Here is a 72,089-nt window from a genome sequence, read left to right on the forward strand (position 1 = left end):
CTCGACGGTTGTTGTTGCGTTGAAAGTCGCCTTGTTGATGAATCAGTTGAGGATATTGTCACGTTTCCCCCCTGACTTTTTGCCGGCCTAGTTGTATCCAATGAGCACCTTCAATTTCCGTTCTTATCTATTCGTAGGCTATGATTTTAGTGCCCTCACATATTTAGATGATGGTTATGCAGGTATTTCATGGACTGGGCCTGAGATGTTGTGATCATATGAGACGGGATTGGTGGATCATCTGAGTTTTCTTTTCCAGTGTCCTACTCGACTGCTGTCCCAGTCTTGCTCGGTCCATGGACTTGGACTCGGTCGGCTGGAGCGAACTTTTATGTGCAATATAGTCAACTTCTGGCACTCCTTCTTTGTCGCTCTGTGGAGGCAATGCGATTTCTCCTTTCGATGACGATTTGTTTGATGTTTCTGGGGAGCATCCCCCATTTGTTTCTGTTAATGGCCTGCTGGAGTCGTCTGTTTCCTCTCTGGTATCAGATTTCTCCTGTAAGATTTTGTTTTCAGATTGATTGATAGGTTGAGCGTACCCCCTTGGGGTCAATTTGTCAGTTTTCTCCCACTCTTTGCTCTTATTTAGGTCGATCTGTGGGTTCAAATTAGAGTTTGGTACCGCCGGTTCTTGTACCGTCGTTGGGAGGGATGCCGACTTGAGTTTCTCCTGGGCTTCCCTCTCTCCCTCTTTTGGTTGGTTTGCTGACCCCTTTTTTTCATCTAGGGGTGAAATTTCCCTGGAAGCCTGCTTTTCACTGTTGTTGTGATCCACTCTTCATAGTTTAGAGAGTGGTAAACATTCATTTAGAGCTTCAAGGATCTCCATGTCCGATAGCTCCATGTGATGTTGTCTATTCACCGTTCTTGTGCTTACGCGGGCCGTGAAATAGTGAGTCACAGAGTTTTTGGCTGCCCATCCCTCCCTTCATCTGACCTGTTTTTCTTTTACCTTGTCCTGAGGCATTGTGGGAGTAATAGGAGTTGTTGTTGAAGGAGTTGCTAATTGCACTAATTTCTTCTGGGCAGTCCTATTTGCATTTGTTATTCGCCTTTTTTTGCTATAATGTTTGCCCTCCTTGTTACATTTTGTGGTGATTTTGACCAATGGTCTTTGTCTTTTCTTAGAGTTCGGCTGGCCCGACCGACTGCCTCTATGTCAGCTCACCATCCCTCCCCTCCGCCTCCGCATGAATCAGCGCCTCCACCCGGACCTGGGTTGGCGCGACATGCGGAGGTGGAGGCAGGGGCGTGTCCACGTCCTGCGAGGCTCCCACAGCCCGGATCTTGCTTGCTTGCTGTTGTGCTTCTGCGTTCGTCGCGGCCACTCTCTCCCCGTTTATCTGACTCCCGACCCCCAGCAACCCACACTGACGGGGGCCCTCCTCCGAGAGCCGCCGGCGTGTGGCGCAGCACACCCAGCTGGGCCGCGCTGGGAGAGACTTGGACGGGTTCACGGGCTGGAACATGCTGCAGGGATCTCACGATCTCCTCACTTGCTGGACTCCTCCCCGCCTCACACATGGATGGCGGCCCTCTTCTTTGAGCCTCCAGCATGTGGCTCGAATCATCCAAGTGCGCCAAGCTGGGAGAGACCGGGGCGGACTCCGAGGCAGGATCAGGTATTGATTGTAATAGCTGACATTGTTGTTTCCTCGCCCTTGGTGTAGACGCCAACGGCGGGGGATTTTGAGGTTTTTTATGTTTTGTGGATTCCATTAACGGAGCCGGATTCTGATGTAATGTCTGTTGGCCCCCCACTTCTGTTGTAACCAATTCGTTAAGTCTGACAGTGTGTAACTCTGCACTTTCGTGCTCAATTGAGCTGCATGTAGGTGTCACCTCCTGGTCCTTGGGGGGTATTTCCCTGTTGTTTCTGGGTTGATTTTGCACTTCTCAGTCGCCGTCCTTCCTCTTCTTCTCTGGAGGAATCGTTTAAGTCCATTTTTCTATTCGCTCTGGCAGCCCTGACAGTCACGACTGCAGGACTGCCACTCGTCGTCCACTCCACGTCCGCTCCGCGGGTGAATGGGGGTTTTATGCAGGTCCTCCCACAATAGTCAGCAATGGAAAGGAGAGACAGACTCTCTAGCAGGACTGCAGGACTGCCACTCGTCGTCCACTCCGAGAACCTTAATACCAAGCTAATCTGAGTTGAAACCGGTATTCACAGGAACTTGCAGGGGCAGAAGACGGTGGTTACAGGAGCACAAGCACGAACTCCCAGTGGAGCAGTTGACTGCAAAATCAATTTGTAAAAAAGGAACAATTTGCTCTTTGCTGCTTTAAATCCAATTGCATATAACCTCCAATTACATTTTTGGCAAAGCACAATTATACCATTTATGAAATGATTCGTTATGCGCATAAAGAATAGAAGAAAATGTGAATTCATCCCAAAACGAGAAGACAGTCAAAATAGACCCACATAGAGTCAGTGATTGATAATGGAAAGATCAAATAAAACCAAAAAAGTGATGGGTGGAGGGTTTTTAATTAATCTGAACAACTGGCATTGCTCTGGGCAACCTTCCACGCCACAGTTTTTTAGCCCGTCTGCGCCATTGCAAAAGGAGTCCAACGATATGCAAATCAGTCAGCTACTGCCACCAATGGGTGCAACACTGCCTGAACTGCTAGGCCAGGTCCCCTCTGCATGGACACACAAGCAACCCCAGGCATGTTTCAGCCTTGTTGGGCCGCCTCAGTGAGGTGCAGCTTGGTTCCCTATGGCACAGCAAGCAATGGAGCCACATCTGGGTATACCCTCTCACACATGGGCAGATAGACTAAAACCCAAAAAGTGATGGGTGGAAGGTTTTGAATTAATCTGAACCACTGGCATTGCTCTGGGAAACCTTTCACGCCACCATTTTATTTAGCCCATCTGCGCCATTGCCAAAGGCTCCAGCCATATGCAAATCAGTCAGGTACTGCCACCAATGGGAGCAGCCTTGCCCGAACTGCTAGGCCAGGTCCCCACTGCACAGAAACACAAGCAACCCCAGACATGTTTCAGCCTTGTTGGGCCTCCTCATTGAGGTGCAGCTTGGTACCCTATGGCTCAGCGAACAATGGACCCACGTCTGGACATACCCTCTCACACATGGGGAGGCAGACTAAAACCAAAAAAGTGATGGGTGGAAGGTTTTGAATGAATCTGAACCGCTGGCATTGCTCTGGGCAACCTTCCACACCACTGTTTTTTAGTCTTTCTGCACCATTGCAAAAGGGGTCCAGCAGTATGCAAATCAGTCAGGTACAGCCCGAACTGCTAGGCCAGGTCCCCTCAGCATGGAAACACAAGCAACCACAGGCATGTTTCGCCCTTGTTGGGCCTCCTCAGTGAGGTGCATCTTGGATCCCTATGGCTATGGAAAGATGACTGTGTATAGCAGGGCAAGTGATTAGCACAGTGTGGCTGCAGGCCTCATACCTGGAATATCAAAGGGGACCACGCGATCCAGGTACTTCAAGTTACAGAAATGATGTCTGAATTTCTCCCTCTTACAAGTTACTCACTTAGCAAGACTGAGTTATTTTCCATACACCAGAGCCATGACCTCAGTTGATAACCGTTGAGTGGTGTACAGTGCTGGCAACGGCCCACCAACGTAAACCTAAGTTAGGCCTGTTTCAGCCGTGAATTGCCCAAATGTGGGGGTGATCGTTACTCTCATCCTGGGCCTCACTCCGGGGTGCAAATAGCTTTAAAGTTTGTACTTTTTAAAATGGGAAAAGGGCATCGCGCGTATTGTGTTTCCCAAATTTCCGGTAGAAAAATTGAAGAAAATATGGCGGCCGCCATGAAAAACACAAAAGGGATTAGTCGCTTTTCTATTTCGACGGCAGTGATGATGGAGAGGCAAATGGAGCCAGGAGCAGGACCCTGCAAAGGGGAGTTGGGAGGGGGGAGGGCAGGTTGTGGGTTCCAAGCTTAAGGGGAAAGAAAGGCAATGACCTGGAGGAACAGTGAACATAAAATAAGGGGTGCCTGAGGGAGATGCACCAGAGAGCAGGAGAGAACACAGGTGCAGGCCATGGACTGATGCTGCGGTTCCCAGACTCGTGCTTTGTGAACGCCTCTCCCACAGGTGCGAATAAGCTATTACTAAAGCCGATAATAACATTCAGTTTCAGAAATTCAGTTTCAGAGACTGTGGTCCAAGATCCCAGACAACCCACAACACTTGCCACTACAAAGCCGTAAGAAAAACAGAAAGCTGCTTCACAAATAGCCCAGAACATGAATAAAGTAATCCTTATTTTATATTAGTTGGGTGATGCGCCTAGAGTTGACTATTTTTCAGTCTGTTGAAGGAGGACATAAGATGTGCATGTCTGGATTCCGGCTGTTTGCTGCCAGAGATGAGAAGGCACCTGGGCTCTTTTTATGGAGTGGCCATTCCTTCCCTGTCTGGAAAACAAACATCAAAGTTCTATAAAATAAGGTTGTATCGCTTTTATCCTCTGAAATGTTGCCAACATGAGTGTCTTTAACCTGCTCCAGGTGCATTTACTCATGGTTTATGATTAATTTCTCATTTCATGTCACGCATAGTTTGCACATTGCATTCCTAAGCATTTGTTGTTTGCCTGAGGTGGGCGAGGGCTTCATATGTTACTGTCTGCCATTAAGGATGCCCTGCAGATGAGGGGGGATAGGAGAGGTGTCCGCCCTTCCTGAGGTCCCTCCTGGTGCCCAGGGTGCCCTCCAGCCGCCTGCTGACGCCCCTACTATCCGCCCCTACTATCCGCCCCCGCCCCCCAGAATCAAAGGCTCCCTCCACTACTGGGACCCAGGGGCGTTGCTAGGGGGGGGCTAAGGGGGCTATAGCCCCTGATCTTTTGGTTGTAGCCCCGGATAGAATCTCAGGAGCTACAGCCAAAAGACTAGCTAGCCCCCAGTCCCAACTGTTCTGACATCAGCTTAGCCCCGGGTCTTTTCCAGACCTAGCAACTCCCCTGCTGGGACCTGCCCTCTCGTGGCCCAGGAAACCTAGTCCTAGATTTTCTAGTCTGGGCCTTGAGATACCCACACTCTGAAGAAAAACCCATCTGTGCAGTGGGGTCATTTGGGGTCAAAGAGATCAGTTGCTCTCTTCTCTGTTATTGACTACTTTGAAAGTCGTTTCTGCTGATAATGACCGGGTTCTTAAATAAATATAAATGCTTTCCGTACAGGGTTATAGATATTTTGTTTAAAACCACAAAAGTAAAAAAAATAAAACATCTTGCAGCTTTGAGTTTAAAAAAGCTGCATTTTGGGGCGTGTTCGAGAGCCCGAGCAAGATGGCCGTGGGCTGAAGGATCTCTAACTAATGATGGCATAAACAGTCGAAATATATCCCTTCAGAACGCTTAGTTCAATCACATATGGAGGAAATATTAATCGGTTACCTGGAGAAGGCGTGAGCGAAATCCTTAAGAAAATCGCACATGAGAAGCGGAATTAGGAACCATAATACGATCCGGAGGCCTGTGCCCTCGTGAAGGCGGACACAAAGAGGCGGGAAAACGACAATCAGACTCGGCGCCGGCATTTGAAGCTGAGCGCCAACAACGCTGGAGAAGCCCGATCCAGCAGAATTGGAAGCACGGCTGGAAGCCACCGCCCGGAACAGGCAACCATGTGGGGTGAGCAAATAAAGCAGCTGGCAAGGGGGTGAAGGCGAGAGGGGCACTCACCCAGACACTGAGGTATGGAGAAAGAAACGGAACAAGGTGCTTCACGGCTAACACCCAGCACCCGGTCTTCATACTACAGAGCTGCAAAGCGCATTGCCTCCCGACCGTGAAGCCGGAGCACAGACAGCAGGAGGTACCCGCTCACCAGCGGCCGAGCACAAGACTAAGTGGACCCAAGACCTATGGTGCACAGCGAACGGTAGCGCGAAGACCGGACAATCCCCCAGGGACAGCAAACATGGTGATGGGGGGAAACAAAGTGGATGGCTAAATGCTCCCGAGAAGATAGCTCCTACGCAAGCCACAATAACAGGCACAAGAATACAATCCAGTCGGAGGGGGTCTCATCCCCATCACCCCCAAATAAGTGCACTGCACAGCAGGAGCCATAAGAGGCCCAATAGCCGGACGGCCGCACTGCCTGCAGGAATGAGGCACAGCTGAGCGCTGCAACATCTATATACAAGGGTGGGGCCACAGTAAGCAGCCACAAGAGCAACTGGCAGGACAGAGGGAAGAATAGGAGGACCACGCAGGGTACACCAAAGCGTGCAGCAGCGCCTGATCACCAGAATGGGTATAATACCCCCAGATCTGCCCGGAGGTCCCCCCACTGTCATTCCAGCGATGAACCCCAGCCCAAATGTGGATGGTCGGGGAGGACAAAGATACTGCCTGTCAGTAAAACTGCATACAAACAGCCCACCTTTCGGTGTGGGGAAGACTGTGGCCTCGGCACAAACTCCAAATTGAACACACGCACCGTACAACCTCTGGGAACAATAGCACGAAGCAGATGAGAAGCGCAGAAACCTGCATCCTCCAAACCAAATAGACTCTAGAGCGTATTGTTCCCTAAATCATTTAGACAGTCAAGGCTGGACAGCAACTACCTGAGCACCCACAGGATAACACCCCCCCCTCCAGCATATGTGAACAAAGGCACATACAGTGGAAAAATCAGGGGGCATGCAACAGGTCGGCCAAACCCCAGGTCTAAAGGATACCCCTGACGCCACACAGCCAGGCAGCTTACCTAGACGATCAGCCAAAAATAAAACCGAGATGGATGTCCAGTCGCAGCTCCAGGCCATATTGGTCAAAAATGAAACTAATAGGTCAGAGGACACAGGAAACGAACACAAAAGTGGAAGACATAAAGCACGACCTCCAGGATTTAGAGTCGTCTCGCTTCCCAAGCAAAGAGAACGACAGACAATGAACAACACATCGGCACAATTGAAGACAGTCAAGCAACTACGGAGACGGACCTGGATGTGGTCACCCAGGAAACACAAAGGCTAGGGGACAAGATTGAAGACCAAGAAAACAGATCTGGAAGAAATAACCTCAGGATGGTCGGCCTCCCAGAAAACGCTGAAGAATCAGACCTGAAAACAAATGTATATGACTTCTTCTGAGATTCCCTACTTCTGGCCAACGCAAGAGAGGTCATCATTGAGAGGGTACACCGAGCGCCGATCCCCAGACCAGCACCAAATGAGCACCCTAGGGTCATAACCATGAGGCTCCTAAACTTGCAGCACAAGATGGCCATACTAAAACCCTAAACTAAAAAGCGGTGACCCCAGTCTGTATCGGCAGAACAGAAATTAGAATATACAATGACTACTGGCTGGAAGTATCTAGACGGCGGAAAGGCTTCAACCCAATCTTTGAGGCCCTCAAATCCTCGGACCACAAACATTATCTTAAATTCCCAGCGATATGGTGCATCCAAAGAGACAGGTCGTGGCACTCATTTGATGACCTGGAATCGGCAACGGGTTTCCTGCAACAACATAACGTGGTAACAACGGACCTTTGAAAAACAATGGCGTAAGCAACAAGAACATATTACATCCCCTGTCTCACCTGGGGCGGCAACAGGCGAAAGGAAGGACAAAAAAAGGGCAGAGGTCCAGACCGTATTGGTGGTCCGGCATGGAGATCCCAAAACGGAAGCCCTCCAGAATCCCCAAAAGCACCACACAAGGGGAAGTACCCCACAAACCGCAAACTCATGCCCAAATCCTAAGAGACAGTACTCCATACAACCATCGTAAAGGCGAAAGAAGGGATACACATCAGGGTGATTCATGAAACAAACTCTGATTGAACTACAATATGTGGGAAAGGGTAGCGACCCACCGGTTCGTACCCACAAATCCCATATAAGGGCTTTATGGCCAAGTATTGGGCTAGGGCCGACTGGTTGGCCCACCCAAAGTTGCTGTTCATAGTTTTATGTAAGCTTACGTTTAAACTTGTGTTATGTTCTGTTGTGGGATTTGACCCACAGGTTGAATATTTCGGGGATACGACAAAGGGCGTGCTCGACATATGCAGACCCACAGACAGACCTCCCCAGGGAAGACCCCATAGGGCCCCATGCTAGAAGAACTCACACATTTACAAAATGGCCAAAATCACCTTGGTGACTCTAAACATCCAGGGGCCCTATAAAATGAAGGTGAATTCTAAACGACATGAGAGAATATAAAATGCTGATATGAAATGATATGAAGACACGGGGTATGTGGGATTTATATTAAGTTTAATTACAAGTAAATAATATGCATATATGGGACAGGGAGGGAGACCGTGTCATCCGGCCGACGCGTCTCTCAGCTGTTGTACCTTGACTCGCGTTCTCATTCCCTCTCATGCCTCTGTGTTCCATGGCTCGCTCCTGCACACGACATGTTCGTAAGAGGCAAGAATGTTACACAGACCTACAGGGAGACATCATCTTTATGCAAAAGACCCATCTTAAAACAGAATCAGAAAAACTAACGTGTTGCTGGGTGGGTACAGCGGTGCACTCACCATGCCAAGGGAAAAGGGGTGTATACATCCTGATTCATAAATGGGTCCCTTTCCAGGTACAATACACGTGCAGAGACAAAGAGTGCCGATATGTACCGGTTCAGAGCCAGATCGACCAGCGCCCGATCACACTACTGAATCTATATGCCCCCACAACAGACAATCCATCCTTATTTACATGTACATTCTCAACATGTGCTCAATTTATGGGGAACCTCACTATAACAGGCGGGGACCTTAACATAACCCTGGACCCCAACCTGGATCGCCACGATACTATGCCTAACATCCCAACCAATCTAAGGAAGCGGGCAACACTCCAAGCACTAATGACGGACCTGCACTTTAAGGACATATGGCGAAGCACCCACGTGAATCACCAGGACTTCATGTTCTACTCTCACAGACACAACAGCTATTCCCGATTAAACTATTGGATGATCCCAGCTAACACACTGCATATGGTAACCGACAGCACAATCTTACCGATTACTCTCTCAGACCATGTCCGGTCACACTGAAACTTCCACTCCCAGACACCGCCCGCAAACCTCTGCCGTGGCACCTAAACCTATGCATTCTGCAATATCCCAACATTATAGCGCGCCTACAAGATGACATTGATGGATTTTGGAAAACTAACTTAGGGCGGGGTACTCTGCCTATGCATGCTGGGACACCTTTAAGGTCTTCCGGAGAGGGCAATGTATCTCACGATAGTCGTGCAAACGTGGGACATGGGGAGAAACCAAAGCCCACCTGACGGGAGAACTTGGGATACTAGGAAAGCAGCAAAAAGCGACCCGAGAAGGGCAACTACAACCCCAACTCAAAAAGCTGAGCACAGAGATTAGGCAAATCACGGAAGATAGGGAACAGTAATCCTACACAAACTGGTCACAAACGTACTATCTGGAGACCGATAGACCGCTGCATATGAAGGCACGGTGTCCAGTCAACTGGTCGAAAAAAAACTGGTCGACTGCAATTTGGTCGACGCAATTTGGTCGAAAACCAAATGGTGGAATTTTTTTTTTAATTTATATATTTATTTTTCGGGTTTTCGTTTAGTATAAAAAGGGGTTTTTAGAGAAAAAAAGGGGGTTGGGGGGGACCCCCCCAAAAAAAAAAAAAAAAAGGGTTAAAATAAAATTAAAAAAAAATTCGACCATTTGGTTTTCGATCAAATTGGTTCGACCATTTGTCTGGTCGACCAATTTTTTTCGACCAAATGTCTGGCAACCGAAGGCACTCACATTAAAACAAAGACAGGCTGCACAAATGATCGCATCCATCAGGGATGCCACCGACAATCTGGTGGTAGGAGATGAGCGCATCAATGCACGATTCGCGGAATACTACCGCGACCTGTATACAGCAACCGACACATGCACACCTGAGGATGTGGAAGCCTTTTGTGACTCCATCATCATCCCATAGGTACTTGCAGAACAACTAGATGATCTAGGCGCTCACATCACAGCCTCAGAAATCTCCAGCGCAATCTCCTCGCTCTCCTCTGGGAAGGCATCTGGTCCCGACAGGATTCCTATAGATCTATACAAAAATATGATAGAAGGGATAGCACCTAAACTGGAGATGATTTTTAGGGAGGCGGTGACCCAAAGACAATTACCACAGTCAATGTTAGCAGCCACATTATAGTCTTTCATAAGGGTGGGAGGGACCCGGAGGCATGTGGCTCCTATAGGCCGATCTCATTGATAAACTCAGATGCCAAAATATTATTAGAACAGCCTGGCACAGCAAATAGAAAACAGTGTCCCGCACCTAGTGCACAAGGGCCAAACAGGCTTCATAAAAAAACAGGCATTCCAGTGACATAAATAGCCCGTAGGCTACTACATGTAATAGCAGGCAACAGGGACCCCGAAGACGTAATGCTGGTGGTGGATGAAGAGAAGTCTTTCGAAAAGGGCCAGTGGGAATTTATGTTTCAAGTCTTATCCATATATGGTTTCCCCGCACGCCTTATTTAAATGATCAAGCTACTATACACAGGCCCTACAGCCCCTGTGGTCACTAATGGTGTTGCCTCCACAGAATTCGCCCTACAATCAGGAACTCGCCAAGGATGCCCACTTTCGCTCCTTCTTTACACTCTATCCATAGAACCATAGCGATCAAATTGCGTATGGACCCGGACTGGTCGGGCATACGTCAAGGCACAGAAGAACACAGTGGTTCATTATATGCTGACGACCTACCTCTGTATGTGAGCAGGGGCCACACGTCCCTCCCACATATCAGGACACTACTACAGAAATTTGGCCCGGTGGCAGGGTACAAAATAAACTGGAATAAATCTGAGGTTATGCCCCTAAAACAAGACATCCTGTGGGACCCCGGCGGGGTAGCCCAGTTCACCCTTCAACTAAATAGTTAGGGACCAACATCAGTGCCTCGCTAGACGAACTCTGAGACCTAAACTACCCACAGGTCCTTAGAAATAATAACTCAGACCTAGAGAGATGGGTCACTGTGGCCCTATCCTTGACAGGGAGGATAAACGCCCTGAAGATTAACTAATTCCCCAAACTGACATATATCGACATGATGCTGCCCTCTGGCCCGACACCTAAAATGCTCAGGGATCTAGACAAAGCTATCGCCAAATTCATATGGAGGGGAAACAACGCGCGAGCCCGCCTCCCTTTATAACATGCAGATAAGGCAAAAGGCGGTCTTGCAGCTCTCTCACTGAAAGCCTTCTAGCAGGCTGCCCAGATTTGCTGGATGAAATGCTGGCTAGATACGAATGACACCAGCTGAAGGACCATATAACTGGCCCTGATGGCTCCGCTATCTCCAATAGAGATTATGGCCATACCACTACATAAACTCCCACGGAAAATCAAAACACACGCAATAATAAGACCAACCATGAACCAATGACACAGACTCTGGGCCGCACAGGAGGTGCAAACAAGGAAAGCACCAGCATGGGCTAGCATACGGGCAGTACTATCATATGGGCAAACACGGAAAGTACAACACAAGCAGACAGGAGACTGGGCAAAATCACAGATAATGGACATTACGGAGGAAGGGGCACTAACGCATTTCCAAGAAGCACTCCACATATTGGGGCTAGGCTCGGGGGACTGGCTTTGCTACCGCACCATAGAGGCCACGATCCTCAGGCACACATCCGAAGAATCCCGTCTTATACCCCCTGCACAGTGCGAGAGAGAAATGGAACAGCATTTAAATATCTTTCCACAACTCCGCACATTTTACTCCATGTCAATTCCCGATAACATGGGCCGAATCCACTCAGTAGCGACAACTTGACCGGAGGACCTTCGAGTACTAAACGGTACTGATAAGTATACAGAAATCGATAACTGCTTTTCAGCTACCCCTGTAACCTCCCTAAGCCTTAAATACAGAGAGATACAATACAAAATTCTCCAAAGACTATACTACACACCAGTTAAGCTCCACAAAATGGGGCTCACGCCCACAGCTATATGCTGGAGAAGCTGCAATAACATCAGTACTATGGGACACGTACTGTGGTCCTGCCCTGCTCTCAGCCGATACTGGAGCAGAGTGCACCGACGAATAGCAGACATAAATGGGGTGGACATCGCCTACACCCCCAACTCAATGCTACTAGGGGCAGACGAGGCGGACTGACACACGGACGCACTACAACGCAAACTCATGAGCCTCCTACTCTTCACCGCACATAAACTCCTGGTCATACACTGGAAGGCAAAAGTTCCACCCTCCAATACCAAATGGGTCACACTTCTTTCGAAAACATGTCGACTAGAAGGGGCGGCCTTCAAAAGACAGTCAATGCTTAACCCGGCAAGAGGGGATCGATACTGGGAACTCCTGGACCACTGGGAAGACTAGAAAATACAAAATTCAACAGTCACAGATGGGGTCTGTGATTACACACACTTCCACATCAGCACCAGAAGAGCATGACCTGTCAAGGGGGTGTGCGGGGGGGGCGGGGGGGAGGGATTGGGCGCCCAGAAAGGCCAACAAGTTGGGAGGGGGGCGGGAATTTTGTTTGAAATGCAATTTGCCATGTATGTGTAAAACGGCTCACGTTTCCGCTGGATAAAATTAAGATGCAATTTGCACATAAGGACCTTGTATGTCTGTAATTGTTTTGTTTATGAAAATAATTAACAGAGTTGGAAAAAAAGCGGAATTTTATATGCTACAGTGATCTATCGGTGCGTTTAAAAATGTTAACGTGGTTGTTGTATTTTCAACCTTTGCAGTGTGAGTTGGCATAGATCAGCCCTCTGGCGGGTGTGGTTTATTTTCTCCACAGGAGACCCCCAGTGGTGGCCTGCATGATACCTGACAGCGGGGTCACTTTTAATATATGTTGGTTTCCACTGCCATTGCTGTGTGGGCAGCTTGCCCTGTGATGGATGCTGTTTGCATTGCTTCCTCTAGTGACCCAGCTGCAGACACCATCATGATGTTTTCCATCACGCCCTGGCTTTTGGGGGTGGGTGGCCACAGGAAAGGGTGGGTGGGATACCAGTTACACCTATCAAGCTTCCACAGACCTCATGGGGTCTCCGCATTGTTCCTGTGAATATTCCAAAGCACTAGACGTACTAGGTTATGTGTTGCTTAAAGACACAACATAGTTCACTTCAGATCTTTAATCTAGTTTCTTCCTCCTTGTGTGTGGCCGAGTACTCATACTACCCGCGCATGCACTCACAATTTAGCACAACTACATCCTCATCCCTGTACCAGACGTTCCTGAACAAATGTGTACAGGGTACCCAGACGGATGTGTGTGTAGATTCTGCTCCACACCCATTCTCTCCACTGCTAAACACTGGGTGCACTCTGGGTGCAGTGGTGCACTGGTGTTCAGGTTTGTCGGCTTGTGACCTGAAAGTGAGTAGGGGTGTCACGGTGTTGGTTTTATTGCGGTATGATAACCTTCTTGCCAAATGACGGTAGATCATGGTTATCGCGGTATAGCAGGTGGAGTTAACTAATTTTAAATATTTTCTCAAAGGCCATAAATTGTCAGCATTTTGAAACTTGTCTCTGCACATTTTTAGCTGATCCTCCAGGAATCTAAGGTGCCTGCAGATTTGGTTTTTCATGGCGCTCACTCCTTGAATGAAAGAGTGACTAGTGGAAGTGTTAAAATGCACATTTTGAGCAACGAGCTTGCTGCTCAGTCAAGTGTTATCGCTTTGAAAATCGGCCTCGACCTGCATTATTTTGGAACCACATGGCATGGGCATCATGACCCCTCGCTGCGATCAGTCATAATAGCTTGTTTTTTTTTTTAAATATAGATTTTATTAACATTTTTTAAGGTTATTACAACCAACATGTCATTTCAATTCGGTACCATTCCCAGAAAAAACATTCAAACAATAACCCTTCCCCCCACCATCCACCCTCCCCTAGCCAGTGAACAGGTGCCGATTTCAAACTTGTCTTGCAGGGACGCATTGTGCATTTTTTAAGTTCGGCCTGTCAAATAGATTAGTGCACACATAGTCTAGGGCTCAACCTAGCAGCACCCCGTGAGGGGGCGCGTGCCTCGTACAACGGATACCTATGAGGTCCCCAAATTCCTCCTGGCTCAGAACCCAAACAGACCAACAGATCAAGGGCTCACCCCTCAGGTCGGCCGCTCGTACTTTTTCAAAAAAGGGGAGCCAGAGTTCCTCAATGTTAGATCTGGATTCATCCAGGACGTGGGTCAAAAATTCCATATCGTATATCGTCCGAACCTTCGCAACCCATTCCCTCTCATCAGGCATGTGCGAATTCCTCCACTTCTGGGCCAAGCAGCTCCTGGCCGCCACATGTGGCCCTGGGTGTCCTCCTGGTCATCACCCACCTCGATGCCGAATAGAAGCAACCAGGGACAGAGGGGCCTAGAAACACCATCCACCCCCCTGATCCAGGATAGGACTTCTCCCCAATATGACTGTACCCTCGGGCAAGACCACCACATGTGCATGTAATCCCCTTTTGCCTTTCGGCATTTCCAGCAGTGCTGGTCGTAACCCGGGCTCATTCTGGCTATCAACTGTGGAGGGTAGTGCCATCTGTGTAAAACCTTTAGAGCTTGGTGTCTGTACTGGGGGGAGGTCGTTGAGCGGTGGGACCGGATGCACATTTTAGTCCACCTTTTATCATCTATTGCCGTGCCCAAATCCTTTTCCCATTGTGTCCGTGCTGGCGGGGGATCCCTGGGTATCGAGAGCAGGAGGAGCTTGTACAAACGGGATATGACCCCTCTGGAGCCCCATGTGGAGATGATTGTTTTCTCGAAGTCCGTGAGTTCCCTCCTGAGTGTGTGCCCCCATGAAGGTTCGGAGAGGACTCCCTTCAGTTGAAGGTAGTGGAAAGGTGAAAGCGTGCCCAGCCCCAGGGCTCCCTCCAGGTCCAGAAGGGGCATGAAGGAGCCGCCCACCCACAAGTGGCATGCCCTAACAAGGCCCACCTCGTACCACCTCTGATACACGGCCGGCTCCGCCACCTTGGCTAGGAATGGTGGTGCCCAAATACAACTTAATGGGGAAGGCCAGGTTGTGAGCCATCTGTAGTAACCCCCCTCCTTCCAGACAGACCACAGAACGCCCAATACCGCGTGGTCCAGAACCCGCCTGGGGATGTGTGTTCTAGGGACCCACAACCACTCGTCGAGCATGACCGGGGCGAGTAGCCTATTATCCAGTGCTACCCATTGCTTTTCTGACCCAGGGTTGAAATGGTCGACCAAAATCCTCAGCTGGGAGGCCCTGTAGTATGTGCCAAAATCTGGGAATCCCACCCCTTCGTCTTCCTTGGGCCTCGTTAGGACGTCGTAGGAGATCCTATGCTTTTTCCCCGCCCAGAGGAACCTGAGCAGGGTGCATTTCATTGACTGTAGGAACGCGGCGGGGACATGAGTGGGGAGCACCTGGAAGAGGAATAGGAATTTGGGAACTACCACCATTTTGATCAAGTTAAGTCGTGCCATCCATGAGAACCCCGAGACCGCCCACCTCTCTACATCTCTCTTGACCTCAGTCCACAAAGGGGTGAAATTGCTCAGGAAGAGGTCCTTTGGGTCAGGTGTGATTTGAATTCCCAAGTGCCGGAACCTCTCTCTCTGCAATTGGAAGGGAAGACCCTCCACATACTCCCTCTCGGTGTCCGGCAATCGACCCCCCATAAAAGCCACAGATTTGCCCAGATTGACCTTGTACCCCGAGAGGTTCCCATAACGCTCCAGTGCCCGCAGCACATGAGGGATCGTCCGTGACGGTTTAGTGACATAGAGGAGAGCATCATCGGCGAACAGGCTGATTTTACAGTGGGAGCCGCCCATCTATACTCCGGTGATAGCCTTGTTGTTACGCACTGAGATCGCCCAGGGTTTATGACAAGGGCGTATATCAGGGGGCATAGTGGACAACCTTGTCTTGTTCCTCGCTCTAGGGGAAAGGCTTCTGATTCCCTCCCATTGGCGGCCACCCTGGCCGTGGGTGTGGAATATAGTGCCGCCAACAATCCCAACCACCTCTGACCCATCCCTATTGCCGAGAGGACCTCCCCCATGAAAAAACAACTAACCCGGTCGAAGGCCTTTTCTGCGTCCAGGGACAGCAGGAGGACCCCCTCGTCCCGTGTTTCCCTTGAGTGCAGCACATGGAGGGTTTTGCGCATGTTGTCCGAGGCTTGTCTATTTAATATGAAGCCTGTCTGATCTAGGTGAACCAGGCGGGGCAAGCATTTCTCCAGGCAGGTGGCCACGATGCTGGCACATATTTTAGCATTGAGGTTTAAGAGGGAGATAGGTCTATAGGAGCCGCATTCTGTGGGGTCTTTTCCTGGCTTGGGGATTACCGAGATGAGGGCCTGTAGGAACGTGGGGGGGATTGTCTCTTTGTTGCGGATTTGGTTGAACAATTTGGCCGAGGGTTCCGTTAGCATGGGCTGGAATTGTTTATAGAAATCAGCCGTATACCCATCTCCCCCGGGGGCCTTCCCTGCTTTAAGTCTCTTGATAGCTGCCTCCACCTCCTCCACCGCTATGACCCCCTCAAAGCCCTACAACTCGGCCTCCGTTAAGCGGGGTAGCCGGTGTTCCTCCAGATAGGCCCGGATCTCCTCCGGCGATTCCCCCTCTTGTTTTGTTTACAGGTCCCTATAAAAGGTTGCAAAGGAGCCCACTATCTCTGCCTTTTTATTGAGGGACCTACCCTCCCCGTCTTTAATAGGTCCAACCCTCCTCTCCAGTCTACAACCCCTGGCTCTACGTGCCAATAGGGTCCCCACCCTATCCCCCTTTTTGTAGTACCTTTGTCGCGTGTATCTCAGTTTCTTGACCACCTCCCCTATGAGGACCGTGTGTAGAGGTTGGCATTTCTCGCGCATTTCTGATAGGAGGGACTCCTTGTCAGCCCCCTCTTGGGTAAGCCTACCCCGCAGGCTCTTGAGTTCCGTCCGTATCTTGGCCTCAATGAGCCCTCTTTCCCGCTTACGCCTAGAACCCTCGGCTTTAAGGAGACCACGAAAGGTGGCCTTTGCCGCCTCCCACACTGTCACCATATCCGTCTCCCCATTGGCGTTTGTCTCGAAATACGCCTCCATTTCGCCTCTCAGGAATTCCCTGAAGACCGGGTCCCTCAGGAGCGTGTCATTACACCTCCACCGGGCTGACCTGGGGGACAGGGGGAGCGACACAGTCCGCCACAAGAAGCTCATGGTCGGACCACGTTATTGCCTCAACCTTGGGGCTGTAGCTACCCCACTCCCCTCTTTAGAAGTCAAAATGAAATCAATTCTGGTGTAGGTGTGGTGTGGGGGGGAGAAGAATGTGTATCCCCTGGGCTCCGGGTGTGCCACTCGCCAGACGTCCTCCCAGTAGTGTTCCCTCAGCAGGGTCTGGAACGTTAGGTTATCGTTGGTTATCCCTTTCAGTTCGGTTGCCCTTGCTGTCCACCAGTCCAGCCCGGGATCTATTATGAGATTGAAGTCACCCCCCAGTATCATGGCCCCTTCAGCCCATTCATCCATTACCCCTAGGATCTGGGTTAGGAAGCCTATCTGGCCTGAGTTGGGAGCGTAGAGGGTGGCCAGGGTTATGCGTTCCCCTTCGTAAGTACCCTTAATCCCCAGGAACCTCCCCCAAAGCCTCTCTTGGTTTCTGTATTAGTAAGGTGGAGGGTTTTGCTCTTCCTTCTTCGAGCTTCTGTGGGAGGCCTAGAAGTTGGCACCGATTTCCTTCCCCCTGATGGGTGATTCCTTCCCCTGTCTGTAATGGGTTTCTTGGAGGAACAGCACCATTATCTGCTGTTTGCGGAACATATTACTGGTCAGAGACCTCTTGTTTTGTGAATTGAGGCCCTTGACATTGAGTGTGCCTATCTTGCCTTCAACCATTGTCGTCTAGGTAGTCCATCCCTAACTTCACCGTAGTATAATGCTTGCATGCGACCTGCTGTGAAATGGAAGATTCCTGTTCGGACTGGCTAGTCCTCCCACCCCCCCTTGAATCTCTCTAAGTGTTACCGTTTCGACTTTGATGATGGTCGTTCTCCCCCCTCCCCTCCTGCCCTTTCCCCCCCCCCCTGCCCTTTTCCCCCTCCCTCGTCCCCCCCATCTTGAGGCGTTCGTCCATGTCACCCGATCTCCTTCGGGGACGGTGAATGAACCACCAAGGACTCTACCCCACCCCCGGGTAGTATGAACATATGGATAACCCATTCTCTTTAAATCAGAATGAACGTGTGTGAACCTTTAAACCAAACTTGTGAGACGTAACCTTGCTCCCGAGGTCCCCCGCCTCCCCCCGTGTCCTCAGGCGCGGACCCGACACGCAGGTCCATCGAACCAGATAACAAACATAATGGAAAGAAAAACAGTGGACAGACCCAAAACTCCCCACGGGCCTAGCTCGGCACCGACGTGGCGCTCCTCCATGTGGCCCGCAGGCCCGGCCCTAGAGAGCCAGCGACATAGCCCCCAGTGGCCATGATCACTGGGAAATCCCATGCTCAGATGGTGAAGTGGTGTTACAGTCACTTCAGGTGGTCCTCAGAGGCCGATGATGGGTGCCTGGTTTTTTGGAACTTGCGCGCCCCCTTGACCTTGGTCTTGCCACTGGGTTGTCCCAGTCTGTCGGGGCCCCGCGGTGGGTTCCTGGCCTCACCCCCAGATCCGCCGGACAGACCGGCACGGTCTCCCACCAGGTCACCAGTGGCACGCAGAATGTCCTCCTCCGTCACCAGGTGGTGTCTTTCCCCCGACCACTCGAATGCCAGGTAGAAGGGGTGGCCCCAGCGATATCTGACCCCCTTACCCTGTAACCATCTGTTAAGGGCTCCGCATTTCTTTCTCATTGCGAGGGTGAGGGCCGAGAGGTCCTGGTAGATTGCCACCTTAGAGTCTACGTATTGGATATCACTGAAGTTCCTTGCCTTCTCCAGGATCCTGGCTCTGTCCTTATAGTAATGCAGTCGGGCCAGCACCGACCTCGGGCCTCTACCACCTCCGCCGGCTCGATGCACCCTGTCAAGTTTAATTTCGATGTCGGCCTCCGCCCCCATGACGACTCTTATGATATCGTGAACCTTGCCTTCCAGTGCCTGCGGGCTCTCCCCTTCGGACTCCACAAGGCCAAAAATACGCTAGTTGTTCCTCCTTTCCCTGTTCTCCATGTCGTCCACCTTGAACCGTAATTCCTCCTCCCTTCGATGTACCTCCTGGAACCTGGCCTCCATTTGCGTCTCCAGGATCGCCGTGGAGAGCTGGTTGTTCTCGACTCCCTCCACGCGGTCTTCCAGGGTGGTGACTTTAGTGGTAAGGTCGGCCAACTTAGCACCCATGTCGGTTCGAATCCCACGTATCTCCTCCAAGATCATCTGGATGTTATTTTGGATGGCTCCCAGGTTGGGAGGCGGCACTGATGGAGACCCGGCGGCCATTTTGTCCCCTCCGGCCGAAACTGGTACTTGGAAAGGGCCTCCTTCCAACTCATGGGATGCTGGTTACGGCAGAGTGTGGCAACTGACCGCTGCAGGGCCCACGGCCGCGGTAGGACTCGTGTATGGGGAGAGACCGGGAGAGTCCGGGGCCAACCACGGTGGAGGAGGCGCCCTCGGAGTGACTGTCTATGGTTGTGCCAGCCGAATAACTCAAGGGTTTCAGCGCCAGTGGGAAAGCGGGTCTATCCTCCCCCCATGGTTAGGGAAACCACTAGATGGATGGTCGTGTTCGTTGGGGTATGGGGGGGCCCCTTCAGTTGAGCGGCGTTCGTGGGGGCCAATTCATGAAGTCCTGGCCCGAGGGCCTCTCACCTGGAATGTGCCTTCTCCAGTGTCCCCCAGCCGGATGTAGTGTGGGCGTGCTCCCGCGACGGCCCGAGCTGGGGAATTCTGGTGTGCGGTTAGGTGGGCCCGTTCAACCCCGTGGGTGGGTAGAGTGTCGGGGTGATGTGGTACGTGTTCAGCTCCTCAGGCGTCTTTGTTCAATGTCGAGTGCGACCTTGCGCCGGCCCTGCACCGCCTCGCCACGCCCCGGCGTGGATCGCCAGAGGCCCCGGGGTGCGGCGGAACCCTGCCTCCAACTTCTCCTCGCTCCAAGTGGATACACCCCCCGCAGGCAGCCGCGGTGTTTCTCCACTCCTGTGCTCTGCTGCGGCCTTGGCGTGCCTTGATGCGCACCGTCTGTGTGTTGCACAGGACCGCGGGGGAGGGGCCGCCGAGACCTCGGGCGGGCGAACTCGGCCCGTAGGTGTCGTAGAAACTCCTTGTTTGGACCACCTGGGTGGGCAGGGGTTCACACAGCCTTTTTTGAGAAGCTTGTGAGAGATGGGCTCCTTCTTCCTGCTCAACTCTGAAAGTTTCCCGGGGCTGGGTGCGGAGCTGTCGGCTCAGGCGGCCATCTTGCCTGCGCCCCCTGGTTGCCTCCCATAATAGCTTGTTTTGATAACGTTTTTTGTGGATATGCATCAGAAGGGCATCCAGTTCATTCCCCCCTTTGAATTCTAGGAGGTGTAGTTCCCCCATCTTTCAAATTAGTGGGAAAACTACAAATCGGCTGATCTTTAACCCGACTCTACTGCCATTACGCTGGACACTGATGTCACTGATATTGGGCTTGAAGCTAATCCCCGAGAGCGCCAGTGGTCTGTACCCATTGACAAATCGAGCAAGCCATCATCGGGTTTATCTGATTGCAATTTCATGGCAAATTCTGAACAAAGGAGGAGTAGTCGGGAAACGTTATTCGCCAAAGGCTTCCATGACAAAGATGCTCCAGCCAAATGCCAAATACCCTGATCACAATTTGTAAGGGACATCTGGAAACCGAGAGGGTTAAAAGCAAAAGATGATTAGAACAACTTTCTTTTTTCGTATCAGGAGTTGAAAAAGTGGTGCAGAGGTTCTTTGTTACATACTGCTCTGCCCCAAAATGACATTACTCATCTGGGAGAGTGAAATCTCAGATCAGCTATTATTGGAGACATCTCTGGAGGTAGAAATAGCGTGTGACTACTCTTTGAGACAGCCCTTGGTAGCACTGAGGGGCCTGTGCTGCAGATAGGGGGAAGGATTGTCCACCCATCGCAGCAGACCCATTTACGGGCAATGAACGGTGACTACAAGAGGAGGAAGAATGCACGCGAACTGGAACAACTAAACCAAACCAGTCATGTGTGATAGCATCGTAGCTTAACGAACAACACAATCTACAAAAAAGTAGGACAGTGGAGTTTACAGACGAAGCAGAGGAGGCTAGTGAGAGTTTAACAGAGACTACCTCAACAGCATCACAGATGGTAGAAGATGACCCTACAAATGCGCATAGGGTTGGCTATCAAAGAACGCCGAAAGGACTTGACTTCCTAGTGATTTCAACTTTAACAGCCGTAATGACCCAATTTATGAAACTTCTATGAGCAGATGGGAGATTAGTTAAAAGATCAAATCACCATGTTCGCCATGCTACACTCAAAGATGGTACATGTCGATGGGTTTGTTACAGGCATCCAGAACAACATGGACAACAGCAGAGCAAAAATCAAGAACCTACTCCGTCCATTCTAGACCCAATTATAAGAGAGAAACAAGCCAGAAGAGTGTCAAGAGGATTCGATTTGAAGGAAATGCAAACATCAAAAGGCTTGATTAACAAACAGTCTATATCCACAGCAAGGCAAACAGAACCAAATAGGTTTCCTGTAGATACTTCTGATAAATTGGGAGATGTACCATCAAAAGAGCCTCAAACGCAGAACTCTCAAACGACAACAAAGCGAGTTCCGCACCCACAAACCACACTATTGCACATTGTTAATCAAGATTCAAGGGAGGTAATATCTATTAGTGTGGACAAAGATCCATCTGAACCTCAACAGCCAATTGCAGGCAAGTTGAACAAAAGCTGATAAGGTAAAAAACGTAACGGAACCAACTGGAAAACATCATCAAAAAATGTGTGAATTGATTGTGAAGCCGAAAGCTTCTGAAAAGGAAAACTCTATAAAAACTCTGTTTGAGGTCTCAGCAATGAAAGTGAAAAAAAAACATTCCATAGAAGGAAGGGGACTCGAGCCAGAACGTGAAGAAGTCCAAAAACCAAAGCGTTCAAGAGAAACGTAAAACCAGTGGAAGCAAAGCTTTTATTAAAAATATCACTAAACCCATTAAATCTACTTGTCCACAAACTGAGTCCATCGTTAATTTGACCTCACTAGGCAACACCAACTCTTCACATAAATAACATAAGGGAAAAGATTTAACATAATCCCAGTCGGAAGAGAAGCAGGACAAGGCCTTAGTTGATCTGATGGACTTATCGACGTATACTATCTCAGAATACGAGCAGGATGTGGGTGATTGCTCTGGACAGGAAGAGCCAACATACGATCCTGGAACCTCAGAGAGTGATTCGGATCGACCTCCGGTCCGTAATCCAAGATGGTCAAAGTTACCTATTGGACCGACTGCTTTAAAAAATTCAGGCTTTCAAGCTGCAGAACGTATGGGAAATATTCAAAAGATACCAGATAGCTGACAGAGATATGGTGCCCCTAGGGATAAGATCTGCTCCCATGAACATGAAGGGTGAACAGAAGTTTGAGGACACGGCCCTGACCAGACAATTCCTCCAAAAGGATAGCCTGATAAATTCAGGTGGTTGTGGCAGAGATAGGGCCAGGCTGACTACCCAAAGGCTAGACGATGACGACAACAGTTATAGGCAACCCAGGAATATAACAGACGAAACTCAATTAAAATACATGGGAAGGACCAACCAGGAAGACCAAAGGGTCCTTACAAAAGTCTTGTACCAAGAAGAAGAACCTTGTATTTCACATAAGAAGAACACATATGTGATTTCACCTTTAAGAATCGTTAAGCATATAGACGTTTCCTGGGGGACTTCTTGGCGACAAAAACTCGATCCATGGCTCAGTGGGAGGCGGACCTAGGCCATCCGATCGATGACCAAGCTTGGGTAGACATATGGTCCCGCACCCACTCTTCCTCCACCTGTGTCACTAACAAGGAATGTGCATATAAACTCACCCTACGCTGGTACTACCCCCCTCTCAGACTCCACCACATGAATCCACAAGTGGACCCCGCCTGCTGGAGAGGCTGCAGTCAACCAGGCTCCTACTTTCACATGTGGTGGACATGCCCCAAGATCCAGCAATTTTGGGCCAGGTGTCTCTCCACCATCGAACAAATCACCGGCTCCGCCCTCCCACTGGACCCTGAGACAATTCTGCTAGGGATCCCGGTCCCCGGAATCTACCCCCGCTCCGGCAACAGGGCTAAGCTCCTCACACAGTGCCTCCTGGCGGGCAAGACGGTTCTGGCCCGCTTCTGGAAGTCGCGGGACGGCCCCTGCCTGGCCCACTGGTGGGGAAAATTGTGGGACATCTTAATAGCGGAAAAGGTTACCGCTGCGAGAGCGGGGTCTCTGCACCGCTTCCAGAATGTGTGGGCCCCAGTGCTGGACTATGATCAGCGATATCCCGCAATGACGTTCAAGCCAATCAACGCCCGCTGGGCCCTGAGAGACAAGGAGAATACGCATCAAGCGGGGGAGATAAACTGAATCTCTGGCCCGGGAAAACCGGAATGAGGGGGGGGAAAGGGACTCAAAACTAGAATCTTTTCTTTGCAATGTCATACTGCCACTCGATACTGTTTGTAACCTTTACTGCCTTGCTATAAATAAACATATTTTAAAAAAAAAAGAATCGTTAAGCCCAGGGCAAGACCAGTGGAACAAAGAGAACCGAGTGAGCTCTCTACAAAAAACTGTAGGAGAGAAGAGATGAAACAAAGAGCGTAAGACAAGCCAAATGTATTATATGTTTATCACTGGAAAGAATAAATTCCCAGAATGAGGAACTCATTCTTAAGAGAGCTAACATGATCCGGCTATTCCATCATGTCCCCTGTCTGAGATCTCTAACATCGCATGACGTGATTACAGTCGAGTTTCCAGAGGAAGAGAGGACGGACAGGGTCATTCTCTGTCCAGCAACCCCATTGATTAAGCACTTAGTCATGGAAGAGGCACACCGACTCAGGCCCGTGGGTTTCGACCTAATAGAGCATGAAGTGGAGGCTCCAGGGAGCCCAATGACAATCATTAGGAAACTAAGTTTACCAAGAGGTGTGAGGTTTGAACAATAGGCTAAGAAATCATAGTACGTTACTAGAGACAACGAAAAAAGATCTAATACCTGTTGGATAGCTGATAGACGCGGACGCAACGAGAAGGAGAAGCCAGTTATGGAGAAAAAGGGACTGGAGTAGAACTGGAAATGGTTGGCTGGGTTACTAGCTGAAAACATAAGTAAACCATAATGCCAAGAAACAGAAGAGCTGAGGCGGTTCAAGCTTGCAAGCTGGAACACAAGGGGGTTCTCACACCTGTTTATTGAGGAGTATCTGTCATCAGGAAATTTCGATCTAATTTATTTACAGGAAACATGGCTCTGAGATCCTCCAATGCTAGATGGTTATATGATTTACCTAAATCAAGCTATTAAAGGTATAAGAGGAAGACCCATGTCTGGTCTACTGATAACCATTAACAACCAGCTGCAATGCCACCTTTTAGAGGAGATAAACCCTAGTCAATATATCCAACTCTTGGTGATCCGAGTACCAGCGTGCCCTACAACCCCAGAGAAGACTCTCTGTTTAATAAAATAAATTGGAATCCCAAAATTCAGGCTCTAAACAATTTTCCAGATCAGGTAGTTGACCTGATTGATAACCAGAGGGGAAAATGGAGAGATCCCCACTTTCTTTTGTGTAGAGACCTTAATTCCCAGTGCTGTGATAACAACGGGCATGAAAGTGAAGATGACCCTGTAATAACAACAGACTGCAGGAAAAGGGGCCAGTTCTGGAGAAATGCCATTACCTCAAGAGATATCGTAATTGTAAATGGCAACATTAAACGGGATATCCCAGGAAAAACGACCTGGAAAGGAAATGGGGCTGAGCAAATTATTGATTACATCTGTGTCTCTAGAAACATGAGTATGGCAGTGCAGTCATTGTTTATAGAAGAGAAATCCTAGAGTGATCATAGCCTTTTAACCTTTTAACCTTGAATCGCTACAAACCCGATTCTGGGCCTCAAACACACAGCGGTCCTAAATGTGACTCTAGGCCGAAACAGATTGAGGATATGACCTAGTAATATAACAGGCCTTATAAGGAAACTTTAACGGTCCGTGTCCCATATTAATACACAAACAGGAATCCAAACAATGAACTACACGAGGTTGCTAAAAGCCTTTGAAGCCACAAAAGGGACCAAGACCAAGCCTTCATTTTGTCATCGCCATTCCTTTGATTTAGCAACCTTTAAAAAAAATAAGGTTTGCAATCAGCATATACGCATCTTAGAGAAGCACGGAACATCGCAGGCAAAAATCAAGATTTATAGACTAAAACAACAATATCGGAAATGGCAAAAACTCCATTAAAAAGGCTATTACAACATGACTCAGAACTCATGCTCCAGACCATAAGAACAAAACAATACAGCTGATATATGGACTATGATCAATGGGCTAGATGTACCACAAGCTGCGCTGGTACTGAATCCGATTCCAGCTAGAACATGGATGACACACTTCTCCAAATTCTTTAATCCGGACCAACTGGAATTAACCGCTAGGTTAAGAATGAGGAGCAGGTGGGACTAATTGGACATCAACTTGTCATCCGTAGAAGAAATAATAGGCAAATTGAATAACTCTAGAGCCCCTGGACTGGACGGGATGGCCAACTTTCAATTAAAGCAAGATCCTACGCAATGGTCCCTATTCCTGATGACGCTATTTGACAATATTATAAAATCCAAGTCAATACCAGGCACATGTTAAAAAGCAGTGGTCGTCCTGATATATTAAAAAGGCCTAAGATCTGACCCAAATAATTACGGTCCAATTGCGCTGCTAGACGGGGCAGGAAAGGTATTTGCCGCACTGACATTGAAGATCCTGTCAAAATGGAGTATTAAATCGAACCACAGGGACGAGTGGCAAGCTGGATTTGTTAAGGTTGTGGGAACATCACTGAACATCTTTATTACTAACATCTTTAAGGCAAGAAGATCTTTATGCCCTTTATAGACCTTTTCCTAGGCATTCGATTCTGTAAATCAATCCAAATAGTGGAATAAACTAAGGAAGTGGGGATGCCCAACGAATGCACTATAAGTAACTCAAGATCTTTACTCGGGAACCAAAAGGCAAGTTAGAATGGACAAATCTGGCCTTTTGACAAACGAAATCCCAACTAACACAGGCCTAAAACAAGGTTGCCCAATGGCACCAGAGTTATTCAACTTATTCATATCTGACATACAAGATGCCTTTTCAAGTACAAGATGTTTTCCACCTAAGTTAGGAAGGTTTACAGTAGGATGTTTACTGTATGCCAACGATGTGGTTTTACTGGATCAGACACCAGTATGCTTGCAGTGGCAATTAGATGCACTTCAGAAATACGTGGACTCGAACAGCCTCATGATCAATTCATTGAAATCAGGGATCATGGCTTTTGAACCAGCCATGGAGGGTAAGCATAGGAAGTCTAACGTGTGGAATTTAATGTTAACCAAAATCCCTGAGGTAAAGTCTTTCATATACTTGAGTGTATGCCTGAATACCAACAGAATGGACATTCCAAAATTAGACCTACTAAGATCGAAGGCTAAAAACCTGGCTAGTCAAGGGAGAAAATTGATGAAAAGATATTGTTGCTTCTCAATGATTCCATTGATCTCATTCTATCGTCAGAAAGCTCTGCCGATTCTAAGGTATGGAGCTGAAACCTCATCTTCGTTTCAGGCTGAAAACTGGTCCAGGATTGAAGGTATCTTTTGGAAGCGAGTACTTCGTTTACCAAGGAGTACCCCAATCCAAGCCATTAGAATGGAACTGTGCTTGACTGCAATGAAGATGACAGTGACTTGGAAATCACTTTCTCTTTACAGGAAATGCATTGAAGAATCCAATACAGGTGGTTTTGTGGTCCTAAGAGAAGTGCTCGCAAACAGCAACGACAGGACCTTGTCTGAATGGAAACAGATCTGCCAAGAAATTATATCTGATTTGGGTGAATCTGATCGAACGTTGTGCGAAAATCCTGATAAAGTAAAAAAAGAATTGTACATGGAAGATTGGATCGCAACACAGGATGAACGTCAGTCACTGAAACTCTATGGGAAGCAGTTCCATGAAGCAAGAAAGCTGAAGCGGGTACCTCAATACCTCGGGCTATTCCCCAATTGGTATTATAGAGACCAATTTATGTGATTCAAAGTCAATCTTTTTCCAAGCAGAGAAATACTGAGTAACAGAAAAAACAATACAGGTGGTGTGGTTTGTAGATTATGTAAAGAAGAAGAATCCCTGGAATCATTACAATATCTGGTACTGTTCTGCCGCGTCATGAAGGACACGAGAGCGAAATAACGAAGCTCTACGGCTCCAGATCCACGGAAAACTGGTGGCGAGAACTCCTATGGGGCAATCCAATTCCAATTACCTTGGCGTTAGTGAAATTACTCTTGACTACTTTTGTTAAAATCAGAGCATTAGACGCTGAAGTAAAGTACCCTGGGTAAATATGTAGTGAAATTGGTCTGGAATGAAAATTAATTTGTGTTTTAATGGATTAAATGGCAAAAGGTTTTCTATATTGTAGAACCATATAAAGCCAATAAAAAAGAAAATAATAACAAAAAATAATAGCTTCAGATCCCTTGCTGCAAAATGCCTCCCTTCCCATCCCCATGGCATGGTGGGAGTAATAAATGCAGATTCCTTGATACAAAATGCCTCCCTTCCCATCCCCATGGCATGGTGGGAGTAATAAATCCAGATTCCTTGATACAAAATGCCTCCCTTCCCATCCCCATGGCATGGTGGGAGTAATAAATGCAGATTCCTTGATGCAAAATGCCTCCCTTCCCATCCCCATGGCATGGTGGGAGTAATAAATGCAGATTCCTTGATGCAAAATGCCTCCCTTCCCATCCCCATGGCATGGTGGGAGTAATAAATGCAGATCCCTTGATGCAAAATGCCTCCCTTCCCATCCCCATGGCATGGTGGGAGTAATAAATGCAGATCCCTTGATGCAAAATGCCTCCCTTCCCATCCCCATGGCATGGTGGGAGTAATAAATGCAGATTCCTTGATACAAAATGCCTCCCTTGCCACCTCCATGGCATGGTGGGAGTAATAAATGCAGATTCCTTGATACAAAATGCCTCCCTTCCCATCCCCATGGCATGGTGGGAGTAATAAATGCAGATTCCTTGATACAAAATGCCTCCCTTCCCATCCCCATGGCATGGTGGGAGTAATAAATGCAGATTCCTTGATACAAAATGCCTCCCTTCCCACCTCCATGGAATAGTGAGAGTAATAGATTCAGATTCCTTGCTTCTGTATAAGAGGATCACGTGCTTCAGGATTGGAGGGCCACTTTGTAGATTGGCCCAAGGCAACTGCCTAGACCAAGACACCAGCCTCAACAAGAGAATGTACAGCAGCGGACCTTTAATTAATTGATACATTATATGGCCATGGCGGTCTTCTGCCCCAGGTATCACTAGGGCATCACAGACACATCTAGAACCGTTGGTCCTCAGCGCTGTCATCTGCAGAAGCACTCAAGGCTGCCACAGAGGTAGATGCAGGCTGGAGACAGGACCGCAGCCATTCCAGCATCTTGAGGCCCTCTGTGTTTGCCACACTTTAGTCCAGTAAGACATCAAGTGCTCAAGCCTTGCAAGGCAAAGGGAATGAGGCTGAAGATAGGCCGGCAAGGTCAAGTGAGGAATATTGCTGTTTCCAGAACACATGGGAAAGACCCATGGGTTGGGCAAGTGAATAAGTGATGCACCTCTACACACAACCTCCCAAAGATCAGCAGAAAGAAGAGACATTAAAACAGTTAGAGGGAGGTCTTGCCCATCTCCCTAAAGCAAGGCATAGAGCGAAGACTTTCATCCTAAAATGGCAACATGGAAGTGAGCAGTTTTGGACTCATATAATTTACCCAAAAACAAAGCTGAGAATTAACCCCCTTTTAAAGGAAGGTTTCACCCTCACCAACTATCGGTTTCCAAAACAAATGTGAATCATTTTTTTAAAACGATTTAAAAAATTATCATTTTTCATAAAAACAAACATATTTTTAAAAAAATCAAGTTTAAAAAAAATGAGTCAATCAATTTGTAAAAAAAGAACAATTTGCTATTTGCTGCTTTAAAATCCATTTGCATATAACCTCTAATAACATTTTTGCCAAATCCGCACATTTATGCCATTCATGAAATTATTTGTTATTCGCGTAAAGAACAGAAAAAAAAAATGTATTCATCCCAAAACGAGAGGACAGTCAATATAGACCAAAATAGAGTCAGTGACTGATACTGGAAAGGTAAAATAAAACCAAAAAAGTGATGGGTGGAAGATTTTGAATGAATCTGAACCACTGCCAATGCTCTGGGCAACCTTCCACACCACTGTTTTTAAGCCTGTCTGCCCCATTGCAAAAGGGGTCCAGTGATATGCAAATCAGTCAAGTACTGCCACCAATGGGAGCAGCCCAGCCCGAACTGCTAGGCCAGGTCCCCTCTGCACGGAAACACAAGCAACCCCAGACATGTTTCGGCCTTGTTGGGCCTCCTCAGTGAGGTGCAGCCTGGTTCCCTATGGCACAACGAGTAATGGACCCACATCTGGGTATACCCTCTCTCACATGGGAAGACCGACTAAAACCCAAAAAGTGATAGGTAGGAGGTTTTGAATTAATCTGAACCATTGGCATTGCTCTGGGCAACCTTTCACACCACCATTTTTTAGCCAATCTTCGTCATTGCCAAAGTGTCCAGCCATATGCAAATCAGACAGGTACTAGCACCAATGGGAGCAGCCCTGCCAAAACTGCTAGGCCAGGTCCCCTCTGCATGGAAACACAAGCAACCACAGTCATGTTTCGGCCTTGTGGGGCCTCCTCAGTGAGGTGCAGCTTGGTTCCCTATGGCTATGGAAACATGACTATGTATAACAGGGCAAGTGATTAGCACAGTGCGACTGCAGGACTCATACCTGGAATGTTAAAGGGGACCGCTCGATCCAGGTTCTTCAAGTTACAGAAATGATGTCTGAATTTCTCCCACTTACCAGTTACCTACTTACCAAGACCGAGACATTTTCCATACACCAGAGACATGACCTCTGTTGATAACCTCACGTTCGATGGTGTAAAATGCTGGCAACGGCCCACCAACGTAAACCTAAGTTAGGCCTATTTCATCCGTGAATGTCCTAAATGTGGGGGTGATCGTTACTCACATCCTGGGTCTCACTCTGGGGTGCAAATAGCTTTAAAGTTTGTACTTTTTAAAATGGGAAATGGGCTTCAACTGTGTGTCCCCAATTTCCGGTAGAGAAATTGAAGAAAATTTGGCGGCCGCCATGAAAACACAAAAGGAATTAGTCGCTGTTAAAGGAGACCGCGCGATCCAGGTACTTCAAGTTACAGAAATGATGTCTAAATTTCTCCCACTTACCAGTTACCCACTTACCAAGACCGAGACATTTTCCATAGACCAGAGCCATGACCTCAGTTGATAACTTTCAGCAGTTAAAACAAAAATAAATAATAAGAGAGCTGTCTCCCAACCCTCCCTACCCCCCCCCCCCTCACGTTGGGTGGTGTACAGTGCTGGTAACGGACCAGCCCACCAAAATAAACCCAAGTTAGGCCTGTTTCATCCCTGAATGCCCTAAATGTGGGGGTGATCGTTACTCACATCCTGGGCCTCACTCAGGATGTGCAAATAGCTTTTGTACTTTTTAAAATGGGAAATGGGCTTCGCGCGTATTGTGTGTCCCCAATTTCTGGTAGAAAATTGAAGAAAATATGGCGGCCGCCATGGCAAATACAGAAGGGATTAGTCGCTTTTCTATTTCGACGGCAGTGATGATGAAGAGGCAAAAGGAGCCAGGAGCAGGCGCCTGCAAAGCGGGGTTGGGAGGGGGAAGGGCAGGCTGTGGGTTCCAAGCTTAAGGGGAAAGAAAGGCAGTGACGTGGAGGCAGTGGTAGAAATGGAACAAAATTGGTGGGGGATCCCACAAAGGCTGGGGTGGGGGCGCAGTTTGGGGTGGGGGGCGGTGCCCGAGGAGGCAGGTTTAAGGGGGGCGGAGCTGGCAGTTGACCTCCGATCAAAGGAAATGTCCAAAATAGTTTTTAAAAGCGCTATTTCTTTCATGCTGCTTCTTTTCCAAACTATATATCAATTCCACTTTAAGCCACTTCCATGGCACTGGTGATGAGTTACTTCACTGTGCGGATAATAGTTTTGGCCAGTGTTGCTGAGTAAATATTCTTTAAAAAGCACAATTTGCATCCCATTTTATTTTTAAAAAAGCCTTCCCCTTGGGTACGATTCAACAGGGTGATTTCTGTTTGCCATAAGCAACGTTTACTTGAACCACGCACAGCTCTGCTGGTCCCCTCTGAAAGCAGTTGGGTGGCTGCATCGTGTGTGATGTTAATAGGGGTATTTATATGTGCAATGTTTGTCGGATACCTGTATATTTATTTATTTATGCGATGTTTGTCGGATACATGTATCCGGCAACATTGCATAAATAAATAAATAGTCCAGGTCCATGTATCCGACAAACATTGTATTAATAAATAAACCAGGTCGTGGCTGAGGACCGGGTCGTGGCTGAGGACTGTCACTTCCTCTTGTGACCTTTTGCATGGGGTCACCAGAGGAAGTTACAGTTTTCTCGTGGGCGCTTTTTTTTTTCTTTTTCTTCTCCCCAGCGCAGAACAGAGGTTTGGGGCGGCTGACTCTGGCCGGATCCTGAGATCCGGCTCCACATCTGGTGCCGGATCTCCGATCCGGCGATAGCCGGCCCAATGAACACCCTGCCTGGAGGAACAGTGAACATGAAATAAGGGCGTACCTGAGGGAGAGGCACCAGAGAGCAGGAGAGAACACAGGTGCAGGCCATGGACCGATGCTGCGGTTCCCAGACTCGTGCTCGGTCAGCGCCTCTCCTACAGGTGCGAATAAACTATTAAAGAAGCCGATAATCAAATTCAATTTCAGAAATTCAGTTTCAGAGACTGTGGTCTACCAAGATCCCAGACAACCCACAACACTTGACACTACAAAGCCGCAAGAATAACAGAAAGCTCCTTCACAAATAGCCCCGAACAGGATTAAAGTAATTATTATTTTGTATTAGTTGGGTAATAAGCGTAGAGTTGACTATTTTTCAGTCTGTTGAAGGAGGACAGAAGGAGTGAATGTCTGGATTCCGGCTGTTTGCTGCCAGAGATGAGAAGGTATCTGGACCATGTTTAAGGAGAAAAATGCTAAATCCTTTCCCTGTCTGGAATACAAACCTCAGAGTTCCATAAATTAAGGTTTTATCGCTTTTATCCTCGGAAATGCTGCCAACATGAGTGTCTTTAAGCTGGTCCAGGTGCATTTACTGATGGTTCATGATTAATTTCTCATTTCATGTCACGCATAGTTTGCACATTGCATTCCTAAGCATGTGTTGTTTGCCTGAGGTGGGCGGGGACTTCACATGTTACTGTGTGCCATTAAGCATGCCCTGCAGATGATTTCGGGGTAAGGCACCAGAACCAGGGGGGATAGAAGGGGGATCCGCCCCTGCTGAGGTCCCTTCTGCTGCCCAGTGTGCCCCTCAGCCGCCCGCTGGAGCCCTACTATTCGCCCCCCCCCCCCCTCCACACCCAGGAATCAAAACCCTCCCTCCGCTACTGGGACCTGCCCTCTCGCGTCCCAGGAAACCCAGTTCTAGATCTTCTAGTCTGGGCCTTGGGGTACCCACACACTGCAGAAAAACCCATCTTTGCAGTAGGGTAATTTGGGCTGAAAGGGATCAGTTGCTCTCTTCCCTGTTATTGACTACTTTGTAAGTCGTTTCTGCTGATAATGACCGGGTTCTTAAATAAATACAAATGCTTTCAGTACAGGGTTATAGATCTTTTGTTTAAAACCACAAAAGCTTTTTTTTTAAAACATCTTGAGTTTAAAAAAGCTGCATTTTATATGCTACAATGGTACATTTCAAACGTAAACGTGTTTATTGTATTTTCAACCTTTGCAGTGTGAGTTGGCATAGATCAGCCCTCTGGCGGGTGTGGTTTATTTTCTCCACAGGAGACCCCCAGTGGTGGCCTGCATGATATCTGACAGCGGGGTCACTTTGAATATATGTTGGTTTCCACTGCCATTGCTGTGTGGGCAGCTTGCCCTGTGATGGATGCTGTTTGCATTGCTTCCTCTAGTGACCCAGCTGCAGACACCATCATGATGTTTTCCATCACGCCCTGGCTTTTGGGGGTGGGTGGCCACAGGAAAGGCTGGCCCCTCTCAATCAGCGGAAAGAAGGCAGCGGCAGTGCAGAGTGGTGAAGCAGTGTGGTCAGCAGACAAGCATTAGAGACAGGTTAATTCTCGCATCACAATAAGAGGGTGCCGAGTAGAAACAGAACGTGGGCATTCTGCAATGCTCACAGACATATCATAAAATCACCAGGCCTGTCAGTGAGGCTCGTGCGCAATTTATCTTGGCTGGGGCTCTGTATTGAACGAAATGAACATGTGAAAAGAAAAATGAACATATTACCTGCTGCTGCACTTAAGAATGTGCTGTGTTGACAAGATTCTCGGGCGGATAGCTCAGGGGCAACTTGCTCTTGGAGCAGCACAGGTTCGATCCCCGGGTCCGCGCTTAGAAACCTCTGGGTATTAAGCGCGTTATAAATAACCAATTAGTTAAGTAGACCGTTTTCTCACGAGACTCTCTCAGGTGTGCATTTAGCCACGATGCCCCTTTCCTTTGCTGATTTGCACGGCCTGCCACAGAGCACAATGCTATGTGACATTGACTGCACACCCCTCTGCAGCTGCGAGCTTATCTGCCTACTGACGAAGCCGCGCCCTCTAGCGTCTGGGTAGAACTAAGTACAAAGGGCTCGTCGAGTTGTAGCATTGTCACGTGGTGTCCTTTGGAAAATGATCGCGAGCCTCAGAATACAGAGATTGCATTGGCAGTCTGGGGTTTCATCAATTGTCTAAAACTTACACAAACTTTAATTGATGAACACCTTGATCTAGGTTTTAAAGTTGAACATAATATGACTAAAAACTGTATAGGAAATCATTTGGATATTAAAAATGCGTGAATGAATTCAATTAAATGTAATCAAAGTACTATATTAGAGGCTTTTTGCATTGGAACGTTCTATTGAATTGAGTGATGGATACATTGTTTTGATTTTAAAATGATTGACGTTAAGGACTGCTGTAGGATATTTCTTTGAAATTGATTGGATCTATTTTTAGTGAAAACGTAATTCTATATCTTATGTTTGTACTATCTCGGGAGGATAGCTCTGTGGCAACGCGCTCGTCTTGGAAGCAAGACGACGCGGAGCAACACAGGTTTGCTCCCCAGGTCCGCACTTAGAAACCTCTGGGTATTATGTGCATTATAAATAACCAATTATATATATAGGTATATCTATATATGTATATATATATATATATCCTTTGTTAGTATGCTTATAAGCCTTTTTCTTTATTTGTTATATTGTAAAGTTTGATTTTGTTAATTCAAGATTTTAACCGAATACAATAAGATGTTGTATTTTCCAGTATTCGTGCTTTTACCACTGGATAATCTGCATCCTAGGAAGAGCATTGCTACCTGGGCAGGAAGAGACTCTCCCGGGGTTCCTGGGGAAACTCTGTCCATTTGGGACCAGTCTCCCACAGCATTTTTGTTCCGTAAATACATTATTTCTATTATGACCTAACCAAATTGAAGGTCCCTTTTTCTTTACATGACAGAAGACAGCAGTACTAGTAAGAAAGCCAAGAGTAGTCATTTCAATTTTAAGCAACAATCTGCGAGCACCGGGCAGGCGTGTAAACGACCCACCCCAGTGTACCAACTGCAATGGGAGGGGTCCGCAATCGGTACAAGAATTACTATCCATAGGGAGGAAAGAATGGGCTGCCAGCTATGTGAGGGAGAGAGCACTTAAGGGAAACCCTTGACGTGCAGTGGACAACAGAAGGAATAAGCGTGAGGAGTGAATGAGAAGGGAAGAGGGGCACCGAGTTGGCTAAACAATCAGCAAAAGAACGCAGGCCACCATACAGTGCAGGGGGCAGCCTGGATGTGAGTACAGTGGGAGGGGAAGTGGAGGGAAAGAAAGGACAAGGTCATAGATTAGGGGGTGAAGAGCAGGTTGGGGAAGAGGGAGACTGATATACAGGATCGAGGTAGGAGCCATCAGAGCACGCAACTGTGAGTGCAGAAGAAGGGGACTGACACAAAGGTGACATGTTTGGAGCTAAACACTGTTATTAAAGATGAAAGCAAGAGAAACATGTCAATTCCTAAGAGGGGATGGGGGGTTTCCCTGCTTCAACTAAAGATAAGGCGTCTGTCAGGATGTCTTGTCAATTACAAAAGCATCCACCATCATGTGTCAAGAAAACCCTACTTCTATCCCTTACACTAGAAACTGAAGAAAAAGGAAGGTCTGCTGTGTCCCCAGGAGAATGACTCCCTTCTCCTAGTTGGTGGTTCCTGGTTAGTGGAAACAGTTCCCAAATCTTGGAACAGTCTCGTGTCTCACATCTTGTCAGGGGGGATTGGCTCCCTTCCCCTGATAGCAATGTTCCATACAATCATTTCTTGGTGGGTCAGGAGGATGTCTCCCTTCTCCTGACCAATAGCCTGCGGGAATTGCTCCCTTTCCCAGGCCTTGAGGACCAGTCAGGGTTAGCAGGAGAATGACTCCCTTCAGCTGGTTTCTTGTTATAAGTTCCAGTTTCAGCACACATTGTCTGGGGGAATGGGTCCCTTCCCCTGGTCTTGTGGACCTTCCTCCTCGTCCTGGTTAACAAGAGAATGACTCCCTTCTCCTGGTATCCAATTATCACTTCCTTACAACCAGTGGGAATTACTCACTTTCCCTGGTCTTCGTTCTCCTTAGGCTTCACACCTACAACACCTACTCTGAGTATTAGGAGGGTCTGCGACCATGGCTTCTCTTCTTCTTTGACCTGGCCCACTTGGTTCACTTCCCGGCCAAGTACTGCCACGAGGAAGATGACTCATATCACTCTCTTTCTTTGGGTCCCAGACCCTGGTTTCTCTTCTTCTTTCAACTGGTCCACTTGGTTTACTTCCCTGCCAAGTACTGCCACGAGGAAGATGACTCATATCACTCTCTTTCTTTGGGTCCCAGACCCTGGTTTCTCTTCTTCTTTCAACTGGTCCACTTGGTTTACTTCCCTGCCAAGTACTGCCACGAGGAAGATGACTCATATCACTCTCTTTCTTTGGGTCCCAGACCCTGGGTCTCTTCTTCTTTCAACTGGTCCACTTGGTTTGCTTCCCTGCCAAGTACTGCCACGAGGAAGATGACTCATATCACTCTCTTTCTCTGGGTCCCAGACCCTGGTTTCTCTTATTCTTTGAACTGGTCCACTTGGTTTACTTCCCTGCCAAGTACTGCCACGAGGAAGATGACTCATATCACTCTCTTTTTTTGGGTCCCAGACCCTGGTTTCTCTTATTCTTTGAACTGGTCCACTTGGTTTACTTCCCTGCCAAGTACTGCCACGAGGAACATGACTCTAATCTTGTTTAGTGGGTTTATCCCGGCCACTGTTCTGAGGGACTCTCCCTCTCAAGTTCTCTTTATGGTACTTAGGTTCCGGCTTTGGTCCACCACTGCAATGAGGAGGAGAATGTTTGTAGGCTTTCTGCCCCTGCTGTGCTATGCAAGCATTATGGTTGCAAAGGGGCCTAGGAATAACTTCATGCACCTTCTTGGTAAGCCGCCCGTGTCCCCCCCAGTTTTCACGTGCCACCCTTTACCTTGTTGAGAGTTCTGGCATCTTCCTGGGGCTTCCTGGGATGGAGGAAGTTCTGTTCAGCTTCTCCGGTGTCTTGCTTTCCCTGCATCTCTGCGATGGTGTAACCGGCTGCCTTATGCTTTCCTTCCTTCTCTCGACATTGCTGTGCACCCTCCCAATCATCAGATGTGTCAGACTGCCAGTATCCTTGGTGTCCTTGGTGTTCTCTCCCTCCTTTGTCTCTTTCACATGTTGTAACTTTATTGCTCTGTGTGGCCAATTCGTCCCAGTGCTACGATTACTTAGGTTCCTGTTGTTCATCTTCGTTCCAGTACTTTCCAGAACCTTAAAGTGCTCTACCATAAAACAGCACATAGGTCTACTGTCTACAAAGAGATTAGCAGAGAAAGATAAGAAGCAGAGGAAGAGATGCAAGAGTATGTGGGGGTGTGATGTTCTCATAAGGGCTTTACCCCAGATGGTGTCCTTATCCCTACAGGGTGAGTTCCTTCCCATGGCCAGGTCGCACTGTTCCTCTCTGAGTGGGCTGACCTCTCCTCCCCACTTCTTTCCTCTACCCCCCAACTTCTCCTCCTCAGAGACTTGAACATCCACCTGGATGCTACCAGCCCTTCTTCAGGACTCTTTTGCAACCTCTGCGATTCTCTCCCTCTCTCTATTCTTCCATCTGGCTTGACTCACTCTGCAGGGCACACCCTGGATGTTCTGATCTCCTCAAACCTCCCCTTCTCTAACCCTCTCACCACTCCTTTCTCTTGGAGTGATCACTTTCTCCCCACCTCCCTCTCTCTTCCCCGCAGGTCAAGCCGACTCCAGCACTGCCACTTACCTTCTCGGTCATCCGACCCATGAAGCGCGTGTCAGATGAGGCTTTTGCTGCTACTTTCCTCCTCCTCCTGCTCCTTTGACTGACTCACACCCTGACACAACAATCTCTAACCTTCATCTCTCTATCTCTAACACTCTGGATGTCCTTGCCCCTGTCATGAAGATCTGCTTGAAGCTCCAATCCAAGTGCAACTCTTGGTATGATTCCGACCTCACCGCCCTTAAACACAAGTGTAGGGTGGAGGAGAAGAAGTGGAGGGCTTCGTGCGCATTACCTGAAAAACTGGCCTGCTACCTGCTTAAAAGACAGAACAGACTCTTTATCTTCTCTAAGAAGAGAGTCTACATCCATGCACGCATCTCTGTGGCATCTAAAAACTCGGCCAAACTTTTCAAAATCTGCAAAGAACTAGCCAATCCTGCTGCAGTCTCTACCTCTTCTGTTCCCTCCCAGGCGCTCTGCATGACCTTGGCCTCTCACTTCACTTCTAAAATGCAGGATATCATGTCCAACCTCTCTTCCTCCTCCTCCTTTACTAATTCTGGCCTGTCTGAGGCGTCTCTCCTCCCCCTTTCTCCTCCTTTCCCCGTTCACCCCTGGTGATGTTTCTAGACAAGTCTGATCTATGAAAGTCTCATCAAAGCAGGTTCTCCCCTGCTCATCCAGAACTTTAAAGGACTACATCGACACCCTTGCACCAGCCTTGGCTGATTTCTGCGATCACTCCCTTGCCACTGGAACTTTCCCCTGCTCCTTAATCATTCTCTTGTGCACCCCCTTCTAAAGAAGCCCTCGGCAGATCCTTCCTCTTTGGCTAACTATCGCCCGATCTCCATCACTCCTTTACTGGGCAAACTCTTGGAAAAGCTGGCCATCTCCCAGCTTAATTTACATACTGAATCTGTTGGTTGCCTCTGTGACCACCAGTCTGGCTTCAAAGCTGGCAGAAGCATCGAAACTGCTCTTCTGTACACCTGTGAAGTCTTGCTCTCCAATCTTGACTCTAATCTCTCTTCTGTCCTCATTCTGCTAGATCTATCCTCTGCTTTTGACACAGTCAACCATGCCATCCTTCTCAATCGCCTCCTCGGCAACCTTGTTATTACGGATCAGGCCCTGGCCTGGTTGACCTCCTTTCTCAAAGACCGACCCTCTCAGGTCCAACTGGGGTCTTTCCTTTCGTCTGTCTCTCTCTCTCTCTCTTTGTGGTGTTCCCCAGGGGTCTAACCTCTCTAGCTGGCTCTTAAACCACTATCTGGAACCTCTTGCCCACTGCGTCACTACTTTCTTGTCCAATTTTCAATGTTATATGGATGTCACTCAGCTCTCTTTCAGGCTTCCCTCACCCACCCCTGCTTCTTCTCTCATACCAGACTGTCTGGCCACTATTCCGGAATGGTGTGCCGCCAATGATCTCTGCCTTAATGCTAGTAGGACTGAGATCCTCCTCATTGGGACACCCGCTCCCTCCTTTCCTCTCTCTTTCTGTCTGCTCACTCTGGACCATCTTCCTGCTCCTTCCTGTGAGGCTAAGAACCTTGGTGTCATCTTCGACTCCACCCTCTCCTTCTCTCCTCACATCCCTGACGTCTCTAAGAAGTCAAACTATCAGCTGCACCCCCTAAGAGGTATTCTGCCGTTTCTCTCTTTCCCCCAGAAGCTCACTGTCTGCATAGCTCTTGTCCTGAATCTAAGTGATTTGGCCGCAGCTGAAACTACCGCGGCCAAAATGTTTGCATGAGAAAGGTGCGAACTACCAAAAGTTTGCACCTTTCTCATGCGAACACACATACATACTCACACCCACACACACACAAAACACACCTATAACACCCTCCACCCACACCCTCAGCACACCCCTACCCACACCCCCAACATAAACAAACCCCACATACCTTCACCTTCACGCTGGTTCCCTGCAGCACCAGTTCCCTTTAACTTCTGTGATCGGGAACCGGCGCCACAAGGTCCTTTTCTTTTCTTTTTAATTTTTTTTAACGGAAGGCTGCAGGGGTGTCCCCCGCAGCCCACCATCACTATACCATAAAGTATAGTGAGTGGGGCGATGCGGGGGACGCCCTCGTTTTTTTTTTTTTTTTTTAAACTTTTATTTTTATTCAGCTTGGTAGCACAGATACAGGTGAGCAACAACAGAGCATGTAAAATCAAACAACTTAATACAACATAGTCTCATAGAACAGGTCGAGGGGCTCGCCTCGCCGACAAGGGGGAATAGCAAGACAGTGCAAGACCCGGTAGAGGGCCATTCGGGGGAGAGCTGGGGGTCAACAAGAGGAAGGCGCTGGGGATGTAGGACCTGAGTCGGTGTCGGGGGAGGACATAAATGATCGGAACTTCAACCAGATGTCTCTGGGCCTAGAGCAGGCGGGCTGTTGTACCGCCCAAGATTCCTCCGTGTCGGAAGCCCAAGTGACCGCTCTAAGCCACTTTGCATGCGTCGGAGTGGTAGGTCGAAGCCAACAGAGTAGTATCGCCCGAACAGCCAGAAGCATACAGAGGCCAGCCAGTCTCCTAGAATCTTGGTGGAGGTCGGGAAAGTCATGGAATAGGCATTTCATTGGGGTAGGGGGGATAGGATGGTCAAGCATAGACGAGATGGTGGAGCAAACGGCGTCCCGAAATTGGGTAAGGCGGGGGCATGACCATATCATGTGGAAGTAGCCGGCTCCATCAAAGCCACATCTAGGGCATCTAGGGGAGGAATTATTCGAAACACGGTGTAGTCTGGTTGGGGTATAATGGTATCTGTGGAGTAGCTTAAATTGGATTAGTTTAAATCGGGAGTTGAAGGAGACCCTCTGGATACGTGAGCACATATGGGACCACCGGTCTTCGGTCATTTCCACACCAAGGTCAGACTCCCAAGCAAGCTTTAGTTTAGAGAATGAAGGGGGCGATCTGGATTGTACCAAAGTGTATAGTCTGAAAGTTTTTCCCCTCATTGGGCAAGGTGAGGTCAATTCAGTGATTGCCAGCTCATCCGGCGGCAATGCTGGGAAGCATGGGTACTTATGTTTGAGGACTCTACGGAGGGATGAATATTGAAGCCATACCGAGGGACGCTGTCTGAGGGGCGGAGGGAGGTCAGGCCATTCTATGAAATTACCATCTACAAATATGTCTCGGAGCAATTCAAATCCTGCCTCAGCCCATGTGCGAACAACCGAAGGGGGAACCTGTGGGATTCCCGGGAGAAAGTTCCAGATCGGGAAGTTACCATGAAATGGATGGGTGGTGCCCAATAATTGCCACGTTTTGGATAGAGCCAGAGATGTGCACCTCACCGGGTCTAATGGGCCCGATTCTATTGGGATAGGTGCGATCACCAGGGATCTAATATCGCGGTCACCAACCGACAATCTTTCTAGCCTGACATGGGGAGGGGGGTCAGATATGTTGAACCAATGTGCAATGTGTTGAAGCTGGGCTGCCAGCCAGTACTTGAGAAAGTCGGGTGCACCGAAGCCCCCCAACTCCATCGGTGAAGCAAGAGTCTTGAACTTAAGGCGGACTGCACCGGAGTGCCAGAGGAAGGTGTTGAGGGTTCGTGTCAATGTCTGAAAGAACTCACCTCCCGGCCATTGTGGGATATTGGCGAATCTATACAATAGCTGGGGGAGTACCACCATCTTCAGTATTCCTACCCTCCCTGCCAGTGAAATAGGGAGGTTGTTCCAACCCTGAATTTTTTGCGTAAGATTTGTGAGGTATACTAGATAATTCTTCTCGAAAACCCGATCAATGTGTCGCGACACCACTACACCCAAGTATGTGACCTCAGATTGGGCCCACGTGAATCCAAGAGTATCGGGAGGCGGGAGTGTGCTGGGGGTGAGCGGGAAAAGAGTTGATTTAGCGCAGTTAACCGTCAGGCCAGAAATACGGCCGAAGAGGACAACATCTTCCAAAATTGGGGCAAGTTTGATCTCAGGAGAACGAATAAAGAGTAAAGCATCGTCAGCATATAGGGAAACTATATCCGAGACCCCGGCGGTGCGTAGGCCTCTATGGGAATGAAATTGGCGAAGCATGTCCGCGAACGGTTCCATCGCCACAGCAAATATTAATGGAGAGAAGGGGCAACCTTGTCTAGTACCTCTAGCTATTTGGAAAAGAGAAGAGCAGCGGTCCTCGGTGCGGACTCTGGCCACGGGGTTTGAATATAGTAGCTTGACCCAGGAAAGAAACGTGGGGCCGAATTTACATTTATAAAGTACTCGCCAGAGATAACTCCATGAAACGGAATCAAAGGCTTTTTGCATATCGAGGGTGGCGGCCACTGCGTGAACGTCCGGACTCACCCTGCTTATAATATTGAAAAGGCGCCTCAGATTCAGGGAGGTAGAGCGACCCGGAATAAACCCCGCCTGGTCAGGATGAATGATATGTGGCATGAAGGGGGCCAAGCGTAAAGCCAGTAGCTTAGCATAAATCTTGACGTCGCAATTGATTAGCGAAAGTGGACGGTAAGAACCGCATTGAGTGGGGGATTTACCCGGTTTTAACAGGACGGTAATGGTGGCTTCGCGGAGCGTGGGGGGGAGCTGACCCGCCACCAACGACTCCTCCCAGAGCGCGACCAAACGAGGGAGTAGCAAAGTCTTAAACCGTTTATAGAACTCAACCGGTATACCGTCAGATCCCGGGGATTTGCCTGATGAGAGGGAATCTATGGCCTCCGAGAGTTCCAAGGAAGTAAATGGGCTCTCAAGGGCTTCGATGGTACCGGGGGAAAGAGCCGACAGGGGAAGCTTGTCCAGAAAGACGTCTATTTCAGCTATGGTGGCTTTATCTGCGTTAGCATACAGGGATTGATAAAAGGAGAGGAATTCGGAATTAATATCGCCAGGGGAAGTGGCCAGGGATCCATCAGGTCTCTCAACGCCAGGAATGGGGGGGGCACCAAACTCACGGCGGAGAAGCCTAGCAAGGAGACGAGACGGGCGTTCACCCTCACCATATCTCCTTGCCAGCCCAGGGTTATCGAGAAATCTCTGCTCGCGATCCGCAAGAGCGCGGAAGGTGTCTAGCTCCGTGCCGATCAAAGCAAGGGTCTCAGGAGTTTGATTTAATGAATATTGGGTCTCCAGCTCAGACAGTGTGGCTTCGCTCTCGGCGATCTCCCTACGGATGGTTCTAAGGATGCCATTTTCTTTAGAGAGGGCGATGCCTCTGATGTAGGCTTTAAAAGTTTCCCAGAGGGTGGCTTGTGATGAGACGGAACCGGAATTGATCTCAAAGAACTCCTCAATCGCCGACTCCAATTCCGAACTGAAGACCGGGTCGAGGAGGGAGAGTGGTTTCAACCTCCAGTGTCTAGTACGGTCGTGATCCGAGCCCCAGGATAGGGTAATAGTCACTGGTGAGTGGTCGGAAAGAGTCCTGGGGAGAATCGACAAGTTTGAGATGCTTCTTATGAATATATCAGAGACCAGCCATCTATCAATGCGGGAAAAGGAATCATGCACCGAGGAATAGAAGGAGAAGGTGCGGGAGTCGGGGTAAAGAAGCCTCCATGCATCAAACAGGGCCAGGCGAGGAAGTGAAGAAAGTGTAGCATATGCGGCCTTGGTGAGGTGACGGGGACGAGAGCCAGATCTATCGAGGTCCACATCAAATATTGTGTTAAAGTCGCCCCCCCAGAGAATAGGCACCAACGGGAATCCATCCAGAAGGGACGCAAGATGTGTGAAAAATTCGGGATCATCGATGTTGGGACCGTAAATATTAAGTAGGATCACTTCCCTATTCTGCAGTATGCCATGAAGCAAAACGAATCTGCCCAGAGGGTCTATTGTCGTGGCTATGGGGTTATATCTGATACTCTTATGAATTAGGGTCATAACCCCCCGACTTTGTGTGGAGTAGGAGGTATAGTACCTCTGTGGTCCCCATACTTTAGCGAACTTCTCACAGTGCTCAGTTGCCGCATGTGTCTCCTGAAGAAACAGGATCTTAGTCCCATGTCGTTCAGCCTGAAGCTGTAGTAGTCTCATTTTCTTGAAGTTCCCCAGCCCCCGCACGTTCCAACTCAGGAATGTAAGGGTTTCCTCACTCGACACCCTCGAAGTAGACATAGAAAAACACAGGTGGATGGAACAGTGCCCCCCATAGATGGACCCCTTTGTTGTCAGGACCGCGATGATATAGATCCCCTGGTGCTCTGAACTCTACCTTCTCCGTAATTACCAAGCCTTTTTTAACATAAACTCCCCTACCCCCCACCCCCTCCCACATCCCTCCCCCAATCAGAGAGATGAACACCCCATAGACAACAAACCAAATCCAAAACAATGGCATCAACGCCTAGGGGGCCTGTGAGTCGGCCTGACGGCGGAGCTCCGTACCTTGAGGCAATTTGAGGATAAACGTAATGCCTGGCAGTAAAGGCGGGACACATATGGGGATGGCCCCGCAGGGGGGGGAGGCAGGCATGACCATCAATAATGAACTAATTTAACGAGATTATATGTAGAAGCCATCCGAACAGCTTGTATGGGATGGTGTATGTGTTCAGACCTGATATTAGGAACTAGGGGTTACTACGGAGATTCACAACCCACACCAACAGATGCATCGCATAGAGAAAAAACAAAGACATGCACATTTTCAGAAACAGTGTCCACAGGACGAGGTAAGCGGTATCCCCCCGGCCCAGGAGCCCCTGCAATGTCGCAACCAGGGTTGACGGCAGGTTGTGAGACCAACCGAGTTCTGGGTTAGGGCTCCGTGGTGCCGATTCCACAATAAGAGCATGTCGCGTTTGACCAATAGTACAGTGTGTGGGCCAATGAACCAAGACCCAAGCAATGGCAGGGATTAATGCAAGTATAGTTTAGCCGGGAAAATGTTCATCCATAAACTTAGAGGCTTCCTCCGGTAGCGTGAAGAAATATACTCGGTTCGCATGCTCAATTCGGAGTTTGGCGGGATATAGCATAGCGTATTTGACCTGGAGGTCGCGCAAACGTCTCTTCACCGCCAGGAAGGATTTGCGCTCACGCTGGACCGCCATCGAGAAGTCCGGGTATAGGTGGATTCTGGCTGCGCCCAACAAAAGGTCTCCCTTGATTCTCGCCGCCCTGAGAAGGGTATCCCGTTCACGAAAATTTAAGACCCTGGCTATTATCGGGCGAGGAGGAGCGCCAGGCCTGGGCTTCGCTGTAAGTGCACGGTGGGCCCTCTCGATTGCAAATTGTGAGGAGAGTTTTGGGGAATCGAGGAGTCGGAGAAGCATGCTCTCCACGTAGTCTTCCATGGGTTCTTGTATGCCATCCTCCGGAACCCCAATTATACAGAGGTTGTTGCGCCTCGAGCGAGACTCGAGGTCCTCATTCTTCTTCTCCACCTCTGTCAAGCGTGTGGATAATGTGGAAACCTCCGCCCGGAGTGAGCCCAGACCATCTTCAGCGGTACTCATACGTGATTCGATCTCAGTCACACGACCATCTGTCCTCTCCATGTGTGCCTTGATGGAGGATATCGTACCATTCATATCGTCTAGTTTACTATGTATTGTAGTGAACCCTTCTCGGATGAATTCCATCATTTTCTGAGATTCGGATGGTTCCGGTTCATGTGCAGTGGATGGTTCCTGTGAAGGCGTCTCAGCACCAGCTCCCCCCGGAGGCTTAGCGAACATATTGATAGAGGATTGCTTCTTTCCCGTCCTCGTTGACATGATGCCGGCAAAAGTTGAAATCAGGTCCGGGGGGCCGGAGGGGCAGGGGGGGGTGAGGGTCGCCGGGGGAGAGCACCAGGGATGTGTGAGGCCGCAGCCGGCTAGCAACAAGAGATGCAGTGTTTCCAAGCCAGCATGCGATGCTGGGCTGCCGGGTCAGGGGCAGGAGGGACGTCCAGGCTAACCGATGTATGTAATGGCCAGTGATCCACAAGTATACCTCCGGCAAGGGCCAAGGAGACCGGCAAGAGAACCAAGAGGAGCTTCTGGTAGCCGTTGAGATGCGGTAGGACAGCCAAGAGGACAGCCCTCTAGTCGACCAAGAAGGCGAGTATGACCCGAATCAAGGTCGATCCGTACAGGAGATTCAGAGGTCGGGGCGCACCTCGGCACCGTGAAGTAACCAGCAGTAGGTAGGTAGGAAGGAGCAGGCGCCTCTTGCCGCCTCCCGGCCAGTCTATGACACAGGTTAATGGGCCCGGGGAACGGGGCAGCCGGGAAGGGTATAAGGATGCAGACGGAATGTAGTTACTGCCCCAAGCTAGGCGCTGCGCTCAAGAACAAGAGAGGGAGACCAGCGTGGATAATGCGACCCTGCCGGGCCAGCGTACCTCAGGAGCGGCTCCACTCCGTCGGAGGCCGCCTGCCAGTATGGTGTATTCCGCGGAGACCAGGGACCCAACTCACCGCCCGGAGCCAGGAATCACGGTCTAAATCGGCACACCGCCCAGGATGGGGCGGCGGAGCGAACGCTCTCGGATCCCGTGAAGGTCCAGAGCCCGTCAGCCACTCCCCCGAGAGGCCGTAGTAAGCGGACGCGCAGGGCGGGAAGAACGCCCCTCCCCCAACGGAAGGCCGCGAGCCGCGGGACTCGGCCGCGACTCCCTGGAGCCCCGAAGGGGATCGGAGGAAGCACCCGCTCCCGCTCAACCCGCAGGGGCCAGAAGCTCAGCGGCGAGAGAGGTCCAGGGGACAGGACGAAGCCAGCAGGGTCCCCAACACACCAGCCTTCCCCTCCGTGGCTTAGAAGGTGAAACGTCAAGGCAAACAGGAGGATTTCAGCAAAAGGAGCGCCTCGCGGAGCGGAGCCGATCAGAAGGCGGCCATCTTCATCGAGCGCAACAGCGCCCCCGCCCTCGTTTTTTTTTATTTTTAAACGGAAGGCTGCAGGAGTGTCCCCCGCAACCCCCACTCACTATACCATAAGGAAGTGGTCTTCAAACTTTTTTGGCCTGGGCCCCCCCTTAGCAAAGTTTGGGCAGGCCGGGCCCCCCCAAAAGTGCCAGATGGACAGTATGTTGAAATCGCTATGAACTTTTGTGTGCCGTCACCGCACCCTGCTCCCAGTACAGACCCTTGGCTCTCCCCACCCTACTCCCATCACTATCCCAGTGCTGCCGCCCATCCTGCTCCCACCACAATTTCATAACACAAGCATACACACATCCGTACACATTTAAATAAAAAATAAATCACCATAAACGTACCTTCTGAAGGGGCCTGTGCGTGGTTGCTAAAATGTCCCGCTCCAGGTTTCTCTGCCCGTATGTGCGAGGAGGCACAGGAGCACCCCCTCACACATACATGCAGTGCCCTAGCCAGCATTTCCAATGAGCTATGAAAGGCTGGCAAAGCAAAACACCCCCAGCGTTGCATGGCTCAGTGATCATGTGCGGCTGGGGAAATGAACTGTCAAAGGCAAACAGTGTTTCCCTTTGACAGTTCAGCCAGCCCTAGGAACACTCCCTCGACTGGAAAAAGCATCTGAGGGAGTGCTCAGTGTTTCACTGGGCTGGCTCCTCCATAATGGGTGAGGTGGCCAGTGGGTGGACGCCCCCTCACCCATTATGGATGAGCCAGCAGGCTTGGACTGGCCTATAGGGCAATAGGGCGATGGCCAAACCCAAAATGCAAAATGCTAGTGTAGGCCAGTCAAAATGGGCCACTTTTTTGGCCAATGTGGGCCAGTTTGAGGAGTTACTTCACTATGCAGCTAGTAGTTTTGACCATTGTTGCTGAATAAATATTCTTTAAAGATCAACATTTGTTTACATTTGAACAAAAAACAACCCCTTGGGCACTATTGAAACAGTTTGTGACTAAAGGACTGAATATCCATTTGCAACTGCTGGCCATTTTTTCATTGGTGCCTAAGACCGTTTTATGGTCCAGTATGACCATGTGAGCTGCCCCTTCCCATTTCCTCCAATCTAAAAAAAAAAAATAGATATGTTTTTTTACTTTTTTTTTTACACATTTCATGCTGAGCTCTGGTGTACCCCCTGGGCCATGCCCCCCAGTTTGAAGACCTCTGCCATAAGGTATAGTGAGCAGGACGATGCGGGGGACACTTGGTGTTCGAACCTTTGGTGGTAGCATTTTTAGAACTTTTGGTCATTGCGAGCATTTTTTCTCGATAAAATCGGCCTATACCCTTGTCCTCTCTAGGCTGCACTATTGCAGCAGCCTCTGTCTAAATCTTCCCGCCTCTACTCTTGGACCTTTACAACGTATCCAGAACAGGACTGCAAGACTTGTCCTTGACCTCAAGCCCAGGGATAAATTGTATCTCTCCAGCTCTGAAATCGCTTCACTGGCTCCCTGTGGCTGCAAGGATCAAGTTCAAGACCCTCTGCATCGTCCACAAGGCTTTCTGGGGCCTGGGACCACTCTACCTCCAATGTTCTCTTCCAAAACATCTTCCTTCTCGTGCTCTCTGCTCATCCACCTCCAACTCTCTGAGGATCAGATGCTTCTCGAGGCAGAAAATTGGGGGCAGATCTATCTCCTCGGTTGGGGCCTCCCTCTGGAACAGCCTCCCTGCTTCTCTCAAACTTGAGCAGAACCAGCTCTGGTTCCGGAAGAAACTCAAGACCTTCCTTTTCACTTCCGCTTTGTCTCTTCCTCTCCCCTGCTGATGCACATGACTGCTCTGTGCACTGGTCACATGGTCACCCTCTGAACTCGGGCCCAGGCTCCTGCATGTCCAGTTGCCCTTGCACAGTCTCCGGGCTTCCCAGCACTCAAGGGTCTGTATCTGTAACCCTACAGTTCCTTCACTCTGCACCTATGAGCCACCCCCTGGCTGCACTTGTGAGTTAACTGCACTTCCCCCTTCCCCTCCCCCCTGGCACTCTCCCTTTCCCTCTTCCCTGCACTTGTGCGATCTGAATACTACAAGGACTAGTAAGATCGTTGTTTTGTCCTCCCTTGTTTCCCCCTCCTTGTCTTGTCGCGCCTAGAAACCGTTGTGTAGAGGCGCGTTATAAATGCCACATCATATCATATCATATCATCATATCATGAGATCCTCTCGCATTATACCACCCCTACGGGAACTATTGGGTAGCAGCCTGGCCTCATGGGAAAGGCCTCCTTCCGCGGAGAAGTGGTGACATCCAGGGATTTGTGACACAACCCTTTTACATTCAAGTGGATTGGATTGCAACCCTATAGGATTAGAAAAGGGACACGAAAATAAAGAGAAAAATGCTGTAGATTTTTGAATTTACGCCTTTATTTTATAGAAGTGAAAGAAAAATGAGGTCAATTGGATAGACTTTGTTTTTCAAATAACGTCAATTTGTTTACATGCTTTTGGTCCTCATTAGTTCATCTTCATTTGCATAAAAGTCACCGGTTTTCTTCTTTTTGAATTCAACTGGTTTGTAGATATGATTTTAAAGTTTATAATTTTGTATTTCCAAAACAGTCACTGAATTTGTGTTTTCATTCAGTTGGTTTGTAGATACCTTTGGTGGACTTCAATTTTTATCTGGTTTGTAGATACCTCAGGTGAACTACGGTTTGTATTATTTTCTTTCAGAGTTTTGTATTGTTATTGGTGCCCTTGCATTTCCAAACGATGGTCACCGTGTTTTGAAAGGATGACTTAGTTTTAATATAGGCACCTCGACACGTGTTTCCCCGTCTATGTTTATGATGGTTCTTCCGGAGGTTCCTTTATACACTGTTTGGTTTATTAAGAAACAGTCGTTTTCCTTTTGTACCAGAGAACACAACATGTTGTTTTGGGTGGTTTGTATAGGATTAGACATACAGTATTGATATGTTTTCTTTGGTTCAAAAATGTGTATTTCCTTTGTTTCTGAAAAGAAACCAAATACTCCTTATCTTCCCTTGATGTTGAAGAACAGTATACTAATAGTAAGGTGTACGACATTTGGTATTCTCAAATTGCGGTACGGTTATTAGCTCTAAAGTCCCTTAACAGGCCCCGTCCATAACGCCTGGTAAAACCAGGCGTTAAGGAAGGGACCCGCTAAGGGACCTCGGAATAGGGCGCAAAGGGATTACCGGCACCGATGTCCTTAACGGTGCCCGGTATCCCTTTGCGCCCACCTCGTAATGAGGCCCTGAGACTTTAAGTCTGGTTATGCTATAGCTTTCTCCTGTTTGCGTTAAAGAGCAAGAAAAGATGAAGGATCCAACGTTACCTTTGCAGTTCTGTTTCCATCGTGTGTCAGATTCACCTCGCTATGCGCTGGTCCTCGGTGTCTACAATTCGAGTTTTTGAGTCACATGACTTGCAACGTTATATAGCGCGATGACGTGTCACGTCATGTTTCCTATGTTTTCCCGAGCTGTGTTGTTCGTTGTTAGATAAGGGACACACAGACAGCCAGCAGAGGGGCAGTTAGGCAATGCAGTGAGAAAGTCAAATCACATAGGTGAATGGCAAATATGGTCAGAGCCGATTAGAGAGGGTACTCAAAAAGAGCTGAGAGCACAGGCACCCATTATTAACAGCCACTAATTATTTTTTTAACTTAATTTTGTATTGCCATTTGTAACAAAATCAGACATAAAAGATACCTTTAACAGAAGTCAGTGACTTGATGTTCAGTCTCAAGTCTCCCTCCCCCTAGAAAACAAGGGGACCCCAACAAAACCTAGAGCTCTTACTCCAGCTATGATTGACTCCAAATGAACTTCCTGCTGATTGATAGGACTAGCAACCACACAGTAAGAACCCTGAAAGTTCCCCTCCCCACTCCCTCAAACCCTCCCCCTAACCTAAACCCAAGTTCCGTTTCTATCAGACTCCTAAATGTTACGGCAGCTTGAATTTGATGTCTCAGGAGCCCATGGAGCGTCCAGTCAGTTTCCGGTATCACGGCACCCTTCAACATTCGAAAATCCTAGCTTCTATTGTTACATATCTATGGGGCTCGGGGGATCCCCAGCTTCAGCCTCCCATCTATACAGCAAGGTACCCCATTCTTCTCTAAAGGACCCCATCTGGTCCCTAATAACCGCTGTCAATTTATCCATCACCATCATAGCGTGTACCTTACGTTGGCAGGCAGCCTTCGTAGGCAGCTTATCATCTTTCCATCCCCGCGCTATGGCCAGTCGCCCTCCTCTCAGCACCGCTTCCCACATTCGGGGAGCCTATGCTCATTTCTATCTTTTGCTGGGACCCCTTAATCTGTGGTCCAGAGTCTAGCACCAGGGCAGCGGCAAGCTTGGCAAACAGCAAAAGACTCAAGTCACTTAGCCAAAACTCCCTTCACTGTGCCGCCCCGTGAGCCTGTCCTGTCCATCAAATTATTTTGGGTGTGAGGCTCAGGTGTCAAGTGGTTGCTCCGACCAATAGGACCATGCTTCCAGATGTCAGAGACAGTGCAGGGAGTGCAGCTTGGGCAGTAAACCAGGGTTTTCTTTTGGCAGCTATGGTGGTGTTGGGCATCAAAACAGTTAATCCTCCTGCCAGCAGCGATCAAGAGCCAGGTACGCAACACAAAGGTGGGTGAGAGGGCAGCTGGCTTGGAAGAGCAGATAGGCAGGTGTGACAGGGCCTGCTTTTAGACTTCTAAATCCTCAATGGGGGCTGAAATGTATCAAGGCAGACACACTCCTAGCCCCGCCTGACCTCTCCAGAAGGAAGACTCGGTCCACCGAGGAGCAGGAGCTGTGCTGCACGCGGACCGTGCTGCACCCGGGGAAACAGACGATGGAACAGCGGGTCTGGGGGAAACGCGCAAGCCGGGTGGTTTTAGGTGTTTTTTTGAGCCAGTCTGCGCATAGAGCGCTGACCCAGGGGGATATATATGGGGGAAGGGAAGGTTCGGGAGCAAGCGACGGTTAGAGAGGTAGCGTTTGTGCCACAACTGGAGACCGGGGAGAGGCCGGGCTGTGCAAATCGGCCCAATGCAGTAGAAGCCTGTGGAATGTTGCACACGGAGGCAGCGTGTGCGGCTCCACGATTGGGAGAGGGTAGGGGGCGGAGCGAACACGATATGGGACGCCCAGGGGAAACACATGGACTCGGTGTTGCGTCCCAGAAAGAAGCAGAGCTCCAGTAGAGGATCTCTGCTGGAGCCAGCGTTCAGGAAAAACCACGAAACCACCAGAGAGTCACTATATCATGAAAACCCACTGAACGACCAGGGTCTTTCCTATAAAAAAAAAAGTCCCACAGTTAGGCCATAAAGAAAGAGAACAAAAGTGCACTGCCAGGTGTAGGGGACAGTGAAGGGAGGCCAGTGGGTGCCAGAAAATGAAGCACTTTAGGTGGAGGCCGTGATGGGGTGAGTCCGGCTAAAAAGGCCAGTCACCCTGCCAGTAGTGATCAAGTGCCAGGAGCCCGTTGTTTCTCCACATTCGGGGTGCTAGTGCTACATAAGTCTTTACGCGCAAAAGAGGACAGGCGCAGCGCTGCATCGTGCTCGAAAATGTACAGAACTATCCGTAAGAAGAGCAAAATGTGTCTATACACGCCACCGAAAAAGACACAGTGCACAAGGCAACGTGGACTTTCAGAAAATAGCTGAAAACTGAAACAAGCACTGATGGAGACAGTTTATTTTTTATTTATTTTTATTGGTTTATAATAAACTTTTTTTCAAAGTGAAAAAAGAACGTACATCATATCACAAACATCATTTTGCTTGTTCCTAGGCATTCAGAATTAGTATTCCTCATTTTTGTCCAAAAGCAAAGAGTTCATTGTATCTACAACATTCATGAAAGCATACAACAATGTGCCCTTTGAGAGAGTTTAGTGTGTATGTATCGCGTCTATTTACTTTGGCAATAGTTGTCTAAACGTGTACTGGATAGGTGCAGGCGTGCACGCTTTCCAACAGCCGAGATGGTAAATCGCATGTGTTATAGTGAATTGTGCAGTGTCAGTGTAGGGATTGAAGCCACCTGCGGCCCTGTGAACCCCAGAGCCTCTGATGTTGACTTTGTGGGAACCCTCCCTCCGCCTGAGAGGCACCGGGTACTGCCCGGGGCAGCTCAACGCCTGCCACCATCTGCAGCCTTCATACAGGTATGCAGACCGGCCTGCCATGCTGTACACTGGCACCGCAACAGACACCGCAACAGACACCGCAGGCCGCAAAGAACAGCTAGGGTGAGGCGGGTGGGGGCAGAGGGAAATGGGAGTGTCCATCGAGGGGGCGAGGAGCAAGAGAGAGGGATAGGGAAAGAGGGAAGGAGAGGAGGACGAGAACGTGTGAGTCGGATAAGGGGGAGGGATGCACACAGGAAGGTGGCGATTAGAAGGGGGTAGAGAGAGAGAAATAGGGGAAGCGAGAGAGAGGGGGCGAGAGAGAGAGAAAGGGAGAGAGAGGGGAGAAAGAGGCGAGAGAGGGAAAGAGAGATAGACCCAACGAGAGGGAGAGAAAGGTGAGAGGGGGTAGAGAGAGAAATAGTGGGTCGAGAGAGGGGGAGAGAGAAAGAGAGGAAAAGAGAGAGAGGCGGGACGAGGGAGAGAGAGAAAGGGAGAGAGAGGGGCGAGAAATAGAGAGAGAGAAAGAGGGGCGAGGGATAACTAGGGGAGATATAGATAGGGAGAGAGGGAGGGATAGAGAGAGAAAAGGAGAGAGGGAAAGAGCAAGAGAGGTCAGAGAAAGAAATGGGGGGAGAGAGAGAAGGTGAATGGGAGAGAGAGAGGTATAGAGGGGCGAGGGGGAGAGAGAGAAAGAGGGTAGAGAGGGCGAGGGAGAGAGAGATCGAGCGAAAGAAGGGGTGAGGGAGAGCGAGAGATACACAGGGGAGAGAGAGAAAGGGAGAGAGAAGGAGAGAGCATGAGAGGGGAGAGAGATAGCGCGAGGGGGGAGAGGGGAGCGATAGAGACAAAGAAGGGAGAATTAGAGGAAGAGGGACAGAGAGATAGTGTAAGCGAGAGAGAAGAGAAGAGGGATCCTGAGAGTGACGAGGAGGGAAGAATGGAGAGTGAAAGAGAATGGGTAGAGAGAGAGAGAAGAGTGAAAGGGAATGGGAGGTAGCACAGTAGATGAGATGGGAGCAGGAGAGATCCCGGGAGAGAGGGAGAGAGGTGGACGAGATGAAGAAAAGGTGTGAGAGGGATAAGGTGGGAAGATGGGAGGAATGTACAAAGGACAGATGAGAGCTGGGCAGAGAGAGAGAAGAGGCGAGGCTGAAAGCTCGAAGGTAAAAGGAGAGGAGAGGAAGAGGAAGGCATAGAGAGAGACCGGGGCAGGTGATACAGTAGAGCGGTAGAGGCAGAGTGAGAGCAAGGAAAAGAGTGAATGAGACGGAGGAGATAGTGACAAAGCGCCCGAGACACTGGGGGGGACAAGAGATACTATTCCATAGAGGGAGAGAGAGCGGAAGCAGCAAGTGAGGAAGACAGGTGGAGACAGCGAGATGGAAACAAAGGGATAGAGGGATGGGATAGAGAACGTCTAAGCTTGGGAAAGGAGGGTGAAATGTAGCGAGGAACATGGGGAACTCTCCCAGAGAAAAACTAGTCAATGCAGACATTCTCCCACAGAGAGACCAAGTCAATGCAGACATTATCCCAGAGAGAGAACAAGTCAATGCAGACATTCTCCCAGAGAGAGATATTGGTGACTTCAATTCAGCAATCCAACTAAGTCAATGCCTAGTCTGGAATGCCCAATGGAAGCCCTTATTCATATATTTTTATGACAAGTTCATAAATCTGGATGATAAACCTTTGTATAACGCCCCTCTCTTTGAATCCCCCTGACCTCACTGAGCCAAGAAGAAGGTTTGTTTTGCAAATTAAAAGATTTATTGAAAAATAAAACGATATATATCACACTTGTATAAATAAATTAATATTTGATAGCACAATTATGAATATGAGAGTGATCAACAATGGATAATATTACACTAGCACACTTTTTTAATTACTTAGGAGTTGGTATAGGAAGGATAAGATAGCAGGGGAATACTTTTATGGTTTCAAGGAAAAGCAATGATGGAAATAATGCAGCACAGAAATAAACTGGTGAAGAGATAAGATGATCTCTTTTTCTTTTGACAATTCACTCCCCCCCTATGCAATATAAGGAGATGGAAGGAGAGCACACAGTTATCAGGAATAAAAACAAATGCAATAAAAATTCCAGTTCCCCCCTAGCAAGCTTAGAGCAACCGGTATGCTTTTAAACAGTTAAAAATACTTTTAAATGTGATTTGCAATGAAGTGAAAAATATGCTAAAAATGATTTTAATTCCCTATAGGAGATTCAGGTTAGATGATAGCTACTTAAGATTGGTTCAGGTCAACGCTAGGGTTCAGAAACTATCAATTATTCAGAAATGATTATCAGATTGAAAACAAATTCAGCAGTTGCAAGCAAAAGACAGCTATTTAGTCAAATTGCAATTCGCGGCACTTTTTCCGAGTGCGTCGATCGCGATTATGGAAAAACTATAAGGAGTTGGAATGTCGTTCTGGGTTCGTTGGAAAGGTTAGGTTCTTAGCTTTAAGCAATTTAAATCTCGCTTCTAGGATGTGCGGTTCAAAAGATACAGATGATTTAATGGGGGTAGATTCTCAGAAATAAAGTAAGGTTCAAATGACAAATGACACTTTCACAGGTTTGAAATCACAGAATGGACACACGATTTCTATGATGCAGTTCTAGGTATCTGGAAATGGTTTGAATTAGGTTATTTTAAACTAAGAGATTGGTTCTGCACAGCTCTGGCTGGATACTCACACTATAAATTTGAAATAGGCCGTCAAGATCTGGTCAACAGGTTTAGACTGGACTTCTGGCGGGTGGTTCTGAAGTCACATCTATCTGGGTCAGCTCTGCTCTGCTGGTCTGGATCCCTGGTTCTGGCAAAAGTTCTTGGCACTGCACAGTGGTCTGGTCTGCGGTTATGGATACAGCACTGCTCTTTGGGTCTGGTTCTGGCAAAGGTTCTTGGCAAAGAAGCAGAAACAACACAGCCCGGCTGTTTTTTTCTGATGTGCCCTTTGAAAGTCTGGGGTCAAATCAGTTTGCAAGATTGTAAGGCCAGCTGAGAATGCTTTTAGCTTGCAGTAGGCCTTCTGCTTCAAAGTTCTGGAATCTGGAGTCTAAGTTCTGGATATGGTCCTTCTGGATATTGTCTAGTCCAGCAAAGTGCTTCGCAAGAAAGTGGAAAGAGCAGACCCTATCTGGTGTCCATTGGTTCTTTTTATGTCTTTTGAAAGTGGGTGGGAAGGCTGACTTTCTATGCCCAACCCTCTGAGGAACCTGATAGGCTAGAGGATTTTCTGTCCTCTGACTGGAGAACGGAGTTGTGAGTCATCCGGTGTCATCAGGCATCATTTTTTATGGCATACAGAAAGAACACTCCCCTTTGGTTTCACTTAGAAAATGAATTTTTCATAACAAACAGGTTTCCCAGATACACACGTGGTTCATAATACATGTACACATCACAGATGAATTAAGACAGGTCTCTGTTCAAGCCCCATGTTCCTGCGAGCTAGGGTTCAGAAACGACAACATTTTGCGCTTTTAGTGGGTTTTGCCATGGTCGGTTCGGCATCAAATTTTACACAGACCTGCACTCCGTCCCTGAGCACATTACAATACGTTTTCAATTCTCTAGTGTAAGCACAGTGTCTGTAATATTAATAAATCACGGGGTTCGGTCTCAGAACATCGTACAAAGTCCTAACACCTCTTAAAATGTGCACAGAAAAATCACAGGTTTAATGATATTATTTATATAATTTTAACAATTTCGTACTATGAATTATCCATCTTTTTAAAATTATGCTCTGGCCCAGATGGGCGTGTTTAGGTCCCAAAGCACATGGGGGAATTCCTTGTTCATCCCTGCCTCCAAGCTCAGCTGGCTCACAGAGGCAGTGCCCCTCCCAGTTCCTTCCAAGAGGAAGCCATTTACGACCCCCTGATTTAGCAATTGCTTTGAGCCAAGGGAAGTTCATTGTTCTGTTTCCCTCCTAATTTACATGTCAAGGCGATATCCTGTGGTGTTTTTGGTAAGAGCAGGTGTCAATGCTTCCCATGGACAGAGGCCTCTTGAACTTTTGATTAAATCAGATTGCCTTCTGGTATAGGGCCTGGGAAGAGTAGGTGTTAAGAATTCTCCTTGACTAGCAAGCCTTTGAAGTCCCAGCTAACTCAGGTTCCTTTTCAGCTCCTGAAATACAGGTCTCCTGTCAGAGTTTAGATCGCTAGCGCCGGTCAGTGTCAAGCGCTGGTACTGCACCCATTTTTGGGAGCTGTCTTGAATTAATACATTTCAAAAAGGGGATTTTACTTGATAGCATATGATCCTTGCTAACATTGTATTGATGTGGATTCTGCAGTAGAGTAATGTAGAACACCCCACCAGAAGTTGGATTTTTTTGTTTGGTGGTTTCATGCCCATGATTTTAGCAATTTTTGACATTAATTAAAACGGATTTTGAACAGCACCATATTCCTTTGCACAGATTTCGCTCTGTGTGCAGCCAAAGGATAGGGTCTGGCAATGGTCTCCTGTATTAACCATCTTGCGATGTTTGAAATATGCATTTTGAGCTTGCATTCAGAGAAACAATGGTGATTTCAAAGCACTTTTTGAGCTAAGAGGCACTGCTGTTTTTCCTTTGGCACTACGTTTCACTCATGGCGAATCTGGCCCATCATGCTCGCACTGGTGGGTGGCAGGTCAGGCGACCATTTTGGTGCGTGCAAAACTGCACGGTTTTCCTGGATTCTGGCGCAAATGTGGGCTTTTCGGCCATCTTGGATTTTCTAAGCCCACAGCACCAAATGTTGCAGCATAATAACTCGAACATGGGTCAATACACCTGACAGAGAACAAGTCAATGCAGACATTCTCCCAGAGAGAGAGCAAGTCAATGCAGACATTCTCCCACAGAGAGAACAAGTCAATGCAGACATTCTCCCAGAGAGAGAACAGGTCAATGCAGACATTCTCCCACAGAGAGAACAAGTCAATGCAGACAGTCTCCCAGAGAGAACACGTCAATGCAGACATTCTCCCAGAAAGATAACAAGTCAATGCAGACATTCTCCCACGGAGAGAACAAGTCAATGCAGGCATTGTCTCAGAGAGAGAACAAGCCAATTCTCACAGAGAGAGAACAAGTCAATGCAGACATTCTCCCACAGAGAGAACAAGTCAATGCAGACATTCTCCCGGAGAGAGACCAAGTCAATGCAGACATTCTCCCAGAGAGAGACCAAGTCAATGCAGACATTCTCCAACAGAGAGAACAAGCCAATGCAGACATTCTCCCAGAGAGAGACCAAGTCAATGCAGACATTCTCCCAGAGAGAGAACAAGTCAATGCAGACATTCTCCCAGAGAGAGAACAAGCCAATGCAGACATTCTCCCAGAGAAAAACAAGTCAATGCAGACGTTCTCCCAGGGAGGGACCAAGTCAATGCACACTCTCCCAGAGAGAGAACAAGTCAATGCAGACATTCTCCCACAGAGAGAACAAGTCAATGCAGACATTCTCCCACAGACAGAACAAGTCAATGCAGATATTGTACCAGAGAGAGAACAAGTCAATGCAGATAGGGGTTAATTATAAAGGGGGGAGGGAGGAAGCACCCTGGAATAAGAAAGATGTAAATATAAGAAATGCCCGGATCATTTACTGGTGATCTTCATTGTCCTGTGTCCCACCCTTCCTCGTCACAGTCCTTATCCTATGAGGTTGTCTGCCTCTGATGCATACCATCTCTCTATGAGGTAGAGTTTCAAACCACTTTCTTCTGTCTTCAGTAGCTCTGCCACAAGGGAGAGATAACGCTCGAAACCCACTCTGTCACACCCGTACATCATCTGCAGCGCATGCAACAGGCCGGGGAGTCTGGGAAAGCACTGGGCACGGAGGATAGGACTCATTACAATGAAGACTCAGGACATTAACCCTTGACCCGTCTTCCTTGTCCCAGTCCTCCAACTCCAGGCCACGAGGGCCAGAATCCTGACAGGTTTTCAGGATGTGCCTCATTAATATTCATGAGACAAAATTTGCAAAATTTAAAATCATTGCATGTAAATCTATCTCATGAATATTAACGAGGTGTATCCTGAAAACCTGATATTATTAGACAAGTTAGGCAACCCAGCTCTAGAGCATTTACCAAGCATCCCTAGACTGCGAACACAAATTTCTTTGAAACATTTTTTTTTAAATTAATTTGTTTATACCATGCCAGAAGCCCGCAGGCATCAGGGTGCCCACACTTAGACAAGGACATACATATATGATGGGACAACAGTATACTACCTCCTATTCTTCAAATATATCATTACTCAGTGCTGAAACACATGACTTTATTACGCATTACTATCTCACAAAGATGCTGAATCAGGGAAAGCCACACCCTCATTCAAGAAAGGAGCACTTAAAACATACGTTCTATAATGAGTGACACAAGTCGAGGACCAAGTCCAAGTAGCTGCTCTGCAGAGCCACTGACGCCCCCCTGACGCCCCTCTATTGAGCATTCCCACCCATATCAGGTTCTATTTTCATGGACCACATCATTAGAGCACAAGGAAGACCTCAACCGTGGAGGCTAGTTCTTTTCACAAATACATCATGCTCTGTCATCATCTTTCCCAGTGCTAAAATGGAATCTATGACTCTGACAGATGGACGTCCATCTTGAATGTACATGTTTTCCCACTGAATTTCTATTAGTAATGACTTCTAAATTAAAGTAGGGAAACTTAAATTAAGAGTGACAAATGTGTTGGTCCCTCCATATCTTTTTAATCGACACCAGAATCTGAAACAGCACGAATGGTGACCTTCCTTCTGAGCACACTATTGGAATAACTTAGAGTCTGAGCTAGAACACTTAGTCCATCCCCTTAACATATTTCACTAAGAATGTATTGGCATTGGGGACTTGGCATCCCTAACCTGAGGTCTGCTCTCTGTACCCTGAGACCCCGTCTCTTCCATCATTTAGGCTCAAGTGTGGTGATACATGTTGCAGCCATTTTATCTTCACATCCAAATACCGTTGTGAAAACTAAATGAGCACCATGCCCAGTGGGCATTGTGTACTTAGTGATTCAAACAGACATCCCTTTTATCATCAACAATTTCGTCAAATATCAAAATCTGTGGTCATTGTTCTATTCCCAAAATGCTCTATGATTTTAGGCAAAGCAGCCAGTAACCCTCATTGGTGATATTTTCTCCCTCTACCCTTCCCATAAGGGTATTTTGAAGGAGTACAATAGGAGTGTGCCATGTTTTTGATCTTGGAATGATAAACATCTATCAGAAAATAATGTATATGGTTATTCTAGGTGCTTTTCTCAGTAGGACAAGTGTAATATTCTTATTACAAATACATTATATACTGGAATGGATCCTTAAAAATGAATAATTAAACCATTTTTTAAAAAAGTAAATTTTGAGGACGCGCTGATAATTACTTTTAATTGCACAACATTTTTTTAATTTTATCTCCCTATTGTTAGTGTTATGAGTAAATGGCTTGTTAGCAGAAGCCAGTAAGTCAATCACATATCAGAGGTCCATGGACAGCAAGTGCATGACCCTCATAACACCCTCTATGGAAAACCATCCAAACACAATGGTGTATTATTTTGAAGAATCGTATGTCTATTGTATTATGGTTCTCAACAATTACAAATTCAAAAATGATCTATGTGGCGATTCTTACCTAATCATAATGATCTCAAGAACATATCTCTTTTTGTGTCCGTAAACAATGAAATAATTTAAATGATGCACCCTAGCTACACAGGCTAATTATATCCACATTAACAATTTACATGTGAAAATGTCATAACATTAAAATATGAAAAAATATTCTATTATGTCATGAAAGGTACGACTTTAACCTAACATGTTTCAAGTCTCTCTGACTCTTCTTCAGGGGATACAACTCCCTGTAGTCCTACAAAAGGTAATGCCCACCTGTCAGTGACTAATATGGTTCTACTTGAATATCTCAAGTAGAGTTAAAAAGTGTATGTCACTAACGTTTTTAGTGAAGCCTATGGAACCATATAGAGAACGGCTGATCTCATCTTTAGAGAGATGTATGTCTTGACGTATGCATTCTAGTAGCCGACACCTACAGTGTAAATGTTGTTAATTTAAATTGGTATAAATTATATATTTTGGAGAATGGACTCCATATTAGGGGAATGAAACAAATAGAAGTATTCCTCACCACTTGCTTTGATCATATTCAGTGTTAAACTGAATAAATCACGTTCATCATCTTCCAACTGCATCTATGGTGCAATACTTTCATTGCTGCAACGTATTTCAAATATAATTAACATGCTATACAAAATAGATGTTTCCTTGTTCTCCTCTAACAATATAATAAAAGGCCAGATGAATGTTTGTCTGATGCAGTAGCTTCACCTTTTGTCACCACTAGAGGGAGCTGTTTCCATGGGATATGTAGTAGTCCTACTGTGTCAATGAAAACCTGCACTTTGGCCCGTGTACACAGAATCTTACACTAGTTTCTAATATTTTGGCAATTGCTCACCCTTTTGAACCTGCTAGTGTTAACCTCTTTTGTAGCATATACGCCCTCCACCGATGCCTGTTTGTCTTTCCCATTAGAACGGAACGCTGGTGCGAGTAGGGAAGGTTAGCTATTCAATGCTTAAGGAAACCCTCTTTAGACAGTCATCAGACGGTAGGGGTTACTGTTCAGTAATACTAACTTGGGTGTACGGATGGCTGGGTTAGGGAGGGTTCTGATGAGTGAATGGAGAGACGGGTGGCCATGGAGCCCACCAAGTGACCAGTAAAAACCATTGGACTATTCTTAGGTCTTAGTTTCTTTCTGTGCCTCTGTGACAGACTGTATTTGTAAATATCAGATAATAATTTGGCTTGATTTTATTAGTTTATTGTATGAACTTCTTTTCTTTTAGTGTTGATATTGTAATTTTTGGTGTGAAAGTAATTTGCTATAACATGCTGTGACGAATCAACCTCTGGGGCACCAGTGGTCCAGGGATGAACATCAGTTTCTAAACCTTCAATCAACCGCTCACCTCTAGTACACAAGAAAGGATCCAAACAGATTGGAATACAAGTGAATTATAAAACCTCCTTGTCAAAGTTTGGTAACGTGGACGGAACAGCAGGTTTATGTCCACAAGGTTGTGGATCGTTGGTTACTTGGAACACAGCGAAAATACAATTATTACCCAATGAGAAAAGGGACTGTCCAGTCAAGGTTGTATAGAAATATCTACATTATTAATACTACAACAGACAGTTCTAGCACACTACAATTACGACCCACCCTGTAAAGGAATACAGAGGACAGACAGTTTCACGAACGAAAGGGGTGCACTCTAGATACTGACAGGAGGGGGGTAGTTGGTAAAGTAATCAGTATTACAGTTCAAGGTTATTCGGTTCCAGCACCAAGGGGGCAAAGGGTTGTAACTATCACTAGGGGCCTACGGAATAACCACAATGTATCTGGTACTGAAGAAGGTCTTGGTGCTTGACAGCATTGAGGCGGTTCCAGGGTGCTACGCAGCCCTTGAGACAGAGTTAGAGGTGGGAGATAGCTGCGGGTACCAGGCGGCAGACAGTTCAGCAAGCAAGGCTGGACGGTCGTCTGCAGGCTGACCAGCGCAACGGCTCGGGCCATGACTCGTTGTCTCTGTGCTGGTGGGTGGATCTGGAAGGCTGGTCGAGGCGGCTCGGATGGCTCTTGTGACTGCAGCGTGACAACAGTCAGTGGTGCAGCCAGATGCGGTTCAAGGACTCGACTATCTCGAAAATGTCCTTAAAAGGTGGACGCTGGATAATGCTTGTGTGGCACTCCTCCTAGCTTCTTCGCAGGGCTCGTGTCCTTTCAAGGCGGATGCCCAAAGCTCAGGAGAGTGATTGCAGGTAACGCCCTTGTCCTTTGTCCAAAGACTCTCTGGCACTTCCCACCAAGGAAGCTTGCTGGCACAACCTAGCAGGGCACGCTATGTTCTGATTGTGTACCAGTTCTGGAGCTGCTGGATGGGTCCTCTATGTCCGGTATCTCCCTCTGTTCCCTGGGATATGTTTAGGGGAGGGATCTTGCTTCCCTCTTGTCACTCCTGGCCTTCCTTCACTGGCAGAAGATGTAAGTTAGACTGTACCTTCAGCTTGGGTCCAAATGAGTCCTTCTTCTTACTCCTTTCAAAGTCTTCAGATGATCTGCTATGTGATGGGTTCAGCCCTCTTTTTAGGCCAAATGGGCCCCAGTGATTGGTGCAGGCTAAGCCCACCCTACCGAACCAATCCTGGGTCCCCACCAACAATCTTCTGTTATGCATGAGGTCAGGACTAAAGTGCTCTTCAGCAGGACAGACAAGGGGGTGACAACATATACCTAAGTCCCACCCATCTCCCTGTCTGTTGTAGCTCAAAGTGTCTCTCTGGTTAACTGAACCCTCAGTAGCTCTTGATTAATGCACAGGGTCCCTTAACGTTGGTGCTGGGAGCAGACTTTCTGTCTCCCCCAAACCACATACTTCTCCCCTCTGAAAGGGGTCTGATCTGCAGGGACACCTGTGGTAACTGCTGGACCCAGACAGGCCATTCACTGCCTTTCATACAGAGTGGTGGGAACGAGCTTCAAGTTGACACATTGCATACCAAAGGGGTGTTAATCCTGCCTTCCCATTTTCTCTTCGGCAACCAAGCCCACACTTAGCAGACTATCCTCAATTATCTCGTTAGTAGGCACTGCCACCAGCCGGAGGACAAAAGGAATGCAGGTCCATGGAGCCTTTAATATTTAAACTAGGCTGCTCATGGCTGGAGGAAGGTGTGCCTTCCCCCTTCTGGAGATGCTTTGATGTACCTGGGGCTGTCACATTCCAGCTGAATATGACAGGGGAAGACGGCGTTGGTCGACTGTGTCTTCCCAGAGTACATGTGACTAAGCATTTTGTGCGGGAAGCAGATGAACTGTGTGCGGAATGGCCTCACACAGTCCTCAGAAGTTGATCTCCCATCGTTCATTCTCATTATTAAAAAAGCAAAAAGCCAAGGCGAGTGCACTCTCACCCATGCGGATGGTTGAATTCCTCACACATGCCAAATAAAACATTAAAAAAGTTATCCTTGTGGTCTGCGGGGTTCTGCAAGAGGATGTTCATTGGTGCCCCTGCACACCTCATGGTGGAAGTGCAGTTTGCGGCCCCCTTCCCTCTTTTACTATTACAACTGAGTCATGCTCGTCTTGGGCAGTGGCCCTGAACGATATTGAAGGTCAAGGCTAGTGGTCTTGGCAACAGTTGTGGTACATCAATTGTCTGAAACATCAATTTCCTGCAATTTCTTGCCCCTGTTGAAAGTCTTCCTTCCTGACTTTGCAGGCCAGGTGCTCCAGGTCTTGACAGACAACATATCTGTTATGGCCTCTTAAAACAAACATTGTGTACCAAGTCACCGTAGTTGGCTCTTCTGGCAGTGGAAATGTGGGAATGGGCCATGTTCACCAAGATTACAGCGCACGCATTGCCCCTCCCTTGGCAGAGCAATGAGGCCCTGATTCCCTCAGCAGGAGGACTTATGATGGACATGCATGGGGGCTTAACCCTCGAGTGGTGGACTTCCCCTTCCAGGAGTGGATGTCCACTCACCAAGTCGGTAGATTTGAAAAGTATCACAATACTCCCCCTTACTCCTACATTCATCCCTCTTCCTCTAGACTTGTGGGAGTTGCCGCTTTCTAGGACGGGAACAGAGCATTTTGGTACATGGCAAAGTAATTGCCTTAATTGGTCACGTATACATGCACCTGTGTGGCCACACCCATCGAGGTGCTGCCACAGCCTTGCTAGTCCTTTTCAATGCACCACATAGAACAGAGTTTAAGTGCTACTCTCTTTGCACTCCTTTTTCTTTTTTCCACCTCTTTTGTTTTCTTCATAGTTTGCTACTTCTTCCTCTGGCCCCCTGCAGTGTTCGGGTTCTCTTACCTATACCAAGTAAAGCCATTTTTTGGGCGTGTGTGCTGCTAGAAGCAGGACCCCACTCTGGATCCTCATTCACTGTGCCTGGAGTACTTGGCCCCGGAACATCAGTGGAACCACTGCTGGTGCTGTGCCACCTTCTTGGTCCACACGCTCAACTTGCCGCCTTCAAAACTAGAAGGAGATTTTCTCTAGAAAAGCACAACATCTTTGAGAGTTCCTGGAGGTGAAAAACAACAAGATGTAAATTATCTTTCTTCCTTCAGCCTACTCCAAAGGGGTCATGGCTAGCGAAGATTCTGGCAAGACCAAGGTTCCACAACCCAAGTGAACGTACCACTGTATGAGCAATTGAGCCCGCTTTGCACCATCGAACTGACTGATCAAGTTAGTTGAGCCAACTGCTTCTGCGACATCACATCTTGGACAATACTCGTCAAGCAGCATCCAGACCCAGTTCCCGCTTTACACTGTAAAGGTGCCTTCGTGCTTCCTGTCTCAGAGATGAGTTCTCTGTGTCCAGGTGCCATCAATCCCTTTGAGCCACCCAATCGAAGACACAGTAACAAAGTTTTGTCAAGCCAACTAGAGGACATCAACCAGATCTCTAACCTATACAACAGACAAGTTCAACAGTGCCAAACCACACAATGGCTAGGGTAAAGAAGCAGTGGTCTAGGTTCAGTCACAACCATGCTTGGTGATCTGACCACCATGTCTTACCTTGCCCCAGAGATTGTTCTTCCCATGACCCCAGAAACATTCTTGAAGGTTGTTTTGTATGCTTTTTCCTTTCTTAAAATTAGTTGCCTAGTTTTGATATCCTCTGCAGTAAGTTTGCTGGCCACTAGTTTGCATATTCACCAATTTGAACCTGTCTTTGCTCTTTCAGAGGTGGGTGGTTTTAGTATTTTCCGTGTTCCGTAAAGAGTGCTGGTTTAAAATAGATCTGTTAGGACCTTCCTTTTAGTATAATAATTATTGTATTGTTTGCACTCTGCTCTGCTCCAGCCTTTCCTCGACCCATGTTACCAAAGGCTAAGGAGGTATGCTTTCTACTTTGCCAGTTTAGCTATGACTGAAACATCTCTGGGACTAGTTGTAGTACAAGTTTGGACAGAACTCATAGAAGGTTTCCCCCCCCATTTACCTTCATCCCCCTACCGCTCCTCACTACAGACTCTACCTCTGATACTCTTGATGTCTTCATCCACACTGATCTTTCACTCTCCTCTCCACTGATCAACCCATTCTCCTGATCAGATCACTCTCTCCTCTCCTCTCACCTGGGTCCTCTCGGCCATCTGACCGCAGCTCCCCCAGGCCTGCCAGCCTCGAGCACGAACATCCGTCCAAAGAAATGAGTGTCAGCTGCTGCCTTCGCATCTACCTTCACCCCTCCCTCTCTCCCCACTGCAGACTCTACCTCTGACTCTGCTCTCAGCAACCTCCATCTTGCCATTACTAATACTCTTGACATTCTTGCCCCAGCCATGAGGATCTGCCTGAAACATGCCTCCAAGCGTAACACCTGGTACAACTCCGAACTTGCAGCCGTGAAACGCAAGTGCAGAACTGTGTAACGGAAGTGGCAGACATCAGGCTCAAACTATGACAAACTGGCCTGTTGCCTGCTTCAAAGGCAATACAGACTTTCCATCCGCACCAAGAAAAGGGCCCGCATCCAAGCGTGCGTCTCTGGTGCATCCAACAACACGGCTGAACTAGCAGGGAATTAGCCAACACCTCCACAGTCTCCTCCTCACCTCTTCCTTGCCAGGCCCTCTGCAACGCATTGGCCACACACTTCACTGCAAAAACCCAGTACATCCTGAGCACCCTTATGTCCCTCTCCTACTCCCCTTCTCACACCCCTCTCCCCCCTATAGCCTCCCACCCTCCCGCTGCCTTTCTGTCCTCCTTCTCTCATTTCACATCTGATGAGGTCACCAGAGCTGTCCACTCCATGAAGGTCTCCTTTGAACAGGTTTCCCCCTGCTCCTCCCGAACCATTAAGGACACCATTGCCTTTCTTGCGCCTGCACTTGCTGATTTCTGCAAACACGTTTTTTGCCACTGGATGTTTCCCCTCCTCTCTCAAGCACTCCCTTGTGGGCTACTTCCTGAAAATACTTTCTGCAGATCCGTCTTGTCCAGCCAACTACTGCCCATATCTATCACCCCCTTCCCTTGGGAGCTCTTGGAGAAGCTGGTCTTCTCCCAACTGACCCAGCACACTAAACTTGTTGGTTGTCTCCACGACTATCAGGCACAGAAACTGCTCTTCTGAACACCCATGAGGAAATGCTTGCAACTCTTGACTCCAGCTCTCCAGCTTTTCTCATTCTACTTGATCTCCCCTCTGCATTTGATACAGTCAACCACTCTATCCTCATAAAACGGCTCCACAATACCCTAGGTATCTCGGAGTGGGCCCTGGACTGGCTGACCTCCTTCCTCAATGACTGTCTGTCTCAGGTTATTCTGGCCTCTTTCGCCTCCCCTCCCCTCGTTCTCCACTTGCGGCGTCCCCCAGGGTTCCAACCTTTTTCCCTGGCTCTTTAACACCTATCTTGCTCTGCTTGCACACCTCATTTCCACCTCCCTCTGATCTTTTCCTTATTTCCTCCATCATTCCTGACTGCCTATCTGCCATCCAGTCCTGTTGTACTTCCAATGATCTCTGCCTCAACGCCAGCAATACTCAGATCCTTCCTATTGCGACCCCCACTCCCTCTTTCTTCCCCTTGCTCTGGCCATCTTCTATTGGCTCTCTCCCTTCTCCTTCATTTGAAGCCAGAGGCCTTGGAGTTATCTTTGACTCCTCTCTTTCCTTCCTCCCTCATATTCTGGACATTGCCAAGAAGGCCCACTTTCAACTCCCCCTCCTTAAAGGAATTCTTCCTTTCCTTACTTTCCCCCAGAATCTCAATGTTTCTAGAGCTCTGGTTCTCTCTAGGCTACACTACTACAATAGCCTTTTCTTTAATCTACCCTCCTCTTCTTTACGTCCCCTCCAGCTGATCCAGAATAGGGCTGCAAGACTTATCCTTGGCCTCAAGCCTAGGGACTGCATCTCTTCAGCCCTAAAAGCTCTCCACTTGCTCCCAGTTGCTAGAAGGATCAAAATAAAATCCCTCTGCATCATCCATAAGGCTGTCTGGTGGCCTAAGACCACACTATCTACAACTGGCTCTCACTAAATACTCTCCCTCCAGATCTTTACGTTCCTCATGCACTAACTCTCTGTGTGTCAAGCGCATCGCTGAACAGCGAGCTCGTGGCCGATCTCTCCCCTGAGCAGGATCCCTCCTGTGGAACAGCCTTCCCTTCCTCTTCGTCTTGAGCCGAATACCCTCAAATTCCGGAAGCTCCCCAAGACTATCCTTTTCACCTCCTCCTTCTCTTCCTCCCTCCTCTGCTAAACCCTGCAGTTGCTGAGATTGGTAACCAGTGCCCTCATGTGTCCTCTTGGGCCCTGGCCTTCCACACCCAATCACCTTCAGCCTCTGCCCGCTCCCAGCACTTGCCCTGGCACTCACTGGCCTATGCCACCTCATGCATGCACTTATTTATTGGCAGCTGGCCACTCACCTAGGTACTCTCAGCTGCTCACTCCTTAGCACTTCCCTCTTGGTACAACTAGCACTTACCCCCCCCCCCACTCCCTCATCCCTTCTCTCTCTCCCTGCACTTGCACGTTCTAAATGCTCACAAGGCCTAGTAGGCCCGTCGCTATCTTTCATTGTTATATTTGATTTTCATCCCCATGTTCCCTCCCTGTAGCCCTGTGGGCGCTTTGAAACACAAGCTACTTGATGTATAAGCGCCTTACACATTGCCCAATAAATACATTTCTACTTTTTCTTTGCTGAATATGATTTCCTCAGGCAATGTGCACGTTTTAGCATCTTTATGCTGTTTCGAGGCTATTTCAAGGTCACTCCTTCATCAAGACTAAACTGTTTAAATGGAGTTGGTTTATTCACAGTGTCGGGGGAAATTCTGCCGGGGTCGGCCGGGCCGTTGGCAGACCTCCGGGCAGGGAGGCCCCAACTCCTCCCGTATATCCCAAAGGAGATAGAGTATGAGACACACACAAAAAGCAATGTGACTCTGCTGTTTATTAAACACAAACGGCAGGGATGGGTCAAGGATCATACGCGTCTGACCTGACACACACACAATCGTGGGGCTCGCAGGCCCTTTTTACTGTAGTATGACGGGCTACCTGCGTCACTCTAGAAAATTAACAAAAAAACCTATCGCCACTCTTAATTGGTTGCTCGAGTGGTAGGGTTAGTATAGCATACGTATAGAGAATAATATGAGTGGCCGAGGGTTAGTCAGGTGATATATCTGGGTTGTCCCTACAATTAGATACATGAGAATTGTTACATGAAGACTCCTAATGATTGGTTGATGTTAATGGCGTCAGTGATACGAGCCCCGTGTTCTGATTGGTGCGCCCGTGAGCTTCCCAGCCTGGGACCATCGCAGTTCCCAGCTCTCGGTGTACCTGCAATTTGCAACAATGTTTCACTATTGGTACATGCAGACAATGTGAAGACTTATTCATGAGCTGGACGGCCGACTACTCCCACCGTTGCGGATGTCCATTGATCCTTTCAAGTGTATCTGCCTGTGTCCTGTAACGAGGGATCCAGACGCCTCCTTCCTCCTGGGCTTGGCATCTCGTTAGGTTCAGCTTGGTCACGTGGGATGGGACCGTGTTTGAGGCAGAATTCTGCACAATTAATATTGTTTTCCACTGTGTGCTTGGTTTAATTGCAGGTGCGACTTTGATGTTGGTGCACGGCGTGCGAAGTTGCAACATCGTGCCCTTGATGGTCTGCTTTTGGAATGTGGGTTTGCAACATTACGACCTTGGCTGTCTGCTTTCCCCAGGCTCATTCTGCAGGATCAGCAACCTGACTCTTGCTCTGTCAATGTCCACGGGAGCTCTTGCTTGCGGCCTACTCAGGCCTAGTATATAGGTGGAACCGTCTGGTGCACAGGCGCTTTAGGTTATAGTCTCATATTGTCTTATGACCAGTATCGTGTCCTCGTTATAATTCTCATTATGGCACCTAGGTTTAGAAGAAGCGTAAGCAAGCTCTTTAGATGAGCCCATGGTGCGTCTTGCGTTTCTGCATTTTGAGAGCCTAGGTGGAAAATAATAAAGATGCGCGTCCGTGAGTATGTCTGTCGCCTACGTCATAGCACTGAGTATATTCTTCATGTAGATTGGTGCGGGAGTGTCCAGTGTGTATGTTGGCACAGGTGTGCTATCCGTTGGCTAGGTCGTCATGGCATCTCTAATGACGTATAGGTTTTAGTCTAGTTGATCCATGCCGCAGGCATCCGCATGGGCAGGGCGGGCTGCTGGGCAGGCAGATGGACACATCCTTATGTTCCTGTACCAGGGTATCTGGTCGTCTGGTAGATGGGCAAACTCTTCTCGTGGCGGGTGCTTGAACCTTTAGGCCAGGCGCGAGAGGGTAAAGAGGGGAGTCTGTTTTTCCATTTTCCCACTTCAGTCCCCCCTCTGGTCGACTTGTCGACCACAAACATATCCTTTTCGTTATCTCCTCTTACTCTCCACACTTTAGTTATTCCTCCTAAATGCCCATAATGGTTAACATGATCTTCAAATGACCAATACATATATTCACAGGCTCCCCCAGGAGTACAGTATACCCATTTCCCTATGTAACTCCTGGGGTTTCTTGGGTTCTCGACCTTCACCGATGGTGGGTCCAGATGGTTGGTGATGATCTGGTTGCGCAATTTCTCTCTCTCTTGTATTATTATGCCTGTGTGTTGGCCGTCATCTGCTGGCATCAGTGGGTGCATACCGACCATTTCAAGCAACTCGTCAGTGGTGCGTGCCTTCCGGGCTTTCCCAAAACTTATTATGATCAGTGTAGCTCCAGCCAAAATAACACAACCAACTATATTTTCAGTCCATCTGACAGCCAAGATGGCATCCATGACCATAACAGCGAAAACCAGCTCTCATCCTTCTTCACACCCTTACTTTCATCCACCATTTTGGAGTGTAACTGGGCCAGTTGTGAAACTGCTTCTGTCAATGTACCGTTGTCAGCATCATTGGCAGGAAAAAATGTGCAGCATGATTGTCCTATCTTTGCGCAAACTCCTCCTTCCATGGCAGTGAGGAGGTCCAATACATATCTGTTCTGCAGTGCTACCATCCTTATTGCTCGCAGCTCTTCTTTTATTGCGTTGAATCCGTTTACTGTAGAATTGATGGTCATCATGAGTTCCCATCTAGTTATCTGGAGCCATTTTGCGTCTGCGTAAGCCTGTAGTCCTGGATGTATTATTGAGGAGAAGAACATTGCTGCTCTGCTGAAGAGTCTGTGTTCTGGCGGAATCGAAGTGAGTGCCGTTTCCGACCTTCCCCATAGGTAATTTCCTGTCAGAGGTTCCCCTTGTCTTTTCCGTCTGTTTAGGACAGTATCATTGCCGTTGGTCCTGTTCCCTGGCTCCCCCTGAGGCGGTGCAGATCTCTTATTTCTCTTGTCCCCTTCATCCATTTTGGGAAAGTTTGCCACATTCACATGCTTCTGGGGTACCACTAGCGATGGTACATTAACGTGCACCATCGTGCATACACCATTCCACAGAGGGGGCAACGTGTGATATGCCTTTTCTCCACAGGCCCAGTAATGGTCCATTATCACTGCTGTTCCTGCTCCCCCTTCAGGTAACTCCATCACGCTTCCACAATTGGTGTTATATCCTACGTCCACCTCTCCTTTATGTTGGTAGCATACTTTAGGCGCAGTCAACGGCAGTATTGTTATCGGGTCTTCATCCGTTTCTATCCATGTGAGCATAGGCACGTATTTGATCCAAGTTGTCCAACATCTGTGATTGTGCGCATCGATAGTTGAAATAGTTTCTTTTGTTACCATGTTGCTGCCAACCACTCCTATCTCCCATTTGTTGTCCAAGTATACTTTCCCCGTTATCGTCACCAGTGGCCTCTCCCAGCATCCTAATTTACCAGGAATTTCAGTGGCGTACCAATCATATGATAAGTACTGCAGTGTTACTTTCTTTGTTTCTCCTTTTGCAGGACCACTTGTTATGTATCTAAATGCTTCAGCATGTAAACTGCTCTTGTGGTAACTCAAATAAGGAGGAAGTTGTTTTCGTATGGGTATGAGTCTCGTGTTTTCCACGTCATATGCACCACTGTTCCTTGAAATCTTCCTTTCGTTTGGAACAGCGCCAAGTATATTATGCACCGTGCTGTTTTTTCGTCTATTTCTGTGGCAACAAATG

Source organism: Ambystoma mexicanum, chromosome 4p (assembly GCF_040938575.1).
Source record: "Ambystoma mexicanum isolate Mex_15411 chromosome 4p, UKY_AmexF1_1, whole genome shotgun sequence".
NCBI lineage: Eukaryota > Metazoa > Chordata > Amphibia > Caudata > Ambystomatidae > Ambystoma > Ambystoma mexicanum.